The 60017-nt window shown below is 40.3% G+C and overlaps 4 protein-coding genes across 6 annotated transcripts; 3 read left to right on the plus strand and 1 right to left on the minus strand.

Annotated features, from left to right (window-relative positions):
- Positions 1-761: 761 nt before the first annotated feature.
- alpk3b (alpha-kinase 3b) lies at positions 762-12544 on the plus strand. Its single transcript, XM_030765130.1, has 14 exons — positions 762-898; positions 2319-2357; positions 3327-3448; positions 3557-3674; positions 3897-5050; positions 7317-7439; positions 7908-8435; positions 9241-9388; positions 10336-10463; positions 10785-11059; positions 11261-11349; positions 11552-11769; positions 12013-12061; positions 12262-12544. The coding sequence occupies exons 1-14, from the start codon at positions 762-764 to the stop codon at positions 12542-12544; spliced, it is 3411 nt and encodes a 1136-aa protein (XP_030620990.1).
- Positions 12545-24646: 12102 nt separating this feature from the next.
- On the plus strand, positions 24647-25831 carry nmbb (neuromedin Bb). The gene is made up of 3 exons (XM_030765131.1): positions 24647-24812; positions 25136-25320; positions 25772-25831. The coding sequence occupies exons 1-3, from the start codon at positions 24647-24649 to the stop codon at positions 25829-25831; spliced, it is 411 nt and encodes a 136-aa protein (XP_030620991.1).
- Positions 25832-34724: 8893 nt separating this feature from the next.
- tspan3b (tetraspanin 3b) lies at positions 34725-36595 on the plus strand. Of its 3 annotated transcripts, XM_030766603.1 has the most exons (7): positions 34725-34787; positions 35017-35208; positions 35301-35375; positions 35521-35622; positions 35782-35934; positions 36063-36146; positions 36503-36595. In XM_030766603.1, the coding sequence occupies exons 1-7, from the start codon at positions 34725-34727 to the stop codon at positions 36593-36595; spliced, it is 762 nt and encodes a 253-aa protein (XP_030622463.1). The 3 variants fall into 3 exon arrangements, with proteins under 3 accessions (XP_030622463.1, XP_030622464.1, XP_030622465.1); XM_030766604.1 differs by lacking the exon at positions 35301-35375; XM_030766605.1 differs by lacking the exon at positions 35017-35208.
- Positions 36596-39671: 3076 nt separating this feature from the next.
- pstpip1b (proline-serine-threonine phosphatase interacting protein 1b) lies at positions 39672-46371 on the minus strand. Its single transcript, XM_030765132.1, has 15 exons — positions 46339-46371; positions 45144-45244; positions 44862-44936; positions 44523-44557; positions 44328-44434; positions 43918-43980; positions 43000-43104; positions 42528-42573; positions 42155-42234; positions 41652-41750; positions 41374-41470; positions 41205-41274; positions 40968-41050; positions 40116-40243; positions 39672-39904 (listed from the first exon to the last, which is right to left on the minus strand). The coding sequence occupies exons 1-15, from the start codon at positions 46369-46371 to the stop codon at positions 39773-39775; spliced, it is 1254 nt and encodes a 417-aa protein (XP_030620992.1). The 3' UTR covers positions 39672-39772.
- Positions 46372-60017: the final 13646 nt, after the last annotated feature.

A 60017-nucleotide genomic window follows, 5' to 3' on the forward strand; every position in this document is an offset into this window, starting at 1 on the left:
ATTCACTGTGACCAAGCCCTGCATGTATATATATATATATATATGTGTGTGTGTATGTGTGTGTGTGTGTGTATGTATGCATGTATATATTCATATCCAGAAGTTTGAGACATACTGAAATGACTCCCTAAGGATTTAATGCAGGTGGGAAATTTTAGTCCATAAAATGGTCCATAGGCTGGTTTTGGAAAATGTGATGTGTTCATGTGCCTATTTGTGGTCATACTATAATTAGCCATAGTGGATCACGCATGCCACTGGCTGATTGGAAGCTTTGTGCTAGTGTGCGAGACCCACAGAGAACAGAGTGGAAATACAGAAGTAACAGTTCTCTGTGAGTGTGTAGCGGTGTGCTTTTTTTCCCTTTTTTTCCCTCTCTTTTTTTCTTTTACTGCTGTGGATGATTTGAGAATGACCGAGGCAACTGGGAATTACTTGTGACTTAAAGAGCATCCCGACAACCTGAAGAGAGAAAATCTTTCAGTTTGATTTTGTTCTCCACATGAGGAGTCAGTGAGAAGAGGTCTGATCCCTTTTATAAGACATTACTGATTTTGTTTTGATCGAGTAGTATTTCCCTTTGTTGCCATCTCCTCCTTCCGCTGTGCTGAACCTTATCATCTGTGGCCACAGTCACACTGTAAGCTAAGTAATGCAGAAAAGTTAACTTGGAGCTGCGCAGAGATTTTAAACAGAGATTTGCACGTCAGACATTCAGTATTTCTTTTCTGAAAAGGTTTTAATCTGTTAATCTGGTAGAGATGGCTTCCAGGAAGGTCATGTTTCGTTCACTCTCGGGAGATGGAAGATCTGGATATCACAATAGGGATAACCACACAGCTCAGAATGGTAGGACGAGCATCTGCAGCTACCTTAACAGTGTCAGGCCTGAGAGAAGGTAGGAACTCACACCCATCTGCAATTATATGGCATAGAAAACAGAAACATGTAAACCACCACAAAACAGTAGCACTAACACATCCATAGCAATCTAGCAATGGCCACATGCACGGAGAGAAGCAACCAAAATCACATAAAACTGTACTGTCACATGTGGATTTTAACATTGTAGTTCAGTTGCTACAATGTTGGACACACTCTCTGAGCATCAGGTGTATTCAAAAACTGTTCTGTGATCCTTATGAGCAGTTATGCGTAGTTATGATACTTGTTACTAAGACATCATCTGAATACACACAGAAAAATGAGCTTGGTTTCTATTCAGAGAATGAGATCAGATTAGCTCTAAACAATGGACCCAAAGACAAGTCACCCCCACATGTAAAGAGCATTATATGAATGTTTTCAGCCACACTCCATTAAAACTATAATCATACTTTACTAGACAAACAGATCATTCACAAAAAAAGCACATTACCTGTGTCATATTTACTTGAAATAACAAATTATTCCTGCATTTCTGTATATGTCTAATAGGACAGTATTTGAAAGATTTTGTGTTCAATATGAGATGTGTATCTCTTTGTTTTGTTTGAGGTTGAAGGTTTTAACATTCTGTCTGGTTCTGTCTGGCTCATAAGACCTCAGTGTGAAGGGCAGACCTTTATAAATAAACTGTACCATACTGCCGTAAACTGTAAGAGAGCACAAACAACTGCTGCTAAATATATGCACTAATACACAAAGATGTGAAGTAATGCCTATATATGTGAATGCAAATGATGTGTGTGTGTGTGTGTGCGTGTGCGTGTATGTGTGTGTGTGTGTGTGTGTGTGTGTGTGTGCGTGTACTTATTTGCATACACATGTAAATATATGTGTACCCAAATGATGGTGTTGCTATAATAAATAAATAATGAATAAACAACTTCTTATATCAGCTCAGAAAAGTAAATGATCAACTGATTCTGTGGGTGGAATGATCATTAAAATACTCCAAATTTCCTCCTCACACTCAATGAACTTCAGTCAATATAAAATGTGTTTGCTATGTGTAAATGCTGCATGCTACCTGTCCACTTCATCCCTGACATCCAGTGCCTCAGCTGAATTATGCAAGCATGTACTGTACCTAACATACATACAATCAGCCTGAATGATCTTCACGTTGGTGTGTAGATTTAACAGAATCTCAGAGAGATTCATATGGACTGAGATAACTAATGAGCTCTTGCTGACACTGCACTCAAAAGTTATGAATCCATGTGGAATACTTAGGATTCATTTATGTAGAGGCTTATGCAGATGAAAGCAGTTCAGAGAGGCTGTCGAGGATACTGAATGTTTTTCCTGGTTCATTTGAATGAGAGGAAGTATGTGCCTGATGCATTGCTTCTGTTTGCTTTGTCTCTGCTCAGCTACACTCGACAAAGATACTCTCAATATACCCCGTCCAGGTAAAAACACATGCGTGCACACACACACACACGCACACACACATACACACACACACACAATGCAACCATATGATATTATAACAATTAATTCCTCAAGCTGGCCTCTGCTCCATTCTCTAAATATATGTTATCATTAACACAGCATGGCTAGTTCAAAACTTTCTTCATTTAAAAAAGGTTGATAGGAAAATAATAAACTAAGCTCTGGCCACTTCACAAGGCATACGTACCTTAGAGGTACATAATATAAGTGTACAATTACAAACTCTGACCCATCTGTTGCCATGCACAATTTGTCATCCACCCTCTACTCCATTCATCAATGGTGAGTTTCTGACTGTTGATTGGATATTATTTGAGGGGCCAGGGCATTCTCAACACAGCAGCGGGCACTGATATGGTACTGACATGGCGGTGGGTGTCACACTGGCATGACTCAGGCACAGCAGCAGTGCTGGGGTTTTTTACATGTCAGCATCAGAACTGGTTTGGGAGTGATCTGCCATCCAAAAATATCCAGCCAACACCAGTCCTGTGGTCAGAAGCTGACCATTGATGAAGGTCTAGAGGATGACAAACACTGTACACGGTGTATCTACACAGTGGATGTTTGTAATGAAGAGGCTGGAGAGTGTAGTGATGCTGACAACGATGATGTTTTGAATCTAAAAGATAGCTGTCGTGACATATGTCATAATCACTTCTTTGTCATATTATCTGAACTTTCAAAATATGATTTATAGTATTTGGGGTCAAGCTTGTGCTGTAACATGAAAAGAAAAGGTAAATGTATGAATGTTAAAATGATGATGACGTGAGCGTGAACTAATTCGCTTTATTATAAGACTACCCTACCCAACAAAACAAAACACAACAAAAAAATGAACTTGCTACTATTTGTAACACAGATATAGTGTACAGCACAAGCATATTGTTTTCTGATCCATTTCTGTTGCGTATGTGTTTTAGGAGTACCCTATGCAGCGTTATGGCCCAGTTAACAGAGGAGACACAACCTTCTTTCGAAACCACTTTAAGGTCAAAGGCTGTATCTGAGACCTCCAATGTCAAATTCAGTTGCGTTGTCTCAGGTATGCTACCCCGCACTTTGTGTGTGTGTGTGTATGCACGTGCAGAGATGCGTTTACATGTCTGTGTATGTGTGATGGATCAGACCACTTGTTTTGTTTTTCATATAGGTTACCCTGCTCCTGAAGTGACATGGTACAAAGATGATATGCAGCTGGACAGATACTGTGGTCTTCCTAAATATGAGATATCCTGTGAAGGCAAAAACCATACACTCCATATATACAAGTATGTTCTTACTATTCTGTTGATTGACCTCATCCAAAACAATCTTAATGAAGAAACTGACAGAGTAAACAAGGCCTGACATTTAATATTTCAAATAACTGCTTGATCTCTGACGGTCAGGATCAGCCCATGTCTTTTATTAGTTAACAAAGGAGGCCACTGTGAACAGTCTGTGATTTTCATTGACATAATAGTATGTTTCATATTATGATCCCTCCGTAGCTGCACATTGGACGATGCTGCGATCTACCAGGCCTCTGCACAGAACAGCCGGGGTATTGTGTCATGCTCAGGGGTGCTGGAGGTTGGCATCATGAGTGAGTTTAAGATCCATCAGAACTACTTCGCTAAGCTCAAACAGCGGGCAGAGAGTAAGCGTAGGGAGCAGGAGGAACCACGGATCCAGAATAGCCGGCCAGAACCACCGAGCTCAGTTGGGCCTGAGCGAGCCCAGAGGAAACGCAGGTCACCCATGCAGGCTGTTATGAGCCTGAGTGATACCAACTCTATAGGAGAGATGGAGGAACAGGAGGCTCTGAACAAAACACCAGCGATGGAGGACAGATTGAGTGGCTTGACCTCAGAAAGGACAGAACCTTTGGAAGTTTCTGATAAAGTAGTCACAGATGAAAACAAAGTCTCTGCTGAAAACAGCATTCCCGGTAGAGACGAAAGCAACACAGGCCTAACGTATATTCATGACACAGTCAACATGACTACCAGCAGATGCACAGCCAAACAGCCTAACACCAAGAAGAAGATAAAGATTTCTGAGGATAAGCACAGCACAGAGAAACAGACAGTGAGAGGAAAAGAGACTGATATGGAGAAGTTAGGCCATGCAGCTCAAAATGTTGGGGTTTTAGTGCCAAAGGAAAAAGCAGCAGTACAATCACAAAGTGATAAGCCAAACGCCCAGGCTACTTTCAGCCCAAAAACACAACGCGTCAAAAAGACTTCCATAGCAACCCAGACTGAAAGTATTTCAGAAACAAAGACGCAAGCATGTGCAGAACCAAAAATCAAAGAAAAGACAGAGGAAAATGATCCTTCATCAGCCCAGTCCCATACCCTGCCTCATCTCTCTAAGGCTCCTCAACAGGTCTCCAGCCAAATCCCAGAATGTCTTAGCCAGACCTCTGCAGATACACACATGGATGTGGAGGAAAGTTCAGCTGTACAGTGTGAGACTGCACCTTCAGCTTTAATTCCGATGGCTACAGAGGACATGGCTGGAAAGGTGGATCAAAGACTTCGTACCACCTCTGGAACAGTTTCACCAGGACCAGGGGGTCTGGTTCCAGTCAAAACAGAAACCACAATGACCTCACATCAGTCCTGGAATGGTGGGGAGAGGGATCAGTTGTCTACTCAGAGTACCAGTGCAAGGAACACATCTGTTCCATCTACTGGGAGCGAAGTGAGTGTTTCTGCTGCTGGTTGTGTTTCCGCTGGTTGTGAGCTCATTCGAGTTTAACATTTGACGTTTCCAACACCACCCAGATCAGTAACACCCTCAGCTCACAGTCTATTAATAGAACTACAGGCCTGTCAGTGAGGGCGTCATGAGACCAAGATTAAATAACACACATACTTATAGCTGCAGACAATGAGACCATTCCCACAGCCCCCAGTCTCACAATCATTAATGTGTATTCGCTGTTTGAAAGTGCACATCACCGTGTGGCCTGAGAGGTAGGGATGTGGGAGAGGTGAGGTGTGAGTGTAGACAAAGCACAGTGGAATGTCAGTTTGGCAACAGCAGTGCAGCCTTCTGAGTATCTCACATTCCTGTCTGCTCTCATAAAACCTTAAAATACTCCTTTGAAATGGCCTGGGTTTAGTTTTTCTCGGGGGGATACATGGTGTTCATGGAACGACCATGCTGGTGGGCCAGGGAGTAGAGTCATACAAACTTACCTAACAAAAATCTATGCCTCATAACTTGATGACAGATATTACTGTGTATGGGTGCCCTTTCCATTATGTGTCTGTGCTCTGCATATAGTAATTAAATTACGACGGTGATAATATGCTAATTTGAACATCCATTTATATCCTACTAAACTCTCCCTCACACACATAGCTTCTTAAAAGGGCTAAGAGAGAGATGATCTGGGTTTAAAGTCAAATTGTCACATAAGCCCTAGTCACACAGAACTATTGATTTAAGATTAAACAAAGAGGTGCTATGGAGGGTTTTACCATCCCAGTAGATTTACATTGGTATGAACCTGGCTTCAACATTTCACACCCTTCCTGTGATTATACTATGAAAACCAATTTTATAGGGTGATAGCTGCACGTGTAATATAATAATTTTGCCAAACAACAAGCAAATGATGTCTCCTTTTGTTTTAGCCACAGGCATTTTTAAAAAGGTGTAAAAAATCAGTATCTTCACAATGATATAGAACTATGATAAGATCGATTTTAAATGGGATCATTTGTACACATCTGACATTTGTATTCCTCACAAATAGGAATAGTCTTACAAACAGACAGTCATACTATCCTTTGACATTGTGGACATCTCATCTCATTACATGATAGACAGTAACATCATTTTCATTTGTTTCCAGAATCAAAAGGAGTCCAATTTGGCTGAACAAACCCCCTCTTCAATTGAGGTCATAGCAGACACCATGGAAACATATTATTTACACCATCATTGCAACCCTGCATCCCAGGAACAAAGAGAGAGTGCAGACGCCCATTCCAGGGGATCAGTTGAGGGCCATACAGACCCTGCAACTGGTAGCTATCCATCAGGCCCCAAAAGCCCTGGGCAGGGTGAGAAAACCTCCCTGGGTTGTGTTTCACATGCAATCCAACAAGGCCAAGTTACGTCAGCCGTGAGCACCACACCAGAGGGGGGAGTACAAGCTCGTGTGATAACAGAAGATCACAGGCCTGAGGACTTACCAAATACAGGAGATTTTTTAAATGTTGAAGAGAAGCAGGCCAAAACACAGGCCAAAACACAGGCGGAAGACACAATGCAGAATGAGATAGATATGAATGTACAAGAAAATAACGAAACAGCAACAAACAATTCAGATGTTCCAGACAATATCATATCGAATATGAACCAATCTCATCAAATAATTGTTACAGAATTTGCACAGTTTAAGAACCTTCTAGGTGTATCAAACACAAACAAACTGCTCGAACAAACTGCAGAGGAAAAATTTCTTCCTCAGCACCCAAAGCCAGCAACTGTATCCACAAAGGAAGAAAGCATGGGGGCCATTCTAACAGTTCCCAGTTTATCAGTAGACAAGAATAAACTAGAGACAGCTGAGATGAGCTCACCTCAGGACACAGAGTGGAAGTGTCCAGAGAGACAAGGGACAGGGGGGGATCATGACCAGCAGAGCAGTGACACGTGTGTTTTCCCAGTCTCAGATCAAACTGCTGCCGCGGTAGTGGAAGATGGTCATTCTGATCCAGAACCAAATGGTTCAGGATCACCTATGATTCTATCCCCAGAGTCTGGAACATTAACCACAGAACCTAATGTCCCAGCCATCTTTATCATCAGCACAGACATTCTTCCTAGTGAGGATGAACACACTAAAAATGCAGTGAATAAAAGTCGCTTGTGTAAAAGTGATAGTCCTGAACCTGATCCTGTGTTAGCTCCTTTTGTCTCCGAGCCGCTGGACAATGGAAGTGATCAGATAGGTGATGATTTTGAGGCTGTAGACACTAGACTAACAAACATGACCCCCACTGCCCCTGAGGTCTCACCTGCTAGCCTAGGTGTGCTCCCCCCTTGCTCAAACCTTTCTATTGTCAGCACATCTGACTTTCAACTACCCAGTAAAGATACTGACAGACAAACGGAACCATTATCTTCTCTACCACATGGAATCAAGAGTCAATCTGATAATTCCATAATTCCACCTTGTGCCGACTTGTTTAGGGAGAACAGTTCACCCACACCCAATACTGACGATGCTGTAAAACCTATGAGGTCAGACTTGACTGAAAACACAAATCACGCATTATCAGAGCCTTCCCAGTCATTGGATTTGATGTTTAAGCCCAACACTTCTTCACAGATAGCAAACCATCCAGCTAATGATTTTAACCTTAATGAGTCTAAAGAAGTCACAAACTCTTTCGTAAATCAACTGAAGAGAGCTGCTTTGGACCTTGAGAGAGAGAGCCTAGAAAGTTCCAAAGGAACATTGTTGAATTCTGAACTCTGTGCACATAATTCTGAAGACAAAGTTAAAACAGAGGGGACTGGTACTCGAGGGACACCTTTGAGTGTTGAGAATGGTAAAACACAGACTGACAGTCCAAAGACAAGAGTTTCATCATCCTACTCATCACCAAAGGCCGACACAACGCTTAAGACATCTGCTACCCCTAAAGAAATTGCCTCTGGGGCACGGCGAAAGACCATCTCCTCTCTAGCAATAGAGAAAGAAAAAGGAGGTGAAACAGTGGTGAGCACCTCAGCACAAAGACAGGGAAGAGGAGAAAAGGTGAAAGAAGAGGAGTCTCCAGGGAACCACCCTTGCCGAAGCCAAGAGATTCCACATGCATTGCCACAACAACAACTCAACACCCCCTCACCTCTAACGCTTTCAGAAAGACGCTCCCCAAAAACCAGACGAAGGATGCTCACACCTGAGCCCCCCAAACCCAGTGAGGAGTCAGCACAAGGATTAGTTCAAGGGTCAGATCAGGTCATGGACAAGATGACAGCCAAAACAGCAGAAACAGACAAACAAAATCCCTTTAAAGGTAAACATGCTCTGACGCTCAGGGCCTGGTTTAATAAAGGTTTTCTTATGTTTTAGTCCATACAAAGCTGTGAACACACTCAGTCAAATTTTCAAAATAGTATTTTGCAGTTTCAAAATGGAATGGAAGATGCATAGCAAGTTGAAGAAATTACTTTTTATAGAGACAATTGTTTGCCAAAATTCTTTATAGGTGTGGTATCGAAAGAACAAATACAAACATATTTGCTTAAGATTTCTTCTGTCAAAGACAATACTCAGATATAAACAAATATCCACAACTACAAGTTATTATGTCTCAAAAGCCCATAATCTGTTATGAGTCTTGACTATGTCTTTATCAATAAGAGTGTGTTTGTTACTCTTTAACTGTACATATAAACAGGCTTTCAGGGCCAGACACAAATAATATTGGCACTGCTTTATCATGGGTGCCAAGGAAAGAATCCCCATGTGTGTCCTGCTATCCAAATTAATATAGTGCTGCTCTGGTTGCACCGTACTGAACTCTAGCCACAACCACAAATGTGCTGCAGACGGAGCTGAACCAGTATCTTAAACACACTGTATTTGGAAATGGCTTGGAGTCAGGGAGGGTGTAAGACCCCTGTGATGTGTGTTTGTGTATATATCTACATCTATATCTAGATCTTGATCTAGATCTCGATGTCATTATGGGGCTCTGGTAAACATGGTAAGCGTGTTAAACAGACATGGTAAGCATGGTAAACAAAATGCTGTCTTAATGAATACATCCAGTATGCTCAAAGATTTGCAGCTCTTTCTATCTGACTTTGCTCTTGCAGCACCACAGGTGATCCGTAAGATCCGCGCAGAGGCCCTGTCTGACACACTGGGCCACCTGAAACTCTGGTGTCAGTTTTTCAATGTGCTCGGTGACTCCACACTCAAATGGTACAGAGATGAGGTGCAGATTGCTGAAATAAAGAGAAGGTAACATCATTTTTTAAAACCCCAAATACATTATGCAATTAAGTTACTGTACTACACTGAACCAGCCTTGTTCACTAAAAACATTCCTTAAGCATATTTATGGACGTAAACCTAAGAATGGGCTTTGGTGAAATAATGTTTAGTAACAATTAAGCACCATCATACCTAAATCATGACAGTTACCACAAATCAAGAAGTGTTTATAGCACAACAACAACAACAGCAGCAGCAATAAATACATAAATAAATAAACTATTAGTCATTGTAGCTCTTATTGTCATAATGGCCATTTTCATATGACATCTAGTTCCTGTAAGAGTTTAGAGACCTCTAGTGGCATTGTCTGTCTAACACAATATTTAATGCCTAAGATCTTGAATCTTGTGCTGTGAAATTATTAATTTGTTGTATTAAGAGATACTGTGCTCAGTGTGTCTAGCTGTGCATTACAGTGGCCAACACAGCACTTCATTTATTTCAAGGTCAGTTTTGCATCTACTGCCTGGAGTTACTGGTAAATTTAATAGAGTATGAAACATGGTATGATACACCATCATGGTATGATAGTGTTTTAGTTTTTTTTCAGCTGCGTTGTCCTTTTTGTTGTTGTGGCTTTAAATGTGTAAACTAAGTTCCCCTGTGTCTATGCCATTTAACTGTTGGTTAATGCACAAGATAGGATTAGGAATTTGTGTGATGAACGTGTTATTATAGTATTTGAGAGCAACACTGCTGTTGAACTGTTGTGAGCTTTGAAATTCTGGGATTCTATGACGCATCTGTCAGCACTTCTGTTGCAATGTTCCTGCAAATGATTTGTCTTGTACTGTTTGAACTGTGCATCAGACGGGTGTGGTGTATCCGTTAGATGTGGTTCACGTTACTTTCCACACTTATGTTGTAATCTATATTGTATTGTTTGTTTACTGACTCATTTTCTGCTCCAGTGCAGGAGATGAAAGTCATGTGAATCTGGCCCTTGTGCAAACATCTACTCGAGACTCTGGTGTTTACAGCTGCACTATCACCAATGAGTATGGTACAGTCACCACAGACTACCTGCTCAGCCCAGACAGTAGGTCATTCCATCAAATACCTCAAAGAGATTTCCAAAATGTCACATATATATAATAGATATCTCTGTACATTTTCCTTTCTCTCTTTTTTCTCTCTTTCACCTTCCTTCTCACTCCCTCACTTTCCCTATTGCCAGTTCTCTCCAATACGTTTCCACGGGAGGATCCACAAGAAGGTAAAAGAGCCATGACTGTATAGGTTTGAAAACACTCCAGGAGTACCCTTGAACAGGTATTCCATTACCCTGACATCTCACCAATGGTAATTTCTCTCTCTCACTTTCTCTCTCTCTCTCTCTCTCTCCCTCCCTCCTCTCCAGTCGGGGAAGAGATTGAAATGACTCCATTGCTCTTTAGTAAAGGTCTGGCTGATGCAGGCAGCTGGGGTAATAAGTTCTTTGGCCGTGTAATGACTGAGGAGGCCCAGGTGGGAGTGGGCTGCGAGCATAAAACCACACGAGTTAAGGTGATATACGGGCTTGACCCTGTATTTGAGTCAGGAAAATCATGCTTTGTAAAGGTGCGGAACCCCATTGCATACGGGAGTGAAGATACTTGTAGTCTGGCTCAGAAGAACTTAGACATGACTAAACAAGTGAGTGTACTTCTCCCCCTCTTCCACAACATTATTAGTCATTTCATTTAGATATATACTATACACACTTCTCACTGTAGTGGATATATATAGTTCTTCAAATAAAACAGTAGGTAGTCTTTGTTGTAAAAGTATAGCAGTACTATTGTTTTATGTTATAATACACTTGTTAATAATGCGGTGGTCATTTATTTCCTGCAGGACTGTAAGATTCAGAATATGGCAAGGGAATACTGTAAAATCTTTGCTGCAGAGGCAAGGGAGTTTGAGAACTTTGGTCCCACACTAGAGTAAGTACAGCTCCTAATAAATGTGACAGGATGTGCATCAGAGCACACACGGCATCCAGTGTATCCAGCACAGTACACAAAGTCACTGCATTCATACAGATTCATGTGGTGCAGATCTGTTATTGAATGATTGTGTGTGTGTGTGTGGGTGCGCGCGCGCATGTGTGTGTGTGTGTGTTCCATATGTTTTCATGTGTATCAGGGTGATGCCTCTTCACTTAATGTATCGACCAGCAAGCAGTGTGCCCTATGCCACAATAGAGGCTGAGCTGAAGGGTGTTTACTTACGTTACTGTGGGCTGGATCGTGCTGGGGAGCTGATCATACGAGACAGGTCACAAATTGAGCTGAAGTGCTCTGCTCTTCAGCACTGGATCCATCAGTGGACCAATGGCAACCTACTATTCACCAGACTGGAAGGTAACCATCACCAGCCATAGCTTGGACAAGGACAAATTTACAGTTGCACTGTGGCTTATATTCATACTTAGACTGTGAAGAAAGGGCCATTTAAATGGTACAGTAACACAGTCTTTATTTACATTTTATGCTTGTGTTTTGCTCCCTGTCGACTTACTGTAAGTGCTCAATTTTTTTATGTTAAATTGGAATGATTCCATAAATTGATACTGTTTTGATTTAGTATGTTACTTCACATTGCAGGTGTTGATACCAAATTGACAAACATTGGGATTTCATTCAGATCAAAAGGGTTGGTATTTTTAGTGTTTACCTTTATTTTGCAAAGACTGTATGAGAAATGTGGTCTAATAGACATGATAGTCGTATTTTTTAGTCAGCATGGTGATATATTAAACATCTTTATTAGACACACTGTCTAAATTGTAACATAACCAAATCATACTGTAGTTCTGATGGATTCAGCTGTAGTCATTTCTTTTCCTGTTGCAGGTATCAGGGTCTTCCAGTCGAAGGCAACCCTAAGGTGTTTGAACTCTTTCAGGCTCTTCATCAGTGTAATTATTACTGCGGCCTATTGAGCCTTAGACCTCTGAAAACTCCTGACACACTCCTGACCCCTGCCCGACCCAAAGGCTCCAGAAGCCCCCTGCTGCATCGACGCATCACCCCTGGCTCCTCCAGCCCCCAAACCCAGCGCAGGCCCACCACATCAAACCGAAATGCCTCCACTAAAGACAAAACCGTGGAAGTGTCCAAATCTGGGAGGAGGTGAAATCTGAGGCCATTTTGGTCACCTGTCCTTTCCAGTCAAGCAAGGATGAAAGAAACAGAGATACCAGATTTGATCAAGATTCAAGATCAGATTGCGTAAGAGCGCTAAAGATTCATACTGCATGAAAGGAAGTCGATGCAATTCTTTTTGCTTTTAGGTCTGAGATAAAAGACTTGAGGATGTTCGACTTGACAGACATAGAACTGTGTCCTGGAGTCTTACTGGAGATAAAGAGAGAGTCTGAATGATTGTAACTACACGATTAAGATAGTAAATTAGTGTGGGGCATTACTTTCCTGTGACATCATGGGAATGATTTGATAGATTCTTTTCATGAATCCTTAAAACTTCCATTCCCTATTGTCCAACAGCACTCACTAGTAATTAAATTAGCTAATTATATTCCATTGTCACTAGCCCAATTCTGACATGTATTGTGCATCCTGTTGTGTTAGTTACAATACATGCATTCATTTTAGCTCAATTCTTTGATATACCTGATGTGTTGTTCTGTCTTTAAATGCCATAGACCTAAAATAACCTCAGATACATCTATTAAATATGCCTTTGCACTTTAATATCATTACCCTGCCTTTTTTATTCACGTTTTAGATACCTTTTTAAGTTGACAAATTGCCGCCCCAGTAAAGTGAAGACTAGCTTACTTCATCACTGAAGAGACTACCCTGTTTGAACCTGTGGACAAATGAAACGAAACAATGTTCGGATCAAAAGTGTGTCATATTCTTCAGCACACACATGTATGCCTGGTGTGAACCTTTCAGTTATATGTCTTTATCGCTAGGGCTGAAAATAATGCTCACTGGCCGCAAATTGTTGTTATAACAAAACAGATAAGATAGATCCATGTTCTTGAAGGGACAACCAATGAATTGCTTAAGAAGAGCAATCAGTAATGAGGCTTGCTCTGAAAATCACAAAGAGCATTTCATTAAATGAAATTAAAATAACATGATTATTTAATGGGTAATGTGAAGTGGTAAGATAGGAGGTGGTCACAGCACACAGAAAACACAGTTTTTGGAAACTCAAACACATATAAACAGAAATATCATCGTGATATTATTTGGTCATCTCCAAAAACATTCGCAGACCTCTTAAATAACTATTTTTGTATATTTTTCAAAGACATTGTGAATCGTGACTCCTGGTTTAACCAGGCGGGAGGATGGAGCCTTGAGGTGCTGGGTATGCCTGCACCCTCCTGCCTACATCTCCCCAGGGCAGCGCTGCAGCCTTCAGTATAACAGTGAGGGTGGGAAGGCAATGTCTGCTGATTATAACACACGCGTCAACGATAACACAACAATACCACAAGTGTCAGTGAGAACACAATAATAGCACAGAGCCCGGCTAAGCCGGAGGAGGGAGATTAATCTCAGAGCAGGCAGCTGACTGGTCTGTTTTTGCTCAGTTCAGACACAGTGCTTTGAATGATAAATTAGACTACGTTATTGAAGCTCAGATGTAAAGGCCATGAATTATTGTATTTCTAAGAACCCCTCATGTGAAGCTGCCAAATTAATGGCAGCATTTTTCTGATAATAGAGGACATAGCTGATAAATGTCTTTCAATAAACTTCTTTTAAGGTAGAATGCCATCATACACAGAAACATTATACACAGAACTTAATTAATAATATAATAGATTCAGTGATTGAATGGGTCATATTGAATCAAAACCCCATCACATGGATAGGTTGTAAACCAGTACGAATGGAAAGCGTCAATATTTGGATGAGGATTCTGCATTCCGAACTTACTGCACTCTTCAATCGTAATTTAAGTCAAAAGTAATGTGGTCAATGCACATGTGTGATCTCTGGTAACTTATGGGATTATTCATAATGGGCACATGAGGACATCAGTTCTGTAAATAACATGATCTACCAATTCATAACATCATATGAGATGCAGCTAGTGATAATGATCATAGCTTATATTACCGGTCTGACACAATAACTGCATTGGTTATGACTGTCATGTTAAAACAATTTAGTGACATCCTCACGACTACATTGCCATTGACTTCACATATAATGACACGTCTGTGCTGTTGATCAGTTTATAAGAAGAACCGATGATTTCAGTGGACATGGTTATTTAGGAATTGATAGGTAATGATAACGTACAAACAATAAGGATGGCACAAAAGGATGATGACGAGATGTTGAGCAGTGGTGGTAAAGTTGATGATGGCGATTGAGATGACAACAGTAGCCATGACACTGGTGATGAGTGAGGATGACAGTGTGATTGGCTGATAAGCCAGTGGACTATCTGAACCTTGTCCTGATGTGTGAACACTTGGATTGGCTTAATGAGAGACACTGTGGAGTTATATCTGACATTTCCTATCACTTCAGTTAGAATGCCATTCACACAGGCCTGGCTTCACACATTGCCCTCTCCATCCACACTATTGACAGTAGACTAATATTCCCAGTGGGCCCTTAACCTTGGCCTTCATTGTACAGTTTGAGAACTCACCAGACTGCATAAGTCTCGTTGTTTTTAAAACCCTGGAATTGTAGCTAAAGTCAGGATGCCTCCTCCGCATCAGCTAGGACTAGGTTATAGTGGTAGACATTCTGAGAGGACAACATACTTTGACAAGGAGACACAGTCACACACACAATCATACATGCATGACTTAAATGAACTTTGTGTTCTCCTTCAGTTGGAATAAATCAGTTCAGCCTGAGACAACATAGTCTTCAATAATTTAAAAAGAAAAAAAAATTCTCCTCATTAATATGTTCTCCTCTGCCTGTGAATAATTCAAAATATTTTTTTACCTTGTTTTAAGATTTGTCGTATAAGCATGCATTACTCTGCTGAAAAATAAGGAAAACTATTTTTTGGCTCTTAAGTGATACAAAAAGTGACTCACATTGGGAGAATTATCTGCCCATTCCTGTGCCGCATTTATCAAATTCCATGTGGCTAATAAAATCCAAATTACACTAACGTCAGATTTTTTTTGTGGGGGTTTAAGCAGATATCTTATAATGAGATGTTCCTTAATCCAGACATGAGCTTGAAATAGTGTGCAGAGTAATGCATACATTAACACACTTTTACACACCAGATGACAATGTGCTGATGGACAACGTAAAGTCCTTTGATTCCGGTGTTTTAGTGTAATGACAGAATTAGGATTGGTATCTGGGTTTTTGCAAATGTCCATAATCAGTGCACCTAATTACTATATGCTGGCATGTTCACAGGAATAATTGCCAACTCAGCTCATGATGAAGTAAATTAAGGGGATGTTATGAGAAAATTCAGGTCGAGAGTGTAAGAGCTGGTTAAAGTAATGGGCACAATCACGCAGAGAACCAAAAGAATGGATGGCCGTGGAGAGAGCGAATTTTCTTAATAACAGGAATTTAGAGGTCCTTAAAAACAGAGATTCAACAAAAAATAAAACAGTACACCAGGCCAATTTAAAAAGGATCAGCCAAAAAAAAAAAAAAAAAAAAGCTTTATCTGCCACAAAAACTCATAAACTCTTTAAAATGTCATGAATTAGACATCTTTGCTTCAGATACACAGGATATTCACTCACGTTCTTTGTCTAATGACAACAATTATTCAAAGCATGTAATTTCAGCTCAAATAAGTGGAGCATCAGGAGACCACCAAAACCTCTGAAATGTCACAATAATACTGGCATTTCAGCAAGTTTTATCTCTTATCTACTCAAAGTCAGAGGCAGCCATTGTCCGCACGGTGTGGCCGCGGTTACTGCCAGTGGCAGAGTCATTTGAATATGCAGGCAGCCCTGCTTACAGTGTTGAGCGCTGACATTCTGATAGCAATCTCTCAGCCTTCTTGCTGTGCCCCTAAACCACCGGAAAGGCTAAAAAAGCTGAAATGAAATTAAGACTGACTAACTGTATGTTAATGCTGTTTGAAAGATCAGAGGTTCTTTGTGAGTGCTCATTTTTATTAAACATTTCACACTGTGTTACTATTCAAGTGATAACAAAGCTAATGTGGCCTGAAATTCTTATTGAACTTTGAAATACGTAGGCTGTGTCCAAATTGCATACTACATACTACTCGTATACTGATCTTGATGTAAAAGTAGTTAATAGTATGCAGTACATGAAAACTAAAAATTTTGCAGTACACGACAGTTACCCAGATGATGTACTACTCTGGCGAAAATTTGCAGTATACAACCGGAGCTCACTTCGTCGGGTACTGCATCCCATGAAGCAGTGCGGTGATTTCCAACTGTCAAAAAATTTAAAAAAACATGGTGGACAGCGACAGAAGCGGCTTCAACTTCAACTCCAGCTGCAGTTCTGAATATAAATGTATCAGTTGCATATTTTGGTGTGATAAGTCTTCATACGCTTTCTTATAGGGCTACTTTTGATAGATATTTGTTGTGGTCGTGTGTTGTTCGTTTTTAACAGAACAAATAGCCCAACTGATGGCAAACGTGTAGTACTACATGAAAGTTCTCATAATTGAGTACCATACTGTATACAAGGGTGGGGAGTAGTGTGCAGTACACAGTGTATGCTGGGCCAGTATGCAGTACACTAGTATGCCATTTCAGACACAGCCGTGGTGATTTCCAACTGCCAAAAATAAAAAAAACCATGGCGGACGGCGACAGAAGCAGCTCCAGCTGCAGTGCTTCATATAAATGTATCAGTTGCATATTTTGGTGTAATAAGTCTTCACATGCTTTCTTATAGTGGTACTTTTGATAGATGTTTGTTGTAGTCGTGTGTTGTTCGTTTTTAACGGAACATATAGCCCAACCAATAGCAAACATGTAGTACACTACACGAAAGTTCTCATACTTGCCTACCATACTGTATACTAGGGTGGGGAGTAGTGTGCAGTACACAGTGTATACTGGGCCTATGCAGAATGCAGTACAATAGTATGCCATTTTGACCACAGCCATGGTCAGACTTACATTTAGGGCAGCCACGATTAGTGAACATAATCGATGACGTCAACATCAATATTTTAAACCGATGCATCGTTTTTCTATTTTTATGAATTTACCTTTTTCATTTCTAAAATGCTTCAATTCATTATAACAAATGTTTTTCTTCAGTATCACTACATAATTGCCAATTGCCAGTTCCGTGTAAAAGTTTCCAAAGACCCAAGGCTTCGAAAATATGGGAGTACTTCAAATTATCACGAAACAAAAAGGTTTGTACACTGTGAGTTTTGATGGCATCCCACAGCAGCACTAGTCCTGTGCATGAGCAACTGAAGAGAAAATTTGGGTGGTATTCTGGATGATGGACCGCCAGAAAAGACAAAACCACTGTAAGTGTTGCCTGTTTATGTTTATTAAATTACCCTACCATTAAATGAAATGGTAAATTTGATTTTCTGGAAGAAAATGAATCGTTTAGATTAATCGGCTAGTCGGTAAAATAGCTGATAGATGAATCGATGGAAAAATAGTCGTTAGTGGCAGCCCTACTTACATTCCAACATACTATATAGTAGCGTTATCCTGCACAAGGGTAACAATGACCTATAATCATTGAATCATTGCTTTTGTTTCTGAGTCTGTCTTTTCCCAACAGAGTAAATAATGATGTGATGAACACAGTGATGCAGGGGAAAATGGAGATTGAAATGCCAATCTCAGGACCCCAGACTCCAACAGACAGCAACCCTCATCAAAGAAACAGCAAGAGACCATCATCTGACCACAGCTGACACTCAGAAATGAATTCACAGTTTGAAATGGTGGCTGCACAGGTTTGACTAAATGTGTTTAATGGTGTGGCTAGAGCCCTGAGCTGTCTTTAGATTAGCTCAAATGCTCCGATTCTTTTTGTTATCAAAGCTTTGCTGTGTTCATGGAGCAGGTCTTTCATCCCTAACATGCACCTGGGAAAGCGTAGTGTTTCCACTCACGGTGGTTCAATCTCCCTCTGAGTTCCAGATTCTGATTACACACAGGCAATCAACCATGACTCATTATCTCCTACTGAATGTATGCCCTCTTACGTGAGCATGATGCAACACGGTGTTTCCAAAACTGTGCTTGATCATGTGGGCACATTTCTTCAGGAAGGAATATACTTTAATTAACACAACCGGTCCAGTCTTCATGACTCCACAAGGATACACTTGCAATTTTTGAGTCATTAAAATGACCACAATATTTATTCACTAAACTACTTGTCAGTACAGCATAGTGAACTAGTTTAAACAAAAGTGTAATGAAGTGTTCGTCTACTTCCCAGAATCCAACTCCTCATCAACACCATGGGAGTTAGAAACAGGTAATGGATTGCCAGTACAGGTCCTATGAAAAGAAAAGCTGGTCCTTTTGCTCCCTGGAACCTGGAAATGTACATGAGAATTGGACACCATGGCAAACACAAGTTCTTACCGTCTGATTCCAAACCGTCTGGTTTCCATTGTTGTATGACCACAGCTGAACTGTTCAAGACAGAAAAACAAGTACACAAAAAGGTCAAAAACAGAAACACAAATCAAAATATGTAAATTGTTCCTGAGCTACTCAAATAGAGAACCCTGCAGACGCCAACAACCCTCACAAATTCTTCAGAACTATTAAATAGGCCCCCATTCCACATAAGTAAAAAATGGAACAGAAACACTCACAGATAATTATAAAATAAACTCCTATAGGCTAGAGCACAGTCTTTTCCACTACAATGGTTCCATCTTCTCTCAGCATCCACTGATTAAAGACTTGACTGACAAACCAGCTATGACTGAGGTGGCCAAAGCTATCAAACTATAGGCTAGACCAGATACCACCTGAAATCTACAAAAACAGTTGGACACCTACTCACACACTTAGATCTTCAAGAATGTCAGCAAGTGAAGCCATGGAAATTAAACAGAGGTTTCCCTCCTTGCCTCTGCTGGCTAAGTATTTGTAGGAATCATTCTGAACCAACTCATATCCCCTGCTGAAAAGTTCCAACTTGAGTCTGGCTTTCAACCAAACATGGTCTCCTCAGCCTGTCAAATGTAAGAGATGTGCCAAGAGCAGAGATTACTGTTCTATTAGGCTAACTCTGTTGATCCTCCTGGCAGGATGGCTATATCTAAGACCTGAATACCAAGACTGATAGACATCACATAAAAGACAAGTAGGAACATATTTAGCATAAATTAATTTAGAACCAAACCACAGTCCAAAACACAACTACCTTTTATTCCAACTTGCCTACAATGCTCAAGTGTTTGCCTTCTCAGAGGATAATGACCTAGAAAACTGCTCCACAAAACAAAGACTCACTTTAGCAAGGCCTGCGAACACACCTACCAATCCCTATAAGACAATGACATCCAACACAAGATTGCCAGAGCCAGTGCAGCCTTTAGAGAAAAGGACTTTGATTTTCATGGCCTTACCATAAAGGCCAGTGTACCTGTCTGCAATGTTGTAGTTATTCCCACCCTTCTGTATGGTGCTGTAACGCGGACTACATACAGTCATCACATCCTTTCAAATCCCTTGAGAGGTTCCACTAGCATTTCCTCAAGCAAAAACTCAGCATCTGCTGTGAGGAGAAAAATACAAACAATTATTTCCTATAACAGATGAATTTTTCAATATGGAAGTCACAATCATGAAATTTCAACTCACACAAGCAGGACACCTTGAAAGAATGGATGACCCCAGGCTCCTTAATCTATTCTTTTACCATTAGCCCAAGGATGGCTCCTATGCCTCCGGTGGTCAGAGGCACTATCATTATACCCTTCAGTTATTGTCACACAGCATGTAATAACTGGGAAGCGTTAGCCCTCAGCAGGCCTTCAAGGAGGACCATATTTAAATATGGAACCTATGAAAGACAGCCGTACACCTATAGAAGAGCCTTGATCTCAGAAAAAGCTAGTTCTAATACCAAGATGGATCATCCCTGGCCCAAAGTGACAAACTCTGCAGGTTACAGCATGGCCCTTATAGCCAGACTCACCATAACGACCCCAGAAACATAACTCCTGGATAGAACACTTTCTTGATCACAAGGGATCCCGGGGGTTGGCAGGCAGAGTGTGGTCAGCAAAGCGTGGTGTTAGTCAACAACCACATATTGAGGAAAAAAATGAAAATGAAAATTGTTCATCTTAGCAATCTGCCTCTCCTATGATATTGTGGTGTTTGACTCAATATTATTTAGGTGTACTTCATTGTACTGTTTGCGCAACTGTACCCCTGTCAATAAGTGAATATGACCACACTGATTTGTATGTTGACACAATATGCTGCTAAAGTGATGCAGTCACCTCCTAGTAAGTAGTTAGACACATGCTTTCTGCTGCTTAAAAGCATGGATTCGTGGTTCAGATGGATTAAAACATGGCTGAATAAATAAGACACTGTTGAAGCCAAATATTTGTGCCAATTTGACTCGATCATAAATTGATGGTTTTCTGAAGGTAGCACATGCTTGACAGAAAATATATGCCTGTAAAATGTACACTTTTCTACTGAAAAAAAAATCAACATGTCCTAAGCATTCATGTCAAGTATATTGATCGGATTTGACACGATGTTGAAAGTCTAATTTTTCACCTGAAAAGCACTGAGCTAATTTTTCCAGTCAGGTTAGGAAAACAGTTGCTAAGATAGTGCTAAGATAGTAAGCAATGTTTCTTCAAGCAGTAAATTGTTTGTTCTGTGTGTCATTTGACTTTTGTCTGATGATGACAGCTGCCCTGTACGTGTCTGTGATGGTAGCAGCTACCGGACGAGTAACTCATAGATTGGTGCTTTGAGGTTACAGGTAAACACTGACAGATGTGGAGAGAATTACAAATGTGAGCCTGTTAAGCGGGGCTTGGGCTATAAATACTTTTTCAATCTTACCTCACAGTCACTGTGTCAATTTCATTCTGTTGTTTGTGTTGGTTGATCATGAAACCTCATCCACTGTGTATAATTCAGGAAATTTGACTGAGCATATTATGATATGGATGAGAGGGATATTAATTACCCTATTGTTTATTCAACACTATTAGTAAATAGTGATATCTTAGTATTTATTAGATGTAGTACCTTGGAAAGAAAGGGAATGACCATTCTGGTTGCCAAACACGTGTGCTACGCTACAGCTTGTCAAAGTAATTAGGCCTCTCAAGATGTTTTGGAAGTATGCTACATATTTTGGGGATATTTGACTAGACTGGCTTGTTGCTTATTAATGCTTAAATTAAATGGCTCTGCTGTCTCGAACCGTTAGCATCAAAATATATCATCACCAGATTAATTGAGGGATTCCTTATTGTACGAAATAACGATGCAAATTAGCTGTACTTTTCCCTGAGCGTTTCTTGCTGCATCTCCTCATGATGCTCAAGGTATGGGCACCTGCTGAGACATAATGCCAGTTCTCTGTCTAGAACTAAACACAGTTTTGAACTAAACTGTATTCTGAAGGACATTCTCTGTTTAAGATGGTGTTTAAATGAGGGCTAATTTTAATCCTTGTCCAGGAAGCATTAATGGCTAGACTGATGGTATTGAGTGGGACAAGAGTCATTCCATATGAATTATCATTGATTGAACATTATATGTATTTAAGCTCTTCATTTTATTGCATAGATAGGAGGATAGACAGCTTCATAGCTAGCCAGTTAACAAGCAAATGGCAGACAGACAGACAGACAGGCAGACAGACAGATGACTCTTCACTAGAGTTTTTAAGGATTAACTTTTATTCTTGTCGTTTTGCTACCTTAAGTGGCTGCATTTCCTTTGTGGCCATTTTTGCACTCAAATGAAAAGTGATGAGAAGAAAAACATCCAACAGAAGCATACAAAGGCCCAGGGGAAATAATGCGATAAAAGTTGGAAAGACAGCTGACTGGACTGTATTTTGTGAGGACGATTTCACTCTGACAGGTTGTACGACCTGCAAAATGTCTGTTCATCAAACAGGCAACCATGTCTTACTCATTTTTCATTATGTTATGGTGTAACATAGCAAGAGTTTTGGTAACTGATGTCAAAAATTCATCGCCATCAAGTTCATTTTCATAATTTATATGTCCCATTGACATACAGATAGGTTCTGGCGTTCTTAAACTAACTAAGTGAAAAACCTTTCGTTGACACATTTTTCAATACTAATCAAGTACATAATCATAAAGTTTTAGTTACTCACTGTCTCAACCTGTCTAATATTCCAAACAAAGACACGAAGAGACTTCAGAGCACGGAAGCTTTTTGAGTCGATTATGAGTCGATTCATTTAATCATGTAAATAACCAAGAAAGAATGCTGAAAGAATACTGCTGTTTCTGTGTTACACAAATTACATCATTATGGGTATGCATTTAAAATGCTGTGTTATCTCTGTGCGTACAGTTTATTCTGTTTAATCCAGACAGCAGGTATTTTCTCTGTGCTTTTGTATTTAAATAGGAAACGTAAGAGAGATGGAAGACGTTAGCACATTTAACTGACACGTTACATGAATCATACGCAGACTCTCTGCTAGCACATTAGCAGCTGTAGAAATGTTGAAATGGCAGAGGTGACGGCCAGGACAGGTTGAGCTATTCGCTCTCCCTCTCGACTGCTTCATTTACCATTCTGCCTGATAAAGGCTGATGAGACATGTGAGGTGTGACATTCAGTTTAACAGGTCATACTCCACAACTTCCACATCAACCTGCCCCTCGTCTGATGCGCTGTACTACTTAAATTGACCTGTGTGGCAAGACTGGTCAAATGTCATGTGACTCACTGGCCCCTGAGATGCCTGAGCTGAAATGTATGAGGAGGGGGTGACTTAGGATTTTAGGCTCTAAGTTAGAGGTGTTACTGTAGATAATGGACTGCATTTGCACCCTCTGCTCTTTACTGGATCTGCTCTCTCTTTCTTTCCCATAGGAACTAGTAGGGAAGTGACACCACAATGTTGAGGGACAGTCCATTTATTTCCAAAGATAAAATGCTCACATCTCTTTCCCTTCTTTTTTGTAGTATTTCTCCAAAAACTTGACCAAGCTGAGTGTGACTAATCCCATTACATAATAACACAAAAAACATGAGCCCTCCTAGAGGCTTGTTGTGCTATCGTTTGACAAATGTGTTTTTCTGCTTTGTGAGTTTTGAAATGACAAATTGGGTCTTTTCATAAAATGACTATAAAAATATTGAAAACAATCTTTTTGTATAAACATATAGCAGGATTTGAAAGAAGAATAAACTTTATTGGTTAGTTAAATGCTACATCATATAATAAAGATTATATTATTTACTTTAAAGCAATGACCGATATAGTCACATAGAACTTTAACAGGGAGTCCATTGTCTGTTGACATTTCCAGCAGTCATACTGTTGTGTCTACTACCTTAACCATATTTGGCTTTGTCCTGTTTTACTCAGAGATGTTCATTTAATTAAGCTGTCTCAAGGCAAAATGAAGATGCTATCCGTGGTACCAGTGTCAGCCCTGTCAAACTGTGTCTTCGGCTGTCAGCCAAAAGTAAAGCTATGTATGCTTTTACATTTGTAGAAAATCTGGATCTCAAAATTTTACTTACGCTTTGCAGTAAAAACTGTATTATTTCACTTATTCAAAGCAAAATGTTATGTTAACATTGGCACTGTGCACCTCAGCATTTAAATTCATTCATTCAACCACTCATAAAATTGTGTGGCCTTTTTATTCACAGTCTATTTATTCATTCTTAATGGCAAAGCAGAATATACAAGAGCACATTTTGATTAATAAATAAGAACACCAAGCGTCTGTAGATACCTACCAGTCTCTTTTAAAACCTGCTCTAAGTAGAAACACCTACAGCTAAAATACCTCCGGATTTGAGTTCCTGGAAAGACTTAAGAGGGTAAGGGAAGTCGTCAAAAATGTCATCTGTGGTCACGCGCTCGGTTTGCATCGAAAAGGTTGGCTCAGCCTTGTTTCTGACCGCACCATACACCACACAGCCCACGCGCCATGGCATGATATAAAAATGGCATCTGACGCCTCTTAGGATGACAGTTGCGAAGGTAAAGGCGTGCCGACTTCGAGAAGTTTTGATCAGAGGAACTTTAAATCGCTGGTTCTTTTTATTTAGAGATGTCCAGTTTTACTTTGCACAGCTTTTGCCAGTTTGGATTCCTTACTTACCTTATGCTTTCTTCCTACATTTCAGTAACATCCTCAGTGAGCCTCGATTTAACTGAACTGAGAAATAAAGTAGCAAAAATCAAAGTGAGTCCGAGAGGAAACCTATGGGCGACAGGTAAGATGGCAATGATTTTACGCATCACGCATAATATGGTCAGATTCATGTGTATAACCATCACTTTTTATATAGATTGTTCACCTGAATGTACTTGGATAATTGTATTGTGAGAGCATCTTGCCTGTATGTCCTCTGTTTTAAATTAATTTTTTATGTTAATTGATTGGTCGGCTGGATTAATTTAATTTCATGAAACATTACTTTAAATGGACCTGATACAGATGGATCTCATACGTTGAGTATTAATCACAGCGTGGCCATCACAAAATAAACTTTCCTCGTGACTTTCAAATAATAACATTTGGGTTTTGTTCTTTCAGGTCATTTCATGGGTAAGAAGAGCGTTGATGATGAGCTGTTACCGTCCGATAATGATGCTGCGATGAGTGCAATGGAGGTTGCTCTGAGTCCTCAACAGACGGAACCGAACAACCTTTATCAGGAGGTACTGAAGATCGCACTACAAGCACAGCTCGATTCCCCGGAGAGCCGCTTTAAAAACCCGGTGAGTCACCGTTTACAAGGGATACGTTGCACGAGTGAACTACGATTTATTTTAAATATATTATCTTAACTGTAATGTTAGACGTTAGTGGTTGTTGAATGGCAGGAAAGCATCTCTGTCTGTTCTCTGTTTATAAAATGTATTGTCTTGACGTCGTTCTCTAAGTGCTGTACATTTTTTCTGAAATCTAAAACTAATCTGCGTGGCTTTGAGATTGTAAAACATTAAAATGAAAGTTTATAACATACATTATCAAGTACCTTAAATGATTACTCACATCAGAAGACATAACTGAAATTCCTGTCTTGGACATGATTGTTTATCATAACCATTCTTTGTAGCTTAATGGAAGAATTTAAATGGAATTTGCATGGTATTAACAGATTTGAGTTTGCTAAAGACTCTCATTTGCAGTTACTTTCTGTTTAATAACTAATTGTTGATGTTCTAGGAGACAGCGTTGTTGATGAAGATATTAGGAAACTACGTCCAGAGCAACAGGAAATGGTGAAGTTGATACTTGTGTCTCCCATAGACATGAAATCATCTTCTCAGACCCCAAAGGATTCTCTTCACCCATGCCATAAATATTTTGTCTATTTTGCTTTCACATGATATGTCTTGTCAAATAAAATGCAAGTTATAATTGTATATTTATTTTTCATTACATGGTTTGTATTGAATAATTTGTATTAAATGAAGATAAATATTTGCAAAGACAGTTCTTCGTGTGCGTACAACAAGAAATTAGTAAAGTGTGTCTCACAAAGGGGACATCATGACACATCATTGCAACAGTTTTTGTTTTTTTTTGTTTGTTTTTTGAGATTTATAGTGGGCAGGAGGTGATGTATCAGGCGTCCTGATATGAATATTGAGAAGGCAGATTATAAACCCCCAGTTCTGCAGTCATAGATTAAAGAGGGTTGATGATTAAGTGTAAAAACATTCACTGTGGCTTGAGGGTTCCTGATTCTTTACTGTTTTGGCTCTTGTGACAGAAGGCTGCAGTTACTATAGTTTTATATGAGGCATTTCTCATGGTGCATTTCACTGTTAACTTCACATGAGATCTATAGAAACTATGCTCTGATACTCTGGTGATTAAATATCCACCAAAGCAGTCAGAGAGAACCTCATCTAGAATGAGAGGCCAACTAATTATGTTTCATTGTGGTCCATGTCCCTTTTGGCATGAAGAGCAACAAGGCTGGAAAAAGGACAAAAATAGAGTTTTCCTACACTATATTTTCAGCTCCATCAAAACTAATTTAAATGTGTGGGCATAGATCTGTGTGTGGCCGGAATGTTTAATGAAAGCTAAATGAAGCCTTTTCCCAACTAACACATTTTCCGCATAACAGAACATATTACTGAGAAGTATACAGATTGCTGGCACAGTTTCCCATGGGGGAGGATAAATATACTTGTGAATAGCACAGAAGTCTCAAAATAATTAGTTGCAGAGAACATATGTGGGTGAAATATGTGAAAATTTTAAACAAACACACACGTGCATATGCACAAACATATGGACGTACATACCATCTCACTGCAATTGCATACTTTCTATTTTCCTGAAATTGTCACATTCCCTGGAACATGTGATTCATCAAAGGCATCAGTAACAGTTGCATTCAGTTAATACATCAACTAAGTAACTGCCTCTAACACACTTTTTGGAGTTTGAATAAAAGGCTTTACAACAGCAATACAATACAACAAAGAATCTATCAATAAAGAATCCATCTCTCTCTCTCTCTCTCTCTCTCTGTGTGTGTGTGTGTGTGTCTTATGCAGTGACAGCAAAGAAATGGTTTCCAATCTATCTATGGGACTGATAAAGTGGATAATTAACCAAGCCCTTTGGCTGATCCGGCGCTATTCAGAGCATCTGCTCCCTGACAGCTTTCCACCGCTCTAATCTGCAGGCAATCTTTTTATGGCAATACCTGATTTACTCTGATTTCATCAGACATGCCACCAGGTAAAATTACTTTGCATATGTATTGTAAATCCATCCTAAATGAACATATGTTCTGCGGAAGTTCCATGTATTTTTCGGTTGAATCTGCAAAACATGCCAAACGTTTTCAACTATGATCCTGCACTGCAGTGTTTATATAGTGTTTATGTGGAACCTTCAACCATACACTGATATATTTAGTTTTAAAAATATATAGTGCCACCTGTGGATCATCGTAGCACAACACAACTTTCAGTCTTCCATGAAATTGTGGTTAATTCATTCTCATCATGACAAAACCACTTATTTAAATCAAGAAGAAAAAAGGCAGGATCGATTAATTTATTATCCTTGAGCAGTCCAAAGTTGTATAGTTCAAGTTTAAGTTCAAATTGTATAACCAACTTCATTTGCAAAGAAAAAAGTCAAGCAAAGACTACATAAGGCAACAAAACAAAGAAGGTTGTGCCATCCTCACAGACAAAAACATAATCTAAAGTTGGTTTTTACTGATGCTGTGATTTTTACATCATGTGAGTCATTACATTATATACTTAACCTATATGTTTAACATTAAAGTACACAGCAATAATTTCATTTCAATCCATATGCAAAATGGAAGAGCCCCTTCAACTCAGCAAATAATCAACTGAAAGTGCTGTATAAGTGTAAAAATTTAAGACACACTGATTTTTTGTTATGTTGTTTACTAGGTCAGCTATGGCCAACTGTAGTCAAAAGGGGACACACCTTGACTGATGTCCATGAATCAATTCAACATGCAAGGAAAAACAAATGAACAATTTTCAAATATTAGTCTGCGGTAGAGGGGGTAATTTAATCAAGAATAGTTTATAGAGATCAGAGAAAGTCAAATTATTAGGGTGAAATTGTGGAACATAAACCTTCACCCTTCCCTTCACCCAGTAATGTCTGTGAGACGATGGGAACTGTATGTTATTTTTTGGTCTGGTTTTTCCCCCGGCCACTGTTTTGGGACTGTGACATAAACAAACTCTTCTGGCCCATTCACCACTGGTCATTCTTTGGGATTTCGACAACAGGGGTTCTGAAGTCTCTTTGTTTTTAAAGAACGTGCTTTAACATTTCTGTCTTTGAAATTCGTTGTCTATTTTAAGTAAAATCTTGAGAATGAGATTTTGGGTCTTATCTTGAGGTCATTTTTATTACGCCATTCCCACCACTCAAAGAACCTGAATTATCCTCTCAAGGTAGTTCATTATAGTCCCAAATCTCAGCTGGGTGGCATAGTCGAACTACATTGTTAACTATACATCTGTCGCTTCATATTTCAGTACATAAAAGAGTGGATATGTATAAAACAGTAAAAGAAAGCTATGAGCCTGAGCGCTTTGTGTCCATAGCATAGTGAGTCATTTTTAGCCTGAAGGGAGTGTTCTCTTTCAGGATGACAATGCCCCCATCCAAGCTGTCATTGAATGTTTGATCAGAATGAAAAACCACATACCACAGCCATCTCGGTCACCAGGCTTGGACCCAGGGGAACGTTAATAACAGATTCTGAAGTAATGCCTTACACCATTTTCCATTACTGTCAGCAAAACATCAGATGATGCAGTTTTGCAGTAGAATGGTATTGCATACTTGCAGTAGAGTTCTAGACAACACTGAGACACACTAACAGTGCCCTGTCAGTTTTGTGGTGACCAAATACCCAATTAAGACATTTTATATCAATGTTTCCTTTATTATAGCAGTATTATAGCAGTATCCTAACAATGAAAAGGCATTAGATTGACAACATTTTGAACAGTTTTGCCGTCATACTGCAACAGTGTGAAATGGCTGCGCATACATGGCTGAATACATTTGACAGGATATGTAATGACATTAAGTTAAACACAAATCTTTAAAAGTTACTTGTTACTCAGTGAGCACTTCTGCTCATCTGGGAGTTTTCTATAAATGTAGTTAAATAAAAATAAACAAGATCGTCACTGTCAGTCTACTGTGTCATCATACTTAACTGTTAAACAGATTTGATTTGATCTTTGATCAAACTGGGCCTCACTGCAAGTATGCACCATGTACTCTGCAACAAAGGTGCTGGTCAGGTTGCTTCAGGGACACTGAAATATGTCAACTGCTGCTGCATTCCAATAAGAATGTTAAGCATATATGTATAGCTCATATCTGTTGTCCAGTTATAAATCCCTAAATATTTGGAATCCCAAAAATAGTACACTAGGAGCAGTTGTCTAAATTGCACTGTGGTGATAAAGCAATGTTAATGTCTATCTCATCATGATGACCTCTGTCTCAAATACACATTTAAACTAAATATTTGCGTTACTTAGTCTTTGTAAAATGTTTGTGTGTAGGTGAATCTTAATCCAGTGGGCTGTAGCACTACTAGCTGAGAAAACTGTTTTGGAGCCTTAAACAACCAAACTAAAATATCCACATTTAACAGTAAAGGTAATTGGAACATGCAATTGAACTGAACACACACACACACACACACACACCCACACACATACACACATGTACACACACATGCACACATGCACACACACATGCACATACACACACACACACACACACACACAAATATTGGGGAAGGTAGGGGATGAAATTTTAATATAAAAATGTCAGTCCCCAAATATTTATGTAGCAATATATGAATATGACATACAGGGGTAGACTATTATTCTTTTTGATACTGAACCATATTTCTATTAGCCCTAATGAAATGTTACTACAAGACTATATTTTCTTTCTTTCTTTCTTTCTCTCTTTCTTTTTAATTTTAATTTTCCTTTTTAATGGGGCGCTAGATATAATTCTCTATCGTGTTTACCACTTCAGTTTATTACAACTGGCATGAATTTGTTTTTACTGCCCTGAAGACTGTCAACATACATAATGTCCTCAGATTCCTATATGAAGGTGTCACTTATTTTTTTATGACAGTGTGATGCAACCCCCATCAAGTGCACACTAATACACAAAAATACACACATACATATAGACACTGGTATAATCATACTTCTACAAACACAGTCTGTTGACAGATATCGTGTGCTTTGTAAATATACTGATATATGTGTAAGTATATGCACATATGTACATACATATACACATATGTTGTGTGCTGTGTTTGCAGACAGTGTACTGGGCAATGGTCTGTTGGTATACTTCTTTTCAAGCACTGTACTAACGAAAGCAGAAAGACTAAACTGAACAGGCAATGCTTTCATTTAATACATGAAGTGGTCTGGGTGGAGGGATGGATGGGGATGGGACTGGAGTTTGAGTTTCACCAACAAGTAATATCAGTGTGGACAGTGTCAAGGGGTATTAGAATGTAAACTATTTTCAGTGGATTGACGTCCAGACGGATGGCCCTAAAAGGCCCTGACTAATATTAGTTAATTAAGAGGGACAGACCTAAAAATCCGTTATTTTAAAAAGGGGGGCAAAATGCTTTTTGATCTTGAGTATTTCCATGATAAAACTCCATGAGTGGAGATTTAGAACGATTCTTCTCTTGCGCCGTTATGACATCATTTCAGTATATACCTTATGACGGCGCGTTCGTTTTTCCACGAACCTAGAAACGTACAGTGAAAACAAGTCATCTGATTTTCAACAAAACGAGAGGACAAAAAAGATCGTAAACGACGTGAACAACCGTTAAATATTTTTTGGTGAGTTTTCAAATTCAGTTGAAATACGGAGAAATAGCTTACAGCTTAACCTGAATGAAACCGTGCGGCAAAATATGAGTGTTCTGACTCGTATGAACTAAAATCAAACTAGCGTTATCAACTGGTAATACTGATAAACATTTATGGATATGTGGCATACTTGTTAATTAAACTGAGACATAAATTACATGGAAACATTAGATTGACAAGTCACTGTGTTAATTATAGGACTTTTTCTCCACTGACGAATTTTTATATTTCATCGCGTTTGAGAGCGTACGACTCCCTGAGCTTTTTACGTCTAAGTTCTTAGAAGCAGAAAATATTCAAAATGAGTTTCTTAAAAATAATTGTTCATAACTTAATTTTCTTTTCTCTTTTTCGATTTTTTATTTCTCTCCAACAGATCAGACCTACAAGAAAGGATGAGTCAGAAAGGAATGACACAGAGAAGAAGAGGGAAAGAATGGCCCACTGAAAATTTAAGAGAGCATATTAGAGAGAACAGAAATTTGGAGAGAAAAATGAAGAGAGAGCAGTCTGTGCAAGGAAGACAGGAAATAGGTGACAGCATAGAGACTGCTAAACAGCCTCTAAAAATGCCATCAGAAGTGAGGCAAGAATATAAAGGAATGTTAGATGAGAATGTGAAGGAACAGCTGCTGAGACAGGTAGAGGACCTGGATAGAAAGGTAGATGAGCTGATTGAAGAATGTAGGATGGAGGAGTTTAAGAGAGAGGAAATGAGCTGTATGCTCTATGAGAAGGAGGTGGAGAGGCAGAAGGGACAAAAAGAGATACTGGCTCTTCTAAAAAAGACTGAAACACTGCAAGCCTCCTTTGAGCTAGAGCAGAAGCAGTGGAGGGAGGAAAGGAAACAACTGCAGCATCTAGCATGGATGGCACAGAGGGAGAAAGAGGAGATCAAGAACGAAAGAGAGCGCGAAAAAACTTCTCTCGTCCAAAAGATAAAGGAACTGGAAGCATCTATCGCACTGTTGCAGGAAAAAGAGCAAATGGTTCTGGAGGTCCAGAAAGAGTACCTAGCAGGGTGGGAGAAGGAAAGGCAGCAGGTGCAGTGCGCTGCGTGGATGGCAGAACAGCAGCAGAAAGAGAGAGAGCTTACAGAGGAAAAGATGAGAAAAGAAATGGAGGCCTCGATGAGGGAGTTGGATAAAATAAAGAAAGAAAATGAAGAGCTAAAAAGAAAGGAGAAGGAGAGGGAAAAAGAAGAGAGAGAGAAACTTGCTCTGCTTACGAAAATTGAGGAGCTAGAGCGTCTCATCGCAGTAGAACAGGAACATTGGCAGCAGGAGAGAGAACGTGCTGCTCTTGAGCTGCAGACAGAGAGGGAGAGATCAGCTGAGTGGGAGGCAGAGAAGAAGCAGCTGGAACATGCTGCATGGATAGCTAATATGAAGAGGACAGAACAGTTAGAGAAGGAGAAAGATGAGGCAGAGAAGAAGCAGCTGGAACATGCTGCATGGATAGTTAATATGAAGAGGACAGAACAGTTAGAGAAGGAGAAAGCTGAGAAGAGGACAAGGAAAGAGAATGAAGCCATTATAAAATACTCAGATTATTTTGAGGAAGAGTGGCAAGGAGGTTGGGAGGGGGCTGAGTGTGAAGAGAATAAGATGAAAAACATAAGATCACTAGAGATAAAGGAGGGAACTTGGAGTAACTCTGAGAAACCACGGAGATTCAGACGGCAAAATCTTAAATGTGTTAATTAAGTCAAGAGAGTACAGAGGATGTTGGGACGTTATCAAATAGTTTTTTTTTGTTTTGTTTTGTTTTGTTTTTTTACTGTTCTGAATAAATATTTTACAAGAAATAATATTGTATCACTCAGTTGTTTTTTGTGGGCAACTTCTCATCCACAGTCCATTTTGTTTTAAATCTAATGATTTAGGGATTCAGAGATAAAGAAATTATTTCATTTTACTACTCTCTTTGAAAGTGGAACAGTACATTACATATGAACCACACATTGGTACTCAAAAATGTTTTTCATGACTAATGTTGTTTTCCTGCACAACAGCTTTAAGAATTAGCATCCCACATCTACTGATAAATGAACACAACATTCTGTCAGAACAGATGGACCAAACTAACTTTGGGCTAAAATTTAGAACAAATGTCTATCCTGGTAATAATAAGAATACAAAGAAAAAGAGGAAGAGGTTTTCTTCACATAAAGTTTTTTCATATTTAACAAAATCTTAAATAATTATTTACACGATGCGAAATGCAAAATGCAAAAAAAAAAAAAAGAAAAAGAAGGAGAAGAAGAAGAAGAAGAAAAATGAAAATATGGCAAGGTGGTTCAAGACAGAAGTGAAAAGAAGGCCAGTTATTCCACTGGTTAAAGAGGGGCCATTGGTCAGTGGACTGAAAAAATTAAGATGACTGATGGTAGAAAGGACCTGAGGAGTTAAGGCCTTGAAAACTTTGGAGGAGTTCACTGGTGACTGAATTTAATAGCCAACAAGTAACAACAAAGAAGTATGGGGAGCTGTGGGAATAATTCCCAGATCCTTTAAAGACCCAGGTGCACTGTTCTTTACTAACTGCAAGCTCTGGGTGGCTGTTCAGGTTCTCAAACAAAGAGAGTGCTACAGAGGCCCACATGCAAGGTGATCATTTTTTCCAGATGTTGCTTGGAGAGATCTAATCTTGTTGAAACTGACTCAAGTGAAGGTGGTGTTAAACACACCTCTAAGTTTGACAGCCAGTGTTGCAACATGTGACAGCACATACATGATGACTTTGGAATCATATGCTCATCACAGTTTTAGTGGTTATGGAACTGCCTTTGGTTTGTTGTTGTGAACCAATGAATATAGTCAGTCTCTCTTAGAATAATTTCAAATGAAGCTTTTCACTCTGAATTTTTAGATGACTCAAGTCCACGTGATCTCTGCCCCTAATATGGCAGTGACCCCTGTGAAATCAATCAATGTCTTATCATAATATAATATGTCTAGCATCACTAACCAATGTAATACAAAAAAAGCAATATGGAATTAATGCACTTTACAACAGTGCTCAGTGCAGTGCTGTAAAGCATTTCAGCGTTTTTTAAAGTTCGGGATTAAATGTGTGTATTTGTTTGCTAGTGTTTGCATTAATTTTATGACTGATGGTGAGAGATATCAGTGACAAAGCAGTGACATAAAAAGCCATTTGCCGTCAACATGATTTATGACAACTTGTGTCAAGTATGGTATGTTTTCCTACTACTGTCCTGAATTGTGAGGAACATGTACGCTGAAAAGACTGTCTTTACCCGAGTGTGTGTGTGTGTGTGTGTGTGTGTGTGTGTGTGTGTGAATTCGATTTTGAATCTTTGAGTCCGGGTTTTGAATCTGGCACGTTAATCCTGATTCCACGACAGTTAGAGTACCTTTAAAGAAGCATAGAGGGGAAAGATTCACAAACCTTAAAGACCACATGCACATCATCCACACAGTAAGGGAAAAACCCTCTGAATCACACAAACTGCCGTTTTTCCCTACTTCGAGTTCACACCGTGTCTGATGCATCTGAAAAAAATCCATGCGTTTTTGAGGTCACTGGGACATGTGACTGGCTACATCCAATTGAATATATTGTTGACGGTTGCTATTTGGCACCATTCTCAAGGATAGCCATGGCAATGTTGTATTAAAATATGGTCACGTTAGAGTAAGTCTTTTCAATAATATTTGCCTAAGCGTAGATATTGAGCACTAACAGCAACGATGGGTCAGTGCGGGGTTACCTCATCAAAGACAGTTTTGGTCTTCCTGAATCTGATATTCTGGGTAAGTCAAGCAACCTAATGGGAGCTAACTGGTGCACAATCTTGTCACCCAGTGAGCTAGCTCGAAAGCTATCGAACATAACACCAGCTAGATTTAGCTTTTGATTAAGCAAATTATATTAATCGTGCAATGATGTACAGACAGCTGGGTGCATGGACAAAGGTTCCCTTTTCATACAGGATTTATGACCCCTTTTCTCCCTCTTTTTCTCTCGCACACACACACTCAGGCTGCGGCTGGTATACTGTGTTATATTGGAGCATACGTCTTCATCACCTACGATGATTATGACCATTTCTTTGAAGATGTTTACACCCTGATTCCCGCCGTAGTGATAATCGCCGTAGGAACGCTACTCTTCCTCATCGGCTTTATTGGCTGTTGTGCTACCATTAGAGAAAGTCGCTGTTGCCTGATTACTGTAAGTCATTTTATTTACATCGGAATTATCTACGCTTAATCTGATGTGGTTATCATGTCTTAAGAATGTGTTTGGTTATTTGTTTTGTGCAGTTCTCTGTGGTGCTGCTGCTGGTCTTTGTCACAGAGGTGGTTGTGGTCGTACTGGGGTACATTTACAGAGCGAAGGTGGGTCCCGTTAAAGAGGGAAAACGAGCAGTATCTAGGTCAGGCAAAGTGCACCCTTTAGTAGCGCTGTCTCTCAGTAGTACTGTCTCTAAAGCCAAGGTAACATGTTACTGTGATTTCTGAAGATGCTTTTCATCTTTTGCAGGTGGAGGCTGAAGTGAACCACTCTATACAAAAGGTTTATAATAAGTATAATGGTACAAACATGGACGCTCCGAGTCGTGCCATAGACTATGTCCAGAGGCAGGTGAGGACATAAGAGAAGAGTCAGCTACTTTTATCAGAGATGTTCTTTGATCTTTTGTCCTACTTCAGTGCTTTACAGTTTTTTGTTCTGTCAAGGATCTGCTCCTCATCAGGTTTAGAGAAATTGTGTATGAGCTCCCACACTTGTTCTCTCTTACAGTTGCACTGTTGTGGGATCCATAACTTCTCTGATTGGATGAACACTCCATGGTTTACTGAGTCCAGAAACAACAGTGTACCAGTGAGCTGCTGCAAATACACTATCAGTAACTGTACTGGGACCCTTGCACGCACTGGAGATCTGTATCCAGAGGTATAACACACATACTCACAAACACATGTGCACACACACACACTGTTGGGGGCGAGGTGAGAGAATGAGAGTGTCAGCACTCTATCACTGGATTAAAACATTGCCAACTGCTTATTTCTCTTTTGCAGGGATGTGAAGCCCTTGTAGTGAAGAAACTAAAGGACATTATGTTATATGTCATTCTGGCTGCATTAACGTTTGCAGCCATACAGGTAAAGACTCCCAGGAGAGCTTCATTCTGTATTCTTAATACATGAGCTGTTCCATCATTCTGTGGTTAGCATATAACTTGTATGATGGTCTGTGTATATCTTTTACCTGAAGAGCACAATACAGTATAAAATTATGTAAATACCAGTTGATTGAAACCTGTACTGCCTCCTGTAGTTGTGGCTCAATGCAACAGACTTGGGAAAATGCTTTTGGCCCCAATGGCCTTAACCAATGGCAAGTTAACCAAGATATCTAGTGAATTATGATTCCAAATGGATGAGGTGTGTGGAATGTTTCTTACAACCTATACGATAAATGACCTTTACTCTACCTGCTGTCATTCTTTTTTCTGCAGATGTTGGGACTGTTGTGTGCATCTGTGGTGCTGTGTCGTAGGGGTCATGACCCTGCCTATGAGCTGCTGGTCAGCACAGGCATAGATGCCTAAGGAACACCAAGCGGCATTGTGGGAAGGGCAGGTCCTCCCAGCTTTTCAGATGTATAAGCTAAAGCATAATTCAGTACTACTGATACTGACCTCCAGGGAATGGTGGTCCATCTTTTTAATATTTATTTAAAACATGTATTTAAACGTTTTACACTACTGATGTCTGTGGGTAGCCAAAATCCCCCCTATGCTCGTGTCTCATGTACCGTACATTTCATTTAGTATTGTTTCAATGAGCTGGAATTTATTTTCTCTTTATGTGGACAGCTGATTATGTAGGTGACATGTTAAGTAAGCAATTAACAGACTAAATCTCATCCAGTATAATCTGCTTGTATCCTCTACAGGTTCCCATGTTGTCTTAAAATCCAACATTGTCTTTTTTTACATTTTTGTGTGTAGTCTTTTCAGCTCTGTATTTCAGAATACTTGTAGTCCTGATGGTGATTATTTTGTCCTGATATATAAAGTAAGATGAAGAACCACTCTAAAAGCACTGCTTTTGACCACTCTTCTTCATCCCCACTACTACTCTATAGACATTCACAAAGCCCTGAAACTCTTTAAACCCTCTTATCCCTCCTGTGCCAAGTGTTATCTCACAGAAATAGTGTAAATGTACTGTGTTATGTCATTTCTATTATTTTTCATTTTTGGTATCCAAGGAGGATCTCATTTAATAGATATTTTGTGGTGTAATTGCAGGGTTTCAAAATTAACACAATGTTAAGTTCGTTGTGGTGTTTACAGGGTGAAATATCGTGTGATATAATGCAAGACAAAACACAATATCCACACTGTCAATTTTGAAGCGAGCCTGTACAGAGAGAACTATAGTGAAAGCAGAAGTGTTTCAAGCGGTTAAGTATGACAAATTTTTCAGATTTACATTAGGAAATTCTGGAAAGACCCATTGCATTCTTTTGGTTATTTCATGCTTGTTATTTATTTTTGTCTTCAAAATACATTCATATTGATTCATTGTAACTGAATCAAACGTTGTAAACTGCTCCCATACTCGTAAACCAGTCTTTAGGACTATTGTTCTCTTCAAACAGACATGACCAATGACCATTGCATGATATACCATCTAACAGTCTGTGGCCATTTTACTGACCAATCACTACGAGAAAATATTTACACGTGCTTAAGACTGAAGCACAAAAAAGAAACTTCATGCACAAGGCTTTGTAGTGTGTTCACTTTATATAATTTTCCTTAGCCAGGACTAGAACCAAAATGATGACTCATTTACATTATGTCAAGAACCTCGTCACTATATTTTCACAGGTCCACTGTGGTAACAGAAGAATAATTCTATGCTTGTAATTATTTTCAAAGTATTTCTAGAAGGAGGGTTTGGCAGTGTTCAAAATTCAAGAGCTTTTTTTGTGCTAATATTCTGTCCATTTTGCCTCTTGTGTTTTATGCATGCTGGTTTTTTGTTAATCATTTGGGGAAAAAATTGATAGAAAGAACAAAAATATTTTAAGCCACCTGCTCAGATGTTTAGTCCACCTTTGAATGGGATTAGAAAAGTAGACTGGCCTGAGTCCAGTTTTACTGTTTGTATTACATGGTCCATATCTGAGTGTAGGTCTTCACAGTAGTATGTGGCAAAACTGGACAATCAGTAACAGACATACATAGTTTCAGAGCAGGTCAGACAAAACTCCTCATGATTTGACCTTGTATCTGTTTGTGATAGGAAGTGTGCACATTAACAAAAACTGGAGATGAGGAGAAACATACAGAATAGCAGAAAATAATTCGTAAAAAAAAAACATACGTTCGAAGATTACTTTCCATAAGATGGTTAGAATGAATATAAATGTTCTGTTCTCTGTAAACTGTGAATGCAGAACATGTTTAAAATGTGGTGTCTTTTAGTGACCACTCTTGATGCACCAAGGTGTGAGTGTATGAGGATCATCTAATGATGGAGTGTAATAACATAGTGCTTTCCTTAAATCTAGATTTCCTTGCAGATAAGAGCAACTCATCTCAGTCCACTAAGTAGAGGTCAGATCCATTAGCCTAGTGGTGTAATTTATTTTGAATATGACACTGAAAGATTTTAGTGTGAGCTCTCCAATGGTCCATCCAATGCAGGCTTACTGATCCACAGAAGAAGCAGCATCTATTTATATGCATCTATTTATCTGGGGGGGGGGGGGGGGGGGGGTTGTTTGTTTGTTTTTTTGCTACAGTCCTCCAATAAAATCATTTCAGCTTGATATCAGCTAGTGTGCATTTTTTGCAGAGAGTACAAAAATTTCTTGCAAGAGCATTTTCCTGGCTGTCCACACTGTACTTCACACATCTAAAAATTATACTTTTTTTCTTGCATTGATTCAATAAACAATACTTATGTCTCAGAGGCCAAAGATGTTCTTTTTTCATTTTCATTTTCCAAAAAAATCTCGATTTGTCTTTGTTTCTTGGAACCTTCCGGCAGCATTCTGTCTCACTTTTTTAGACCGTGGTGATCTGTGCATACGTTTCTAAACTAATCTACGATTTTTAAGACATTTTCTTATCTTCACTGAGATTAACATGTATCCTATTACTAGCATTCATCATTAAATACTGTATATGCATAACACAAAATTGTACTACAAATACAAAGGGTCGGTCTAACACTCAAATACCAGCTATGTGCTTCATCTGAAGTAAAACATGTAATATCCGTGCTGCATGAATATTTAGGGTTTTTTTTCCCCCTGGATTATGTCAATAGAGCATGAAAGCTGGTTTTACTTTTATTACTGGTGGCGCACAGAGGAGCAGAAGAGTAAGTGATCAGGAGTACTGGGACAGCTTGTCTGTTTTTATTTTTCTCTTAAAAATCCTTACATCAAGTCACATTTTTCACACTAAGGCACACCTCACTGCATAATGGGTTACTAATAAATAGAGTGTCGTCGTATATATCTATAATATTACTATTTATTGTATTAACTAAAATTGTAAAATGATCCATTGAACTCAGGAACTATAAGATACCGTCTCAGGGCTTTGTCTCTGACTGTCACCCTCTTCAGAGTGATCAGTGTGGTCCAAATATGTTCAGGTTCTGTGGTAAATCTCTGGAGAACGACAGCGATTATGTGATCTTGTCACAAACTTCTTTGGTCACTCTTTGATAAGACTATGGGTAAGCAGGCTGGTCCATGGTCAGACTTTGGCCAGATAAGTCCCAGGGACAAGACCAACCATGTTTCCTTTGTGGGCTGTCCACCATCCATCCTCACCCTTATCAGTCACCACCAAAAACTCACCCTTAGTGATGGACAGCTCATCATTGTCCTATAGACAGGGAGGAAAAAACAACACTGAAGACCAGTGAACCTCGACTAGAACAAGCATTAATGTTAGACAGACTGGTGTAATTGGTCATACATCAGCAGTTACTATGTGACAGCTTTAGGCAGGTTTATAAGATTAAGCTTACATCTAACTCAAGGTTATTCATGTTGGAGAGGTGGCAGGGAGGTTGTGTGTGTGTGTGTCAGTTTACCTGAGCTGTATAATCATAAATCACCATGTACTGATCCACACTCTCATCTCTGTCAGCCTCTCTTGTCCTCTCGGGAAGTTGCGTGGAGGCCCAACCACCAGCCTCATCTCTGCCTGAGACCAGTACCTCTGAGGGGAGAGGGTAAGGTATTACTTCCATCTGAAGATCAGTAAAATTTCAGGGCTTGTAAAAAAACAAAAAAAAACAAACCTTAATCTGCTTTTGCTTCACTCAGCAAAGACTTTTAGAGCCTGATCTGTGACAGGTGTCAAACCTGATTCCACAAACCAGCACTACTTAAATATTCTTTGTCTTGGGTCTCTTCATGCTAATCATGCTACAAATTATGGAACTCCTTTACAAGTATACAAAACATTGGGAGGATATAATATAATCAGATCAATATGAAATATTCACAGCATAATCTTGCAATTTTTGATGCATTCACTTACTCTAACACCAACAGACCCAGTGCGATGACGGTTGTTAGTGGTGCGACAATGGAAGACTTTAATCTTACAACTCTTGATGGTAATTTTTCTTGCAACTCTGTAATGTGTTAGTGTGTTTCCGAAAAAAAGCTTCATATTCTTGTAAAGCAGATGAATTCTTCTCAGTTGTGAGAATTTACTGTTGCAAGTTCCACTTTAAAACCTGACACTGCTGAAACGCTGTCTTGTGAAATATTTACATAGACCTCTGAAGCAGCGTTGCGTAAGCCTTACATTCACTGACCACTGATGTGCTGACAACAGAACATAGTAACATAAAATGCTGAAATGCTGTATAGCAGTGAAAACATTTTGTGCTGTTTTATGACCAGTTTTACGTGAAAGACAGACTGACACTGACCACTAGATGGTGCCACTGAGGACCTCCAATTGTTAATGCTAGACCTGGAGCCGCCGGTGGCCTCTTGCTGCAAGTGAGTAAGGCTAGAAAGAGAGACAGAGAGAGAAAGATGGAGAGAGAGAGAGTACAGCGCAATACTCATGAAACGATGGTATCAGATTACAGTGTCATTCTCACATTTAATGAGCATAACACCATCATAACTGACAGTGGAGGAGCTGACACCATCACTCTGACCTGCTCTTGTGGGCCTGACCCGGGCTCCCATTGGTCTCCCGCTCATAGTAACTCTGAAACTTTATGGGCTCTGGAGAGACAGAGGGAAATGGGCCTTAGTAAACCTCCATACGCCTGACTGGAGCCCTGAAGCTGTCTTTTTTTCTAACAATGAGGAAAATAATATTACCTGGTGGACTTAAGCCTGTCTTTCTCACTGAAATGAAGAAGTCTTTATCTACGGTTATGTCACACTTTTCCAGAGTTTTCCTGACTTCCTCATGGCACTATGGAAAAAAAGAGGCTGTTATAAAAACAGAACCAGAAACAAATGGTTTTTTTTTAAAGTCACATCTGAAATCTCATGTGAGCTATGAAAGGTAACAATAAAATGCAAAGTTAGTGGTAAGTGTGCTGTGTGGTTTGTTAGAGAGGCCTTCAGCAAACAGGCTGTCAAATGACACTCACATCATCATCCTTAATACACTGCATAGAGAGCATATTGCAGTGGTCCCACAATACACAGCGCAGCATACTGATACGATCGGACTCCTGCTGCTGAAAAACCTACAACACAAACACACACACACACACACACACACACAACACACACACACAACACACACACACACAAGATCCACTGCATAGTCAAAGTTCTGTGATCTTCAGCCAGCCAGAGTGTGGTTCATAAACAGTACATTTTTGTAACAGTCTAAAAGAGGGTGTGTGGGAGGATGAGTGAAGTGTGTGTGAAATTAAAGCTGCTCTTTCTCTCTCTCTGTTTTCTGTTTGATTATTGTGAATGGCTATATCACCCATGCCTGTGTTTACTCATGGAAAATTACTCACAAAGCATCACAGGATCACAGATCTTGAAACAAAAAAATCCAGGGAGCCAGACAATCTGTTTTATATACACACACACACACACACACACACACACAGCTGCAGTAAAGGTTCTTGTTTTGTACCTCACATGTGCTCCTGTGAGTACTCTCCCAATCTTGGCGAGTCTTCTCTAGCTGATCAATGTTCAATGTATGCTGCTTCTCTGTATCGTTTTCAACAGAACAAACAAACAAACAAACAAAAACAACTAGGGTGGAATTACAACATCAACATATATAAAAATAGTGACTAAGGTGGATTTGAACTTAAACACTAACTGACTAAATCAGCAGTGTGCAGTTTATTCAGTCATTAATTGCATGTGATGTACTGTACTGTGTTGTACTGTACATAGGTTTCGATGTACAGTACAGGATAACAGTCACTGGACCAGCCTTTCTACCCTTTGCTTGTGTTTTGACCGATCAGATAAGAGGTGTTAGGAATACCACAAACCTGCTAGATTAGCTGCCTGCCGACACAGTCTGGCTTTGTTCTGGACCTAGAAAGCAGGAAATGTGCCAGCGAACAATGAGTTACAGTCCATCTTATGATACTGACTAAGCTGCTGTAGTGAGTAAGTTAGAATGGCACTTCCTAAAACACTGGTCTGTAATTGAGTCACATGACTGAGTTTTGACATTGTGTTGTAACAACAAAAGAAAGACGAAGATCTGTATTCAAGTCAAATGACTAAATTGTAATAAATCTGAGAGATTATGCCAGAGAGAAACTGTATCTGAGCCACTCAGTTCTTATTCACAAATAAGAGCCAGTTAAGTAGAAAGTTGATGTCATCATCATGGTACAAACAAAACAAAAAGCTATGGTTTGTGAATTTTTTACATTCATTTTGTTTCATTACGCAAAGTAACGTGCCAAATTTGTGTTTGTCTAAAAATAACTGTTTCCATAGCGATGCCTCCACCTTCTCTGACTGTCTCAAATTGGAGGGACTGTCATTGTTCCTCTTCTCCGCTGCCTGCTCTGCTTCATCTGCCTCCTTGCACCTCTGCTCATAGCACCTTTTGGACTAGAGAAATAGAGAGAGAGAGAGAGAGAGAGAGAGAGACAGAACATATGTATGTATATAAAAGCAGACAGCGTGAGATGGAGGGCAGTACAAACCACGCTAAACTACACATTAAGGTCTTATGATGCATCTTTCTGTAAGCCCTGCCGACTGCACTCTGTACCTCATGACAGCTTTAGCATATGTGTGTTTGTATGCGTGTGAGAGAGAGACAGAAAAGTGGGTGAGAGAGAAAGTGTGTGAAGAGCAAAGAGAAAAAGAGAGAGAACAAACCAGTGAGCAGTGCAGTGTGGGTATAACTGATGACATATCATATGTGCTGCACTGAGGCCACGGTGTTAGTAACACAGGAAATTCCTAGCTTAATTTACCTTCAAACTCTAAGCAACTTTGGTCAACTCAAAAACTATTTCTATATAAGTCTCTGTCTGTCCCTCTCTCTCTCTCTCTCTCTCTCTCTCTCTCTCTCTCATTCTATCTCTCTCTATCTCTCACACAGGTCTTGCTCACATGATGTTTAAATTTATCTGCATAAGCCATAGTGGTACGTAAGTGTCAATAAGTTCAGTGTCTCTATTCTCAGTTTCTCTCTCTCTTCCTCTCATTCTCTTCCTCTTTTAGCCTACTCTGTTTTCTGTCTTTCTTTTTGGTGAGTCTTTTGAAAGCAACACATAAGTCATTTCCCTAGTATTGCAGTAAATCTACAGCTCTATAAAAGACACAGCCAGACACTGCACTCTGTGAGGGTACAATCCTCATCTGTCACACAATAGCAAAGTTCCGGGTCCCTTAGTGCTAATGTCATTTACTGACCTCCATGGTCTTCTTGTACAAGGTCACTTTACTTTTCTGAACCTTCTCCATGATCTCCTCTAGCTAAGACAGAACAGAAAACAGGAGTGGTGTATCAAAATGAGTCATTGTTCCCTATTTCATATGCCATGGAGAGAAGGTTTACACTCATTATGAGAGGAGTTAAACAGGATGTTATTCATTAAGCATTAGACTCATCTACATTATTTAAGTACAATTCTTTTTCCAAAAACATGACAGATATTTTATCAATATAGCAATCTAGTAATTACAACACTAAAGAATCAAAAAGGAGAAAATAAACAGGTTGCTATAAATAATTGTTCCAGTGTCTTCCAGTCTAATTAAACCAGGCAACCTGCAGAGCGCTGTATGTCATGAGAATGATGGTGGATCTGACTGTGGAGGACCTTTTTTCTTTGCTCCTTCTGTCTCTCTCTGAACGCTTCTACTTTCTGAATCTCCTCCTTCAACATTCCTGCCAGCTCAATGTGCAGGTTCCCCGTGTTCTCGATTTCTATAGAATAAAAGTTCAGATTTTGAGATTTCGCGGATGTAAGTCACTCAAGAGGAAAAAGCAGAGTAAACTGTGACAATATACTCACGTGCTTTAAGTTGATCAAACGATGCTTTCAACGTGCTGTTAAAATAATGATTTTCAAATATGCATGCATTATACAATACATATGATCTCTGTCAACTAATTACGAAAGCAGAATTGTATCAAAATGTTTATTTCTGGACACTGAAGATCAGAATTTAAAATAATTAAGCTCAGCATCTCACAAACTCAAAACTGCCATATGATGTGAACAAACTGACACTGGATCAGGTGAGTCAGTATGGTTTATGATGAATGACACATTTACAGAAAACTGACATGAGGAATGAGGAGGTTTGGAGATGTAACTATGTACGACCTAAGCACAAATCTAATAGCTGACCTGATCTCTGCTTGGCCACCCGCCTTTCGAGCAATTGTCACAAGATCTCTTCCATATCTTTCCTCTGCCGTAGCCCTGCACATGACCACATGCCAGCAGGAGAAAGAGAGAGCAGGGGGGAGGGGGGGAGTGAAAGAGAGAGAGATGCTGAATTAGTAATTCTACAGCATATTGCTATGATAGAGCAGCGTTTTTCTTTACCAGTGATAGACATGTGTACAGTGCAGTACACACTTAAACACAGGTAAATGATTTCACCTGTACCATAGTGCTATACTGTACCTCATCCTGAGCAGCTCCTCAACATCCTTACACATGCGTCTGCCTTCGTTAAGCCTCTGCAGAATGGCCTCATAACCAGAGTGATCAGTGAAGTCAGTTCCCTGAGAACACACAGCTGCATTTAGAGAGCTGGCTCATCATCAGCCACCACTCCAAACACCTCCAGATTTTGTCACACAGGCAAAGACATCTTAGCCTAACCAAAACCTGACCAAAGTCAGCCAGTGGTCATAACCTAACAAAACCCAAAACTAATGGAAACATGACTAACTGGAGAATGGCTATGCCAACATCTGAACACAGCTTTAAGTACAGTTTACAGTTTCGTATCTCGCAGACGCTTTTAAACCAAAAGCGACTTATATTTAGTGCATCCATCAGGTTTAGCTGACTACCACATACGCAAAAGATCGCGGTAGGAATGCAAATTAATTATTTTCAGTAGCACGCTCCTGTATATCCAGCAACGATAAAACAGAAATTTGCAAACAAAACCCGCTGCACAGAGACAAGTTTAGTACAGAAGATTTTCTTTCTTTCTTTCTGTTTTTTTGTTTTGTTTTAATTTTATGCCATAAAATATAAAAACATAACATAAAAGAATGGTTACACACTAGGGGACAGGTGGACTCTGAAAAGGTGGGTTTTCAGTCTCCTGCGGAAGATGGCGAGTGATCAGCCTCGCACATCGTCTCACAGTGTGGTGGCATGCACGAACTCAAGCTGAGTGGCATGCACTACAAAAAAATGTTACTGAAAAAACAAACCTGTAACCGTTTCAAATGAGAATGACATCCACGACTTGTATACGCCACAGGCAGTTCCAGACTGCTAACTTAAAAGACATAACTGCAAATACCGCTCATTTTAATACCACAAAAACAAGGAATAATTTTACAGGCAACGGTTTTTAAAAGTATGGTGGCTTGATTTTAAAAAGAGGTCAACAGGTTTGGAATTATATCGGAACTAACTACACGCTGCACGGCACTGTAGTTGCATCTACCCACAGAGGAATAAATCAAAAACACTCGCTGGTCAAATTACATCCCTCCTCTCCTACACAATTCTCCATTAATATTTCGTGAACTGTCCTGAAATGATTTGTCAGTGACTGAAGGTGTACGCTTATTCTAACAGTTTGTAAGTGCTGTATGTGCAGACGACAGCATATCACGATAATATTTGAACTTACCCAAAAAGCGTCACAAAACTGCAATTGCGCCATTCTGATATCTAGTCTATGAAAGTTTCAACAGATTTTCACAGGTTCCAGGAGATAGTATTCTCAGATGCATGTCAATAAACGGTTTACTGCATGTGTCCATTAGTAGAAATTTCCACTTTCTCTGTGAGAAAAGGCAACGTGTTAAACGGCGGCATAGAGTGGGTGGTTCGTTGAAGACTAGACTTGACTGTGAATAACGCTTTTGCTTGAGAAGAGGAAGGGCTGGTGAGTGATGACCGTGTCTCTCATAAATAGTCTCTGTTCTCCTGTTAGTCATGAAAATATGTTTCATTATTTGATTACAGTTAAGGTGAGTTTTGAAGCTGTTTTCAGTTTCGGGCACAAGATGTCTTCTTTCCTTACCCGATCGTTTAACGTTAGGAGCTGTAAAGTTTTCACCTTCAAGAGTGCACGACAAAGAAGCACTCTAGCGCCACCGCGTGGAGTATATCGCCAAAGCAAATATTTGGTTGCTTTGTAAGGGTATTTTCTGTCCAAACTCCAACTATGATTATCTATTAGTCTCTTGAAGCTTTGATGTCATCAGGTAAGTGAGTTGCTATGATCCTTGCTGCGTTTGGCCACTTGCTGGTTTTTGCTGGATCTCCTCACGGACACTTCGTGATTCTGAAAGTAGGCTACTCATTTAAAGCCCTTTGACCATATCATGTACATTTTCGCCACACTGTGGGTTCCATTTGTTCTATGACATCTGAAGTTTTGAACAACTTATAGGGTCTGATAAATAATAACACAGGCAGCCTAAAAGAATGAATTACTCCATTGCTCAATATGTTAATAATCAGACTGTATGTTCTTTCTTTCTTTCTTTCTTTCTTTCTTTCTTTCTTTCTTTCTTTCTTTCTTTCTTTCTTTCTTTCTTAAATCATGTATTTCCTTTTTAACTGAGAAGTCTATTTTCTCAGTTGTTGTAATGCTCTTTGGTCATTAGAGGGCAGCGGAGACCTCTGTAAGTCTAACACTTCCTTGATCGGCGTGCGGTTCTCTCCCTTGCCCTGTTTTAAAAGGCTAAGGTGTCTCACACTTTTGGGCCGGGAGAGAGGGAATGTCACACATGGATAAGCATGCGTCAAAAATATTGATTGTGAGTGTGTATGTGAAAATCTCACCTCATAATCAATGGGTGGTGTGAAAACCTAAGCATGGACACAGTAAAAAGGAGCAGAAACCTCATATATTGTTCTGTGAGATAGAGTTGTGGAGCATGGTTCCTCCCTGGTTTTTGTGGGCACACATGTGTGTTCTCTGTGTGTGTGTGTGTGTGTGTGTGTGTGTGTGAGAGAGAGAGAGAGAGAGAAAGAGAGAGTGTGTGTGTGTGTGTGTCTATCTGTGGGTTGTGTTACTTTCCCAGTTGGAGAAGGCAAATGGAGGGTAAATGTTGGGGATGGAGAGGTTTGGCAGCAGGGAAGAGGGTGCGTATGGGGTGTGCAGGAGGTCTCTAGAGTGGACTGGGCATCGAGCTGTGACAAACCAGGCGTGTAAACCCCTCTTGCCTACCTGGGGAATTTCAAATGACCTTTCCATTACCCCTCCATGGCTCTCAGCCCCCTTTAACACCCCCATGGCTCACAGATCCTATTACCCACCCACTCACAGATGCTTCTGGTACACAGCAGCTCTACATACATACACCATGCAGACATACGTGCAGACAGACAGACAGACAGGCATACATGTATACATGCATGCATACATACATACAGACATACATGCGTACATACAGACAGACAGACAGACAGACAGACGGACATATCTGCATGCATACATACATACATATATGTTAGACTTTTAAGTACTTCTAAACTGGCAGCATCTTTCAGTTCAGTATTAGACCCTTGTTTTCTATGGGTGTATGTATATGTGTTGTGCAGAGTAAGCCTTTTATATCTGTGTAGTGTTTAATCCACTGATGATTATTGCTTTTTGTGTATTTGTGTGTGTGTGTGTGTGCGTGCGTCTGCATGCGTGTGTGTGTGTGTGTGTGTGTGTGTTAGTTACTGTGTACATAGCCTGTAAGCTTTGCTGGAATGCATGATTGTGAGGAGTAGCCACATTTGAGCAACCTGTTCACTGCTGACAGATGAATGCCTGATTGTGTGTAGCACTGCTACTGAGATTACCCAGCTGGACCAAGAGAAAGAGAGAGAGAGACAGACAGACAGACAGAGACAGACAGAGAGAGAGAGAGCAAGCAACATGGACATCCTAGTCATGAGAGAGAGAGAACAGATGTCCCCACGCTTGATTTAGCCCCTCTAATCCACTGTTTATCCTTAAAGATTCACACATTTTGTCGTACCTACACACACAGCTGGGCATGCATGTCTCATAATGCTGTTACAATTTCTATAACAAGTATTAGAATTCTTTCTTTCTTTCTTTCTTTCTTTCTTTCTTTCTTTCTTTCTTTCTTTCTTTCTTTCTTTCTTTCTTTCTTTCTTTCTTTTTTTCAGCTATACTTATAGACTCAAGCAGCATTATTGTGTGTGTATATGTTTGTGTGCCTGTGTGTGTTTGTTTATTTTGAGAAGTTCTATACTGATGAATCTTTCTCTCACTGAGTCATAATGCCAATAGTCATATTCTTTCCATGAGTCCATGAGTCTAAGTGATGTGTGTGAGGTGTGCATGTACTGTACAAAGTCTCTGTTACATTACTGTTGGGCAACTCAATGGTGAACATAAATATTGATCACACTTTTGCACAGTAAGACGTGTGTGTGTGTGTTTGTGTGCAAGTGCGAGTGTGTATTGATCGTTGTGTTACACAGAATAATGCTGAGCGTGGCTCTGTTGACTGCTTGTGGTCACCATTTCAGGCAGGAGGGTTGCGGTTAAGCTTCAGATAGCCAGGCAGTGGGTCTGTGTGTGTGTGTGTGTGTGTGTGTGTGTGTGTGTGTGTGTGCGTGTGTGGGTGTGTGTGTGTGCGCGTGTGCGTGTGATGCTTTTCCCTCCAGCAAAGTGGCAGGGCCTGAGGCTAAAGGTGGGCAGTTAACACTGCTAATAGCTTCAACCTCCACAAACCCTCTCTCCTATACATACACGCACATATAAACACACACAAATATCCACATTCACATCACACACACACACACACACACACACACACACACACACACACATTGGATGACTATTTTATGTTCCTAAGTGTTCCAGTGTTTTTGACTACGATGCACAAGTAAAAACAACATGTCTTTTTGAGCTGGGAAAAGTCTTTGATGTCTTTGAACATGTGTCCGGAGTGAAATTCTTTGGAAGGAAAAGCTCTTGAGCAGGTGGAGAACTCCTCATGCTGCTCTTACTCTAACGCCTCTTAACGCCTGTGCTGTGGCCAGACCAGCTGGACCTCTGCATTTCAGGACAGAATACTACAATACCTCAGCACCTTAGCTGCACCTCTCTCACTCTCCCTCTCTGTGTGTGTGTGTGTGTGTGTGCACGCACGCGTGCACGAGTGTTTGTGGCTCCAAGGGATATAGACTGTTCACCAGTATTTTTGTCTCTTAATCGATCTGGTTTTCCTCACCCCTCTTAGCTTCAGGGTCAACCCTCTGTATTTGAGGTATGCATGCACACATACTCAAATACACACACACACACACACATGCACACACACCACACTCAAGATTTCCAAAGGTGTTTGGTGTTTTTAGATGGCTGATTGTGCCTTGCTCTTGCTGCATGAGTGTGTGTGTGCATGTGTGTGCGTGTGTGTGTGTGTGGTGCGTGTATTGATGTGCACTACTTCCCAAGGGCTCTGCTTGCTGGTGTAGTGTGTCAGTGGGCCAGCAGCATGGCGCCATCCGTTCCATTCTCTGTGCCAGTCCCTAGAATGCATTACACACCAATCGAAGGCATCACAGCCAATAGCTGCTGTAATTGGTAACTCCAGTTGTAGGGTTCACTGTGCTGATCCAGTGGATTGACTCTTCTCTGAGAAGCTTTTGTTCTGTCAGGTCCAGCCTGGGCAAAAAGACCCTACACTCTTTCTTCTCTCTCTCTCTCTCTCTCTCTTTTTCTATATCTCTGTCTCTCTTTTTCTCTCTCTCGTCTTTCTTTTCCCACTGTTTGGTGTTTAGAGTCAGATTACAAATTCTCAAGAGACTACTGTGATCAGAATTCGATAAAGAGTGTACACTCCATACGCACACATACACGCGCGCGTGCACACACACACATACACATACACACACACACACACACACACACACACACACGAATCTACACACAGCCTCTTTTAGCAGGTGATCATGTGGAGACAGGGGGAAACTGGGTCATTCTCAGCACATTAGTCCTCACCTATAGGTAGACTATTACATTACATTTGACCTGTGTTCATGAGGCCTGGCTGTGTTAAGTTGTGTTCTTTAGGCCTGACTGTGTTTAGGTGCCACTGTGCCCATGCTCTGCTCAGTAAATTCAGTTAGTGTCAGTGTCATCAAGAAGAAGACTAAAATATCTAATAACTCAGCATGCATAAATGAAAGGCGTGAATGAGATATTCAAGGCTATTACTGATGTGTACAATGATGTGAGAGATGAGTGAGGCATAATATTATGGAACAATGGTTGGATTTTACAATATCACCCAGCATGCTGTCATTGCCCTGAAGGGGACAGGAAAAATGATCTCTCTGAGTAATGCTTCAAATGATTTTACAGAGGTGTTTTGTACATTTTCTCCACCATGGGATGTTGCTCCACTCCAAACTTCTGGCAGGTAGAACCTATATATATATATATATATATACACATACATATACACACACACACACACACACACACACACACACACACACATATATATATATATATATATATATATATATATATATATATATATATATATTTTTTTTTTTTTTTTTTTTTTTGCTTATTATGTAATTTAGAGCTGTTTGTCTGAGCTATATCTTATATCTTTAAATTGCAGTGTAAACACCAAACTATTATACAGTACACACTGTATCTACTGTGTCTCAGTGTAGTGTTTCCTAAAGTCGTCAGGTTTTTAAATTCAAATTACACATTAGTCCTTTAACTGATCAACAAAATGAGGGAGGAAAAAGTAATACATTTTGGGAATTGAGGAGAAACAATACTATATCTCAGTGTTGTAGACATAGTTGGAATAATGTTACGGCAAAATGTCAGCCACCAAAGAATAAGTGTTGTGAGCCTTTCTCTTCAGCTCCAAATGCAGGCTAAATTAGTAAAAAGAAACATTCTGAGTTTTTAGTGTATTGACTGGTCCACTACAGTGTTGCAGTTGAATAGTACTATATCTGTTTCTCTGTAAGGGTGATAATGCTCCTTGGGTAGTTGAAATGCTCTATGTGGACTGGTTATTAGGGGCATGACAGTTTTATACCTCTGTAGTACAAGGTTTCAAACAAGGTGTGTACATTTACTCAGAAATTTCGCTTTTACTCTCCAAGTGTTAAATTCCAATTATTATTTGACTGAACAGATGATTATGACGGTTTTATAACAGTTCAGTGTTGACCAAGTGACCATTTTTAACAACAATAACAACAATACACATGGTGTCGTTACTCAGGCAGTAAATTATATTGCAATGTATATGTCCACAGAAACGAATAAAATAGATTTAATCTATAGCCTACATAGAAATCAAACTTTTTTTTTCTTTTTCTTTTTTTGCGTAGAAGGAGCCGCCAGTCCATCATGCGTTTCTTTTTGTGCTGAAATGTCATGCCCGGGTGACAGACCCGACACTGAGGAATTGAAATCGCCGATGTGGCAGTAGGCCTACTTCGGTTTTGCAGTCATTTGTAACAATGGAAAGCTTGCAGTATTGTTCTTATTAAAGAACTTCAAAACATACTGATGTTTAAATTACTTCCCTTCGTTGCCATGGAGAAGAGCCTTAAAATAACTGCTCCTCAAGTTTAGGTTTCCAACACTTGTTTGCAAAAAGAAGAACCTTAAAATAAAAGGAAAATGAGATTAGTTTTCATTCATTCTCGTTTTTTGAAGAGCTTTGTAACTGCTTGTGTGATTTAAAAAAAATGTATATGTTTAAAAAGAATTCTTTCTTTCTCTCAAGTTTTGAACCGGTTTTAAACTGAACTGTGGCCCGAAAAGCTGAACCATGAATAAGGTGAAGCATTACACCTCACCACTACTGGTTATGTTACTGTTTCTTTACCTGTACTTATGAGACAGATGTGTCATTCACCTATGAATGACTGTCTAGATTAAAAATGTTTTCACACTAATGCTAAACATTTACATTTGGTTTGTTACAAAACATCTGCACCTTGCTGTGTTAGCACTTTGCTCGCTCTCTCTCTCTCTCTCTCTCTCTCTCTGTGTGTGTGTGTGTGTGTGTGTGCATGCCTGTGTGTCTGCTTAGACATGAGATAACAGATAAGCGTGTTGGGCCTTTGCTGAAACTCTTGTTCAGTATGACCATCACTCTGTAATGTAACTCCTCAGGAAATGGATATTGATTATGATGGCCTGGTGCTGTGTGTGTGTGTGTGTGTGTGTGTGTGTGTGTGCATGCATGTGCAAATCGTGTATGCATAAATGTATGTGTGTTCATGAGAGTGAAAGAGAGGCAGCTAAAGAGAGGGGACAGTGTAGAGTGGATTCAGATATAGCCATTGTTTTGTAATTTTTCTGGATGGGTAGTTAATTGTAAGATCGTATAGGCTTCAGTAGAGTGGTCCGCTGTATTTGTCCAGGATAGTGAGATGACTTTGGAGCACTTGCCGAACAGGGCAGTTAAAGAGATGTAGCTTGTATCTATGCTTGTTTGAACAGAGTTTAGTAACAGTAGGGCATCTGGGTTTTGGTCCGTCCAGTAATTATTCTCATTGATAGAACACACACACACATGCACACACATGGACATTGACGTCACCCGTTTGGATGAATAATTCAGCTGAGGATGGATAGGTGGCTTTTATCAGTTTGTCTGTGATATCCTGCATGGTTGCTGCTCATTGATCTGACAGTGAGACTTGTAGCAGTAGACTGGAGATTACATCATCCTGCAACAAGTATGTATCTCTTTGCATGTAAATTATTGAAATCACACAGACAGTTTTCATCTGTATAAAGCAGACACTGTGTATGTGGTGCAACCTCTAAAGCTCACAGGTCTCAAGGGTATATATAACCCAAATGACAGCCCAGCATACACTTCTCCTAGTCCACTCTCAAAGGAATGCTTTCACACCTCCGTTTTCATACTTCACAGCAGAGTGGAAAGTAGGGATGTTTGTCTGTGTGTGTGTGTGTGTGTGTCTGTGTTGTGTGTGTGTGCGCCTGCGTGTGCGTGTGCGTGTGTTTTCTTGTGTGTGTGTCTGTGCTGTGTGTGCGTGTGTGTGTCTGTGTGTGCATGTGTGTGTGTGTTTTCTTGTGTGTGTGTCTGTGTTGTGTGTGTGTGCGCGTGCGTGTGCGTGTGTGTGTGTCTGTGTTGTGTGTGCATGTGCGTGTGTGTGTCTGTGTGTGCGTGTGTGTGTGTGTTTTCTTGTGTGTGTGTCTGTGTTGTGTGTGCGTGTGCGTGTGTGTGTCTGTGTGTGCATGTGCGTGTGTGTTTTCTTGTGTGTGTGTCTGTGTTGTGTGTGTGTGCGCGTGCGTGTGCGTGTGTGTGTGTCTGTGTTGTGTGTGCGTGTGCGTGTGTGTGTCTGTGTGTGCGTGTGTGTGTGTGTTTTCTTGTGTGTGTGTCTGTGTTGTGTGTGTGTGTGCGTGTACGTGTGTGTTGTGTGATGGCGGACAGACCTGTGCCTGGTGCTCAGAGAAAGGGCATGTTTCAGGGTTCAGGCTGCTGTGGACAGCAGGATCCCTCTCAGGCTCAAGTTTCTTGTGATGTAAGACCCAGTAGATTGATGGGCCCCCTGGGAGATTGGGATCCAGTTGTGAATGTGTGTTTGTGTGTGTGCGTGTGTGTGTGTGTGTGTGTGTGTGTGTTTGAAAGGGAGGATGGGAGCTCTTTCTCTCAGTGTTCCACAGTCACAACAATTTTCTGTCCTCTCCATCCCACCTGCAACCACTCACATTAACACACGCACGCACACACACGCACACACACACACAGATACACACACATACACACACACACACACACAAACAAGTGGTCGCATTAGCACATACGTTCACACATCCACCCAAACAAATGAGCTTTTACGAACACACTGAAGCACACACACTACTCAAGCACATTAGCACACTGTAAACATTGTAATCCCAAACTGCTACACAGTGATGAGTGAGAGGTCCTTTGTATTTCTCTGTTGACTGTTCCTGTTCTTAATAAGGAAAAGAAATTCAGTGAAATGGGACTCACAGTTGAGCCAAAGATTATAAAACATATTGCAGGCTATCATATTCTAAATTGAAAATGATCTCTGCCCCCCCCCCTCTCTCTCTCTCTCTCTCAGGGTTCTTTATCCTTGTGCTGTGTAAATCCATGTGACAGGTGACATAACCATAGCAGACTGTGTGTGCTGATGGCTCAGGCTTGTGGACCACAGGCTGTTTCTCTGCATAATGATCTGTCAACCTGTGGTCTAAGCATCTGTAGATCCCTCCTCTCTTCTCTCCTCCATACCACTCCGCCCATGTATTCATATTTCATTCCCCAAAACCAGGCTGTCACCACTCGCTTCTCACACAGCAAATCCCTCCTACAGTCTGCGGTCAAACATGCCTTATGTCCGACTGAGTCTGGCTGCGACTCGACTAACGCCGTCCCTCGTCCTGGATCATAACAGAAATGCTTCCACAGTGTGGAGATATGCCTGCTGCTGTGCCCTGCTCTGACAGGAGAACAGCAGGCGTGGCCCGAGTGTAAATGAAAAGGAAATGTGCAAAGATGCGGATGACGGTGAAAGAAGTGAAAGTGTCTCCCCTTGACTCTTTTAATCTCTCTCTCTCTCTCGCTCTCTTTGTCTGTCCCTCACGCTTACTTTACATGAGGGTGTGTCTGTGCACGCTTAAATCCAGCAGGCGTGGACACTGTAGGTGAGTTATTCCTGTATCTTTTTGTTGCTGAGCGGCACAGGTTGGCTTTGACAAAATGAATGAGTGTGCTAGGCCGGTCAGGCTGAGAGTCTCCCGGCTGATAGCTGTCATAGTTACACATACAACATTTCAACACTCACACTGCAGTGTACCATTCTGAATAGTTTAGCAGGTCAGGGTGTTTCAGTCCAACAGTGAAGGAGATAACCTGGCATATCCGTTAGAACAGGCATATTTCTCTCAGCTTGTGTGTGAGCATGTTGGGAGCAGGCAGGCTGATTATTTTTATACCATAAACATTTATTTTCAAACTTTTAGCTGTATTTAGCTCAGATCCTTAGAAGGAGCTAAAGAGGGAGAGAGGAGAGAGAGAGAGAGAAAGAGAGAGAGAGAGAGAAAGAGAGAATGGACAGGAGGGTATTCAAGTAGGAAAATGAGGATGCCCTTGGCTGCTGTTAGGGATGGGAACTTTTCCAGATTATTTCTGGTCTCTGTTTAATTTCATTTTTGTTGCTTTGGAAACTGAGTATTGCTGCTCACTGACCACAGCTTTTCAACTCCACTGTCTTTCACTGACTCAGAGAATGGACTTACCGTTCTTCTACTATCAGACACAATAAATACTGTCCAAGTCTTTTGAATGGTTGCAGAATCAGCTTGGCCTAACAACACAACACATTACACATCCAATAAATTTTACAGTGCAGACGTCAGGCCACATCTCAGCATGCGTATGGTCATAGTCACGCATGATTCAGATCATATCTGAGATCGTTTTCGAATGCCATGACGCACTGAGAGGTCAAACGGGCCACTTCATCTCCCATTTAATAACAAATTTACAGAACAGATCTAAACAAAACTGTAGCAGCGTGTGCGTGTAAGTCAGCCTACATGTGTGATCCCACGGCGGTGAGTCAGGCTGCGGCTATGACCCCTCTCAGGCAGGGTGGGCATGGCTTATGGTGGTGGCGTGTTAGTGGCGCCAGGGGAGAGATCCTCTGATGGCCGTAGATTTATGGAGCTCTCTCAGGAGCAGCAGGAGAAGCCCGTGACTCAGGCAGAACCGAGAACACACCAAGCCTCTCTCTGCGTGGCAGCACATTCATCCTCACTCACTCACGTCAGACAGGGCCAGAGTCAGGGTCAGTGGAGCCTCACAATGGCCTGACAGCCAGGTACTGTTGGACTATGTTAATTATATCAGACTTACATCTGCCTGAGCTTAGCAGGGGGGAGTGGGAAAGACTCACATGTTTAGTTTACTTTCATTGGCTGTGATATTCGCCATGTAAAGGAAACAGCATCCGTGACTGGGCAGTGTTTCACTGTCTGACAAAGACTCTAAAAACTGTGAGAGAAAGTAACTTGTGTTTCTCACCAGTGAGAGACTCTTAATCCAAATCATGATTCTTGGGTGAACCAATGTGCAAAATTTGTTAACTCTTTGTTAGGATAGGTGCGTTTGATAGGTTCTATCCCTAGATTAAGTAAGATTGGATTGTGCAGAATTGAAGCAAATCCCTAAAAGTAAATCTATCAACTTTTTGTTTTTTGATCATGTACATGATCAAATTACCACTTAGCAAAGAGGACTGTTATCTGAATGATGAACGTCTAGGACAAAAGACTGGAGAGCACTATATGTCTGTGTGTGGGTGTGTGGGTGTGTGGGTGTGTTTTTATGTATCTGTCTGTCTGCCTTTATAAAGAGACTTAAGGTCAAAGATCATAGTCAAGTCATAAATTCTGGCCAGATAAACAATCACAGAATAACAAGGTTGATCCAACACCCTTGAACTCTGACACCTTTAGTCCTATTGCCTCTTGTATATTTCCTCTAAATTCAAAGTCTTAATAAACCCAGTTCTTAGATCATAGAACATACGAGTTTCTCTCTCTCTCTCTCTCTCTCTCTCTCTCTCTCCTCTTTCGTTTCCCACTGTTTTGTGTTTAGAGTCATATAATTCTCAGGAGATTGTGAGCACATGCACCCTGTGTTCACTTACTGTCCACTCAGTACAGGCATACGCAAACACACACACACACATACACACACATATACACGTACACATATACACGCACACGCACACAGACACACAAAATGCACACATGCACAGAGGCTGTATGTGGATCACTGTTCACACTGTACCTTGAATTACTGGTCTCTCAATAATCTCTAACACCATTTGTGTCTCCTTAATCCTCAGATAACCAACATGACTTTAGAAGGATGTGTTTACACATTGCCAAAATATATATTTCATGAGTGTTTCATGTGAATTCTATGGTGCTCAACATGTTCAGGTTACTCCAAGGAAAAAAGAAATGGACAGACATGGACTATTTAAAAAATACCAGAAGGTGTAAATACAGTTATACATTTAGAGAAAATTTTGCTCTCTACCTTATTCCACACACTTGCACCCCTCCCCTTACACACCTACAACTAAGCTCTGGACCAAGCTGACTGTTGTGTTCGAGGTTACCTCTTTGGACATAATGCGAACCTGATTCTGCGGTTATAGTCCGTAGTGCATATGTGAAAATGGCTTTAGAGGGCTGCATTACTCCTGAATCTCTCTGTCTCTGTCTCTGTCTCTGTCTCTGTCTCTCTCTCTCTCTCTCTCTCTCTCTCTCTCTCTCACTCTCTCTCACTCTGACCTTTGCTCACTTTCGTGCACACACACACACATAGCCAAATAACCCACAACTGCACAACTAAGACAACTAACAACTCCCCCACCTTTGTCTTCCTCCAGGAGAGCAGATGTAAAGCAATCTCTGTGATAGCCAATCCAGCTTTAACGGGATTGTGTCTGCAATATCTTTATGAAATCAACTTGACCCCATTATGGCCGGTCAAGAACCTTAAAGGACTAGAGAAAGAGAGATAGAAAGACAGAGAGAGAGTGTGTGTATTTCAGCTCTCCGAAAAACAGCATTCAAATTGGGAAGGGATGCATGTGGTGGGGTGTGTGTGGTTGCAGGTGTGGATACCACCAGAAGAGAGGTTATTAGAAACTCCATTTACCCATCTCCACACTGCATTCAGTAAACATTCAGTAAAATTTACTCTACTATATCAACTTACTGTGAGTGAGTATGAGAAAGGGAGGGGTTGTCATATTTTTAATGATCTTTCATTAAAGGTGTGACCTCTGAGAGAGCACTCTAGATTTATTGATCATCAATTTACTTAAAAAGAAGAAAGAGGGATATGAAGAAAGAAGCAACAAAAACAGATGTTATGAAATGGCCAGTGGGAACAATCCAAAGATAACAAAGAATGCCAACAAATCAGCCAGTCCACATCTACTCCCTTTAAGTTTACTGTTTACGGTTATTTCAGCAAATATACAACTGAAACTTTACCTAAGGTTATTACTTTTCGCAGCCCATGCTTATGACTATACAGTGAGAACGTCAGCCCAGAGAAAAAACCTAATTTGCATTCTCCCTCATACCTTGAGTGCGTGTGTGTGTGTGTGTGTGTGTGTGTGTGTGTGTGTGTGTTTGCATAGGATTTCGCTTTAGAGCTCACCCTATAGCAAGGTATGTGCATGAAGTTTGAATGTCAAGAAAGAAAATGAGATCATTTAGCATAGCATTTGCCAACAGGTGTGTGTCAGGTATGTTTGAGTTGGTGGACCAAGTGGTTCAAGAGCTCAAAGAAATCTAAGCAAAGATGAAGACTGTCTGCTCTGGTTTCCTCTTGGCTCTTCTCAGTGATCTGACTGCAGGTCTGGTCAGGGAGCATTTTTATGTGGACAAAGCACTGCCTTGGGCTGCAGCTCAACAGCACTGTAGGAGGAAGTATACAGACCTCTCCACTATTTATAACAATGCTGACAACCAAAAGCTCAGAGAAGCCACCAGACAAAATGCATATGTTCAGGGTTGGATTGGATTACGCAAAATTCCAGACATCTCAGACACCTACTATTGGGAATGGTCTGACAACGGGTGCAGTCACTATCGAAAGTGGGATGAAATGAGACCAGATTATATTATTGGTAATGAGGATTGTGTAACATTATGGGACCATCGCGGGGTTTGGAATAACGTCTCTTGTGAGACGTCTATGCCTTTCTTCTGTTATGACATGGTAATTAAAATGATTCTGGTACAGGAGAATAAGACGTTTGAAGAAGCCCGGACCCACTGCAAGACTCATCACAAAGACCTAGTCAGCCTGACCTCAGAGAAAGAGATAGACCTGGCCAAGAGGAAGACCCGGGACGCCCAGACGTCCGACGTGTGGATAGGGAAGGAGTCCACGGGAACGGCATCATCATCAGCTGAAATCTCTGGTAGCTGTCCGGTCATAAGTGAATCGGCAGAGGAGTCAGTAGAAAGAAGCTGTGAAATGACATTGAACTTTCTCTGTTATTCGGAATAGCAGATTGAAATAGGGGTGAGTTTATTAAAATGAATACGCAATGCAGCCGAACAAATTTGGCTCATTGGTCGTTTAACATTCAGCATTTTTACATACAGCTTCAGTCAGGCTGTTGTACTTTATATTTATTTTTTTCTTCGAGTGATACAGGACATACTGTGTGTTTCTATGTCAGTATGTCCAACAGGAGTTGTTTTGGGAGGGTGTGCTGTTCAAATGTTTCACCTTA

Source organism: Chanos chanos, chromosome 2, assembly GCF_902362185.1.
Source record: "Chanos chanos chromosome 2, fChaCha1.1, whole genome shotgun sequence".
Lineage (NCBI taxonomy): Eukaryota > Metazoa > Chordata > Actinopteri > Gonorynchiformes > Chanidae > Chanos > Chanos chanos.

What these genes read in the sequence shown, in the direction of transcription:
- pstpip1b (XM_030765132.1), bottom strand. Translation starts at nt 46,371, where the DNA reads ATGGCGCAATTGCAGTTTTGTGACGCTTTTTGG. An exon ending in GCAGGCAGCTAATCTAGCAG is followed by an intron (nt 42,235 to 42,527) that starts GTTTGTGGTATT and finishes AAAACGATACAG; the next exon opens with AGAAGCAGCATACATTGAAC. An exon ending in CTCAGTGGCACCATCTAGTG is followed by an intron (nt 40,244 to 40,967) that starts GTCAGTGTCAGT and finishes CTCTCCCCTCAG; the next exon opens with AGGTACTGGTCTCAGGCAGA.
- tspan3b (XM_030766603.1), top strand. Translation starts at nt 34,725, where the DNA reads ATGGGTCAGTGCGGGGTTACCTCATCAAAGACAGTTTTGGTCTTCCTG. An exon ending in TCCTGAATCTGATATTCTGG is followed by an intron (nt 34,788 to 35,016) that starts GTAAGTCAAGCA and finishes ACACACACTCAG; the next exon opens with GCTGCGGCTGGTATACTGTG. An exon ending in TAACGTTTGCAGCCATACAG is followed by an intron (nt 36,147 to 36,502) that starts GTAAAGACTCCC and finishes TTTTTTCTGCAG; the next exon opens with ATGTTGGGACTGTTGTGTGC.
- alpk3b (XM_030765130.1), top strand. Translation starts at nt 762, where the DNA reads ATGGCTTCCAGGAAGGTCATGTTTCGTTCACTCTCGGGAGATGGAAGA. An exon ending in TCTCAATATACCCCGTCCAG is followed by an intron (nt 2,358 to 3,326) that starts GTAAAAACACAT and finishes TATGTGTTTTAG; the next exon opens with GAGTACCCTATGCAGCGTTA. An exon ending in ACTATTCACCAGACTGGAAG is followed by an intron (nt 11,770 to 12,012) that starts GTAACCATCACC and finishes TTCACATTGCAG; the next exon opens with GTGTTGATACCAAATTGACA.
- nmbb (XM_030765131.1), top strand. Translation starts at nt 24,647, where the DNA reads ATGTCCAGTTTTACTTTGCACAGCTTTTGCCAGTTTGGATTCCTTACT. An exon ending in AGGAAACCTATGGGCGACAG is followed by an intron (nt 24,813 to 25,135) that starts GTAAGATGGCAA and finishes TTGTTCTTTCAG; the next exon opens with GTCATTTCATGGGTAAGAAG. An exon ending in AGAGCCGCTTTAAAAACCCG is followed by an intron (nt 25,321 to 25,771) that starts GTGAGTCACCGT and finishes TTGATGTTCTAG; the next exon opens with GAGACAGCGTTGTTGATGAA.